Genomic DNA, 72,089 nt, shown 5'->3' with positions numbered 1-72,089 from the left:
GAGACTCATCCAAGCTGAAGCGGCATAAATCAGGGATAGCGTGTCCTAGCATGTCGTTCATCCGGCGGTGCGCACTGAAGACACAACCATGCTTCATGAACGGCAGGCCTTCCGTGTCGTGCACGGAAGGTGGCATCCGCTTCACAATGGGGTAGCTGTCCCCAATGAAAAGCGAGTACTCTCCAAGAGTATTCCTCGGCACCCACGTAGCATCATGGGGGTCGAACTCGGCGCCGTTCATCTGGTACATGTGACATCCCAGATCTGGACACATGGTGACGTACATAGTCAAGGTCCATGCATAATAATGTTGTGCTCAAATGTGGCGGTCAGTAATACTGTGCAGCAAATAGTACTACTCCAGTATATTGGAAGTAAAATAATCGGCTTATTATATATAGCCACTCTTGGCTACATGGATGAGATAGTAAGACATGGAAAAACAAAAATGGTGGCAGCTAGTGGGTTCAAGTCTTCAAGGGCCTAGCTAGCTATATGTGTCCTCCAAGGTAAAAAGTACTCCTACTAGTAGTACAAAGTATACTACTAGTACAACAATGAAAGAGAAGGCGAGAGGGTTAAAAAATGGAATACCTGGGTAGATGGTGACGGTCCGATCATGGTAGATTATGTGACCATGTTGCACATTAGTGGTACCATGGGTAACGATTGCTAAGATAGTTGATCCCAATATGCCAAAGTCAGCTACAAGGTTCCAGGTTAGACCAAATTGCGGATGCAAATGCACATCCAGGATCGGCGATCTTATTTTGATTGGGGGACGACTGGTCCCTGCAAAATAACGGAGTATCGTTAGGGATGCAAATGATGTTTTGTGCATTCCATTTGTAATCTCCCGTATCGTAGGATGTCAACCAGATGAAACAAGTCCCCTGGCTTTTCACCGTGAAGATGCGGCCTAGATGGCGCATGGCGTCTTCGAACGTGTAGGGGTACAAATCTGCCGCCGCCAACATGCGCCAGCGTCTGCCGTTACTGCCTCCTGCATTGATGGCAATCCTTATGTCAAACACCGCGATGAGATAGTAATTGTCGTAGCCGCGTTGCTTTGTCAGCGGGTCCGCAATTGCTATATTCTTCAATCTCATGTAGGCATCATCATATGTATTCTTGCCCAGCCAGTCGGGAAGGCCGATCCCAATGGTGGAGAAGGGGTCTACCAGAACGGCCGCACTGCTGTGGATGTTGTGCAAAATCATGGTGGTATCCGGCCAGAGGTATGCAAGCCAATCTTCGTTGGCACCGACCCAGACCTATATATAAGACGGTGGGCAGCGGAGAAATTACGGGATGGAAATGGAATAACTAAGTACTACATGATCAAACTCCATTACTGACCTGCTCATCGGACAAAATCCGACTACCTCTCAACGTCGTCAACTCTAGCGGAGTCAACATGCAACCATGGACAGGGAGCGGTGGACTGTTCGAAGAATTGTCCCATAGAAGAACCTTCTCCTCGAGGACGCATGGAAGACCAACAAGCATGGCCTTTTCCCAAGAATGTTTAAGCAGCGTCTTGAAAAATTTGGTGCAGGAAGCACCGAGTCTTGCGGCGGTGAGGACATCGGAGCGACGTGCGATTTCTCCCAGAGAATCGTCGTCCAAGGTCTACCAACCACCTAGCGAATCCATGGGAGCAGCGACGGACTGCCTTCTCTTCGGGGGGAGGGGAACTGGCGAGGAGGAGATAAGAGCGTAGTAACCGCAGGGCCTCGTCCCTTCCAACTGTAGATCGTTCCTCAGCAAAGGGGTGAGGCTATTATTTACTACTCTAAATAATAGCACTAGTAAATAATAGCACTAGTAAGAAATTTTTGGCACTAGGTAGTAGTTTTTGGTACCATGGAGTACTAGGACTATCACTATGGAACGTTATGGGATTGCATTATACTGTAAACAATAGAACTAGTAAGAAATTTTTGGCACCAGGTAGTAGTTTTTGGCGTGGATTAATAAATTTTGGGTATGTTTTTGCCATTTTTTGTACACGCCAACTAGTGTCAAAAAACATCGTACATTATGCGACGGAGGAGTATGTACTCATACTGTAGCAGTACTAGTACTACTTTTCTCAACTAGTAGTGCGATGTACTGTACTTCTAGTCTAGTCTTGTATAGTGCACCAGTTTTGAACTCTTGAATCTCAGGGCCAAGGAGCAACAGTTGGAGGTGGAGGGTACTACTGTTCTCTAGAACCATCGTTGTACTATCAATGCAGGGGAAGTACACCTGCGTAGTGGCCTAGTGGGTACTCTCGGTGCTCTATTCAGCCGCTCCTCTCACGTAGCTGGCCTACTCAGCCGCTCCTCTCATGCACACACTAGCAGCCTGTTTATCAGCGATGGTTACTACGGGGGCAGAACATTTGAGTTATTTGATACAGCGAGACTAGGTTTTGCGCTTCCATTTGTGGAGGTGTAATGGATCTTGTCGAACTTTGTTAGTAGTTCCTTCTTTATGAATGAGATGAAGCAAAGCGTTTGACTCCATTTCAAAAAAAGGCAAGAGGAATTTCTTTTATAGTAGAGACGACAATGGAGTGAAGTCCATGCATGCAACGCCACAAGCTACAGAGTAGTAGTAGAGCACTTTACGTACAGAGCCATATTGCACAGTTCCCGATGCCCCGCCAGGCTTTTCCGGCTCCTCAGGCTTAATTGGGAGGCGCTAGTTTAAATATGCTGCTAGATGGAAGCTACAAGCGAGGTGCGGCTAGGGCGAGCACGCGAGCCACGGGATGCTGGGAAGGAAAACCTGTTCACGTGGCTAGGTTGTCCAGTGCACCCAGATTGTGGGGCCGCACGTCCGTTTGACTTCAAAACTCAAACTACCCGTGTAAAATATTGGCTCGCAGTGAAGTGTAGTAGTACTATTTTTTTAAAGGCCGTCGTGCGTTCGGCCGGGATCGAACCCACAAAACGAGGTATACAATCCCGCGACCACTAGTAGTACTCGTTGGAGTACAACGCAAGCTAGAATCGCCTTTTATCGCTAGTAGTACGTACATTGTTCCTTACAAGAAACCCCTAAGAGCATGGTTAATAGTATAGCCAGCTGCTGGCTATAAGCCAGTGCCATGTCATCTACAGCCCATCTTATAGCCAACATGTAGTAGTAGTTTATTTCTTATAGACCGCTCACTCACCTCTATTGTACTTGCTCTAATAATGCAAGAAACCACTAAAATGCCAAGAAACTACTACCACTTGCATATGTGGCAGACTTAAGATAAGACTACCTTATCAACTATTGTACATGCTCTTACCAACAAAAATCCTTGAGTGACCTCCTACCTCCGGCCCGTCCACCTAGTCATCCTCAGCCATGGGACGCAGCTACCGCCGCCGGCAGAAGGCAAGGTCAAAACCGCCGGCGGTGTGGAGCCCATGTTGCGGCATCCCGGATGCCAGCTCCGTCCGGCACACGCGGCCGCTAGCTAGCCAAGATAGCTCCGTCCAGCTGCTTGTCTGCAAGGTTTGCTAGCTAGATTGGCAAGGAAGGGCGGCGGCTTGCTCGCGCGCACCGCGCTAAGGCCAGCCATCTGGCTCGAGCGAAGGCCAGCACGGCGGCTTGCTCGCTCGTGAGTCACGCTCGGGCCAGCCTGCCAACCCGTGCGGAGGCCAGCGTGGCGTCCGGCCCGTCCGGCGGAGAGGCGGCCAACACTACTAGAAAAAGGGCTATAGATGGGATTGACACTAATGGCGCACCAGACAAGCGGTGCGCCATTAGTATATACTAATGGTTCACCACCTTCTGATACGCCATTAGAGTTGAAACTACTAATGGCGCACCTGGCCCATGGTGCGCCATTAGTATCAAAAAAAATTTAACTAGTGCGCCTGTCCAAACATACTAATGGCACATCCAGACACGGTGCGCCATTACTAGTTGTAACTAGTAATGGCGCACCTGCAGGAAAGGGCGCCACTAATGTTGTTTTTTTTATTATATTTTTTATTCCCTTTTTTGCAAAACTACTAATGGCGCATTGTGGGACAGTGCGCCATTAGTATGTTTTTTTTGCAAAACTACTAATGGCGCACTGTCACATCCCTAGTCTGGTATGACCTAGACGAGCTAGCCATTTGTGCATCATATTTAAATTTCATTTAAATTTGAAATGAGGATTGTTGGAACCCTCAGAATCATTTTTGAAAATGACCCAAATAAAAATTTCTCCAAAAGGGTCCAAGAAAATGCTCATGTTGCCCTCTGAAAATATTGGACAGAGATAAAAATCAAAACAATATTTTTAGGAGCTCATGGACATTTATTTTGGCCATTCAGATTAATTCGATAAATATTTGCATTGGAAATATATTTCTATATATATGAAATATGGTCCAAAAATTATGCCAATTGTAAAAGAGCTCTGGAATAATATATCTAGCTCCTGCAAAAATTGGCATAAGGAAATTAAATGATTTAATATATTTATTAAATCAAAACAAATGTCAGAAAAATTAGAAAACAAAAATAAAAGAAGGAGGGGCTTACCTGGGCCTCCCCTCCCCTGCGCAGCCCAGCAGCAGCAGGCCGGCCCAGCCAGGAGGCGGCCCAGCCCGCCTGGCCCTCCCTCCTCTGTCGTCTTCCCACCCGACAGGGGAACGGCGTGTGCTCGACGCTCGCCGACACGCGCGCGCGCCACCTCCCCCCCCCCTGCTGGCCACCTCCTGCTTCCTTCTCTCGCCCTCGATGCCCCGGACGAAGCCACGCAGCTGCCCCGCACCTCTCTCACTCTCCCTCGCCCTCCTCCTCCCCCCCTGCTATCTCTCTCTCACCCGAGAACCCTCGCCGCCGGCCATGGCGCCACGGTGGCACGAGCCCAAGCCGGTCCCTTCCGCGCGCGTCCCCGTGTTCCTGGTGACGCCAGGAGCCCGTAGGAACCCTCCGTCTCCACTGCCGTGCACCACAACGCCGCGGCCGCAAGTTGCCGAACTCCGGCCGCCCTGAGCTCTGCTCCGGCGAGCTCCGCCGCCCCCGCAGCCTCCCGCGTGTTCCACTGGATGCGCGTGAGCGCGGGCTTCGCTCCCGTGGTCTCCGCCGCCCGAATGGTCGCCGGAACGGCGATCCCGAGCCCCTCCGCCGTCTCGGGCCTCGCCGGCGGCTAAACGCCGGCGGGATTGACCGGTCAACCGCGCTAACCCCCCCCCCCCTGACGCTGACCAGTGGGCCCAACCCCCCCCCTAACCTTTTAATTAAACTAATTAACCCCTGTTAACCCCCCTGTCACTGACGTGTGGGTCCCACACGTCAGATTTGACCTGGACAGCCGCGTTGACCACTGACGTCGTGCTGACGTCATGCTGACGCAATAAGTATTTTCTGGATTTAAAATAATCTAATGATAAATTTCAGAAAATAGCTAAAACTTCAATAAATCATAGAAATTCAACCGTAACTCCAAATTAAATAATTATATATGAAAAATTATCAGAAAAATTCAAGGAATCCATCTGTACCATTTCATGCATGTTAGAACAACTTATAGCTGCTGTTTAGCACAAATCACTTAATAGGCATTTAAATAATCACATATGGAGTTTGAATTTGAATCTAGGTTCAAACCAACTTCATTTAATCTGTTGCTAGATGCATTAGCCCAAAACACATTCATTTTGCCATGTCATGATCATGCATCATATTGTGCATTGCATTGATTGTGTTCCTTTCTGTGTTGCCGGTATTTGTTCCCCTCTCGATAGACGCGCTACCGATGATGTGATCGTTGACACTGATGAAGACTCAATGTTATCTTCAGAAGTGCCAGGCAAGCAAAACCCCCTTGTTCATTCCGATAAAATCCCACTCTCTCGCTCCTGCTCTCTTTTACTGCATTAGGACAACAACGACATATTTGATACTTGCTGCGGTAGCTGAACCCTTTATCCTTTGCATGACCTGTCATTGCCACAGTAAATAGATGAAACCCACTAGCATGAGTAGGAGTTGTTTGAGCCCTGTTGTGCCTACTCATTCATGCTTGTTTGTCATGCCTGCTACTGCTTAGAGTTGAGTCAGGTCTGATTCATCGGGGATGAATCAGAGGCGTGTGAACATGTCCTACTGTGTGTGAGCTAAGTGTGTGAACACGATTTGGTAAAGGTAGCGGTGAGAGGCCATGTAGGAGTACATGGTGGGTTGTCTCATTGCAGCCGTCCTCAGGAACTGAGTTCTGTGTTTGTGATCCATGATCAGTTACTACCACACATTGGGCTCCGGCGCTCCAAGCTCCTCTCGACTTATTAATCAACTTGATCTCTGTCCAGGAGTTGCAACTAGTTTCTGGTGTTTGTAGGTAGTGTTAGTAGTCTACCAAGTGGCACCCAGTACAGGTGGGCTTGGGACAGACTAGGCACAGTGGCCCGGTGTACCAAGTGGCACCCGGTTGGTGGGCTTGGGAACCCTGCTCACATCGTTTGGGGCCGTGAGCGACACCCCGGCCGGATCTCCTTGCGGATGGAACCCGAATAGGCGATAAACCTGGACGAGAGACTTGTTCGGTTAGTCAGGTCGTGGCCGACTCCCTCGCCCGGCTTCCGCTTGAAGGTTGCCGAGGTACAAGACGTGTACAGGGCGGTAAGTGGCGAGAGCGTGTGTGAAGAAGTACACCCCTGCAGGGTTATCATTATCTATTCGAATAGCCGGATTCCTCGGATATGGAAACATGGACCCCTTGTACAGTTCATAGACAAGTGAAAGTGGATACTCTAAAATACGCAAGATAAGCGTGAGTGCTATGGATGGCGTTCTCGTAGGGAGACGGGAGCGGATCCATAGTAGTGTATTGATATGGTGAATATGTGGACTCGTGTGCGCCACCTCAAAAGAGTCGCTTGCAGTCGTAGTTTAGGATAGCCACCGAGTCAAAGCTGGCTTGCTGCAGTTAAACCCCACCACCCCTTTGTTGTTAATGATGCATATGTAGTTAGTTCTGATGTAAGTCTTGCTGGGTACATTTGTACTCACGTTTGCCTATTTTATGTTTTTGCAGAGAGACTTCAGTCTCACTAGTAGTTCCGCTTGGACTTCGACGTTTAGCTTGTTACCTCAGCTACGATCTTGTGCCCTCGGCAGGATCTGGTAGATAGTCAGGCTTCTCAGCCTTTTTCATTTATAGATGTCTGTACTCAGACATGATAGCTTCCGCTTGTGCTTTGACTTGTATGCTCTGATTGTTGGGTCATGATACCCATGCTTGTAATGTCTCGCTCCTCGGAGCCTATTGAATAAATTACTTGAGTCGTAGAGACATGTTGTGATGCCATGTTGTATTGCACATATCGAGCATATTGTGTGTATGTTATTGAAATGCTTGGTATGTGTGGGATCTGACCATCTAGTTGTTTATCTTTAGTAGCCTCTCTTACCGGGAAATGTCTCCTAGTGTTTCCACTGAGCCATGGTAGCTTGCTACTGCTCCGGAACACTTAGGCTGGCCGGCATGTGTCCTTCTTCGTTCCTGTGTCTGTCCCTTCGGGGAAATGTCACGCTTTGAGTACCGGAGTCCTGTTAGCCCGCTACAGCCCGGTTTACCGGAGTCCTGCTAGCCCAGTGCTACAGCCCGGACCCACTTGCTGATGACCGACACGTTCGAAGCTGGGTCATGGATGCCTGTCCCTGTAAGTCTGTGCCACTTTGGGTTTACGACTAGTCATGTCAGCCCGGGCTCCTTATCATATGGATGCTAGCGACACTATCATATACGTGAGCCAAAAGGCGCAAACGGTCCCGGGCAAAGGTAAGGCGACACCCGTGGGGATACCGTGCGTGAGGCCGCAAAGTGATATGAGGTGTTACCGGCTAGATCGATGTGACATCGAGTCGGGGTCCTGACAGCGTTGGTATCAGAGCTTGACTGCCTGTAGGTTACCAAGTCAAACTGGTCGAAGTTGAGTCTAGAAATCTTTAGTTATATAAGGGAATTGATTGTGGGATGGAACGTAAGGCTCTTTTTACTCCTTATACCTCATGGCCTTCTGATCTGAGTCATCTTATCTTTCCTACGGGGATTAAGAACTAGGCTATCTCTTCTTTCTATCAGGATCACGTGTTACTAATCCGTAGACTTATAAGATTGTTGGATTTAAGCCTCAGTTCAGTTTCTACCTCTGTATGTTAATTATTGATCTCGAAACCTTGATATTGTGCTTCTGAGTGGTTATGCCACCATTTTTGTGAATGTCTCAAGTCTTTTCTGAGCATTTACAGCCGTTATGCTGTCCGAGTCATCCCAGGTTTCTAAATAGTCTGAAGCATTTGCAAAATCCCTTCCTTCCGTTCCGATGTTCCTTTGGGCCAGATTAACCACACTAATCGGTGAGTTGAGGTACTTTGTTACCTCGGCGTATATGTTGGAGATATTATTATGACCCTGGGTGTCTTAGGGGATCATCTAGTAATTTAGCCATGATTGTGTTCCCAGTGTGATGATTCTGGCCATCAGTCTCGAAAGCATCCCGTGATGCTACTTAGTAGTAGGTATTCTACTCCTTGAGCTTTGAACCCGAGATTCACTCTACTTACTTCATGTTGATACTGTTTGCTAGTTCCTTCAGGATATTAGTAACTTTGCGATAGTCCTCGAGGTCCGTGGTATTTCCTTCTTCCAAATACTATGAACCGCTTATGGCAGATGTTTATTGGATCAAAAGATCACAATTAGAGTACTCTTGAGGAGTTCTCCATTCATAAATCGTGACTCTGCCAGTTCTACCTTTCTGCATGGGTTATCCGGAAGAAACATGTTGAACTTGGTTCGACATACTAATCTATGCGTCCACAACTCAGAAAATTATATGATCCTTTGAGTTGATCTCTTTAGTTGCATTCTGACCCTCGTCTATCAATTGATAGTCAAGAGTATGCGTGCGTTCGTTTATCGATGCCTAATACTCTTGTGGTCCGTCAAGCCATTCTATCGCAGAATGACTAGGAGAAACAAACTCCAGTACCTCTTCCATATCCAGGATTGGGTCAAAGAAGTTGTGCTCCACAGATCAAATTGCTAATCCAGCCTTTGATCCTGTTCTACCCTGAAGTATTACCATCTTTATATCGGGATTGTTATAGGAATTGCACACCATCCTATGAACTCTTGGTACAGTGATACTTCTTGCCATCATTGTTCATTCCTCGGTTCCGTGTTGTTGCAGCCGGAGTGCCGACAAGTGAATCATGATGTGTGAACTCAATACTCCTAGCAACCCCATTGCTTGGTAGTTAATGGACAATAATCTTATTCTTAGTATGTTGGTTATTGAATCACCATTCTAAGATTGATCGTGCTACCTAGTCCATTCTCCTGGTTCACTCCTCGATCGATGAGTTAGGATTATTTCAAATTCTTGCTCTATTGATCATATCGTCTTGCCCTGAAAAGCAAGATTGTTCTCGAGCTTAGTAACATACCGGTGGCTCGTGATTTTCTGAATATCTTCTCAGAAGTATTACCAGGTTGTCACCTGACCGCTATGTTGAGCTCGTGATCAAGTTGGTTTCTTGTGAACCACCTTCTCTCCAAGAATCGGTGTTAGATATCCCTGAGCTAGTTGGTTAAGCTAAACAATAACTTGGAGGGTTGGAAGATAAAAGCTTGCCTGACTTAGTTCGTTCCAAAGGGATATTCTTGTGTAGTGTGTGTTGAAGAAAGATGATATCTTCATCGATTGGTCCCTGTGATCAGTTGCTGGACCTATTGTCTTATCAATCCTTTGATTTGAGTGTGGGCTATCGTCAAATCAAGTCAGAACCAACGATGTTCGTAATGTTGTCTTACTCGTGGTTGATCCCTCGAGCATACACCATTATATCTTTTGGGGCTGACCAATGCTATCACCGTGTTCACACGATGGTGGAAGTCCAGTGATATGGAAATTCCGATGAGTTGTTGTTGAGCCCATTGACAACATTCTTATCTCCTCCATGATGTTGTTGAACATTAAGTTAGTGTTGGAAACTTTTGAAAGCATTTTCTTCATGCCCCGTTCATGAAGTATATGTTTGGATAAAAGAAGTGACTTCCTTTCATTCACGTGCATTTGATGTAAGCTTGCCGACGTGAATTCGAGAAAGCATGTTTTTGCCTCCTCTGGAACCATCCCAAATCAGTTATGCACGTGCGAAGTATTCTGTGGTTTGATAGACTGATCATCTTCATTCCATATGTGTATCCCAGCACATCAAGCCACCGACTGATTTGTTCAAGGAGAAGGAGTATCTTCGTAAGAGCTAATCCGGACTTATGAAAGAACTTCGTTATCCACGTGATGGTTCCCAACCAGAACTCGGTAGTGTTTTATTGTAAGACTACCACGTGGTCATGCTTGTCCGGGACAACGTGTTCACATGTTTGTAGCAGAACCAGCTCATGTTTTGGAGCTTACTATCGTAGTTCATTTCCCGAGAATCTCGCAACGTCATCTCGTCGATTTGTGTTGCAAACTTTCATTTTTCTTCCTAGACTTGATGAGTCTGGAATATCCTGACATCAACCAGATCTGAGTCTCAGGCAGATATGATGGTTGGAACATTTCCCAAGAACTATAATATTGGTCCCTCGATAACCGGTAAAGTGGATGTCGTGGCCAACACACCCAGCCGGAAGACTCTTATTGTAGTATCTTGGTTTGAGGAAGTTAGCCACCTCCCCATAAGGATTTCGTAGAATTTACCTCCGTAACTGTTCCTTATGGATTCTATTGCTCCCGAAGTCCGACCTTTACTTGATGTTCTAGTTATCAAACCATATCTATGAATGGGTTACACTAGCACGTCAAGGAGAACATTAGAAGCGGAGTGCTAAATGTCTCTCGGTCGATCATCCAGATTTTATTTTCCTTGGCCTCGCCAAGGGTGAAATCTGAGAAAGTGTTATCTTCCTTTGCATCTGCATCATCCATCATCATTCATCATGGTAGCAAGTTGTGTTGCCAGGATCCTTGACACGGATGTTGGTAAAACTTTGATGAATATGGAAATGCTCATGTTCTTGAGAGCACGCACAAGCTCTAGGTGTTATCATCGGCACTAACTGGGTTTGCTCTCAGTTTCCTCGGCAATGCTATAACCATTCCAATAGTGGAATAACTCTCTATTGTTGAGCCTCTCCCCAGTTACCAGAATCATTCCCAGCATTTGCATTTTGTTCCCAGCTTGCACCGCCAATGTGCCATTCTACCACGGGTCTCTTCCATCTCCGGTGATAAGCAAATTCATCCATTACGTTGTCTTCAACAAGGTAATCCACATCATCCAAGTTCGAGTATGCCATTCTACCGACCCCGCCAATCGATTGCTGTGATTTGCCTTAGGCTGATATGGAGAGTCTCAATGATCTCTATATCAAAGGTAATTCTTTTTGCCACTTAAGATAATAATCTACGAATCACCCTTCTCCAGGATGTTTCATCGTGGTATCATGGCAATTCAACTCCTCGCTACGTTGACAATCGATCGCCACATTCTTAAGTCTGGAATTGTTGTCTACCTAGTGAACCTCATCATCTGCTCCACTCCATCTCCTCAGATGTATGTTTCGTGTCTCAGCTCGAGAGATGTGCTATGTCTCATTCCGTGAGATAATCCTGAGTTGTTCGACCTCCGAGAAGACCGATCCTTCCAGAGTTTTCCTTTCCTCTTCTTGTCATGATTAGCTGGAGTTCTCAGAGCAAGACGACAAGACAAAGATGGTGTTCAAATCAACGTTCATTTGAAGTGCAACCTGGATCATGAAGATTGTACTAGTTTGCATTTCCCCTTCATCCTACCCTACGCTTGAATCTCGAGACGAGATTCTTGTTTAGTGGGGGCGAGTTGTCACATCCCTAGTCTGGTATGACCTAGACTAGCTAGCCATTTGTGCATCATATTTAAATTTCATTTAAATTTGAAATGAGGATTGTTGGAACCCTCAGAATCATTTTTGAAAATGACCCAAATAAAAATTTCTCCAAAAGGGTCCAAGAAAATGCTCATGTTGCCCTCTGAAAATATTGGACAGAGATAAAAATCAAAACAATATTTTTAGGAGCTCATGGACATTTATTTTGGCCATTTGGATTAATTCGATAAATATTTGCATTGGAAATATATTTCTATATATATGAAATATGGTCCAAAAATTATGCCAATTGTAAAAGAGCTCTGGAATAATATATCTAGCTCCTGCAAAAATTGGCATAAGGAAATTAAATGATTTAATATATTTATTAAATCAAAACAAATGTCAGAAAAATTAGAAAACAAAAATAAAAGAAGGAGGGGCTTACCTGGGCCTCCCCTCCCCTGCGCAGCCCAGCAGCAGCAGGCCGGCCCAGCCAGGAGGCGGCCCAGCCCGCCTGGCCCTCCCTCCTCTGTCGTCTTCCCCCCCGACAGGGGAACGGCGTGTGCTCGACGCTCGCCGGCACGCGCGCGCGCGCCACCCCCCCCCCCCCCCCCGCTGCTGGCCACCTCCTGCTTCCTTCTCTCGCCCTCGATGCCCCGGACGAAGCCACACAGCTGCCCCACACCGCTCTCACTCTCCCTCGCCCTCCTCCTCTCCCCCTGCTCTCTCTCTCTCACCCGAGAACCCTCGCCGCCGGCCATGGCGCCACGGTGGCACGAGCCCAAGCCGGTCCCTTCCGCGCGCGTCCCCGTGTTCCTGGTGACGCCAGGAGCCCGTAGGAACCCTCCGTCTCCACTGCCGTGCACCACAACGCCGCGGCCGCAAGTTGCCGAACTCCGGCCGCCGCCCTGAGCTCTGCTCCGGCGAGCTCCGCCGCCCCCGCAGCCTCCCGCGTGTTCCACTGGATGCGCGTGAGCGCGGGCTTCGCTCCCGTGGTCTCCGCCGCCCGAATGGTCGCCGGAACGGCGATCCCGAGCCCCTCCGCCGTCTCGGGCCTCGCCGGCGGCTAAACGCCGGCGGGATTGACCGGTCAACCGCGCTAACCCCCCCCCCCCCTGACGCTGACCAGTGGGCCCGACCCCCCCTAACCTTTTAATTAAACTAATTAACCCCTGTTAACCCCCCTGTCACTGACGTGTGGGTCCCACACGTCAGATTTGACCTGGACAGCCGCGTTGACCACTAACGTCGTGCTGACGTCATGCTGACGCAATAAGTATTTTCTGGATTTAAAAAATAATCAGGAAATTCCAGAAAATAGCTAAAACTTCAATAAATCATAGAAATTCAACCGTAACTCCAAATTAAATAATTTATATATGAAAAATTATCAGAAAAATTCAAGGAATCCATCTGTACCATTTTCATGCATGTTAGAACAACTTATAGCTGCTGTTTAGCACAAATCACTTTAATAGCATTTAAATAATCACATGTGGAGTTTGAATTTGAACCTAGGGTTCAAACCAACTCCATTTAACTTGTTGCTAGATGCATTAGCCCAAAACACATTCATTTTGCTATGTCATGATCATGCATCATATTGTGCATTGCATTGATTGTGTTCCTTTCTGTGTTGCCGGTATCTGTTCCCTCTCGATAGACGCGCTACCGATGATGTGATCGTTGACACTGATGAAGACTCAATGTTATCTTCAGAAGTGCCAGGCAAGCAAAACCCCCTTGTTCATTCCGATAAAAATCCCACTCTCTCGCTCCTGCTCTCTTTTACTGCATTAGGACAACAACGACATATTTGATACTTGCTGCGGTAGCTGAACCCTTTATCCTTTGCATGACCTGTCATTGCCACAGTAAATAGATGAAACCCACTAGCATGAGTAGGAGTTGTTTGAGCCCTGTTGTGCCTACTCATTCATGCTTGTTTGTCATGCCTGCTACTGCTTAGAGTTGAGTCAGGTCTGATTCATCGGGGATGAATCAGAGGCGTGTGAACATGTCCTACTGTGTGTGAGCTAAGTGTGTGAACACGATTTGGTAAAGGTAGCGGTGAGAGGCCATGTAGGAGTACATGGTGGGTTGTCTCATTGCAGCCGTCCTCAGGAACTGAGTTCTGTGTTTGTGATCCATGATCAGTTACTACCACACATTGGGCTCCGGGCGCTCCAAGCTCTCTCGACTTATTAATCAACTTGATCTCTGTCCAGGAGTTGCAACTAGTTTCTGGTGTTTGTTGGTAGTGTTAGTAGTCTACCAAGTGGCACCCGGTACAGGTGGGCTTGGGACAGACTAGGCACAGTGGCCCGGTGTACCAAGTGGCACCCGGTTGGTGGGCTTGGGAACCCTGCTCACATCGTTTGGGGCCGTGAGCGACACCCCGGCCGGATCTCCTTGCGGATGGAACCCGAATAGGCGATAAACCTGGACGAGAGACTTGTTCGGTTAGTCAGGTCGTGGCCGACTCCCTCGCCCGACTTCCGCTTGAAGGTTGCCGAGGTACAAGACGTGTACAGGGCGGTAAGTGGCGAGAGCGTGTGTGAAGAAGTACACCCCTGCAGGGTTAACATTATCTATTCGAATAGCCGGATTCCTCGGATATGGAAACGTGGACCCCTTGTACAGTTCATAGACAAGTGAAAGTGGATACTCTAAAATACGCAAGATAAGCGTGAGTGCTATGGATGGCGTTCTCGTAGGGAGACGGGAGGGGATCCATAGTAGTGTATTGATATGGTGAATATGTGGACTCGTGTGCGCCACCTCAAAAGAGTTGCTTGCAGTCGTAGTTTCAGGATAGCCACCGAGTCAAAGCTGGCTTGCTGCAGTTAAACTCCACCACCCCTTTGTTGTTAATGATGCATATGTAGTTAGTTCTGATGTAAGTCTTGCTGGGTACATTTGTACTCATGTTTGCCTATTTTATGTTTTTGCAGAGAGACTTCAGTCTCACTAGTAGTTCCGCTTGGACTTCGACGTTTAGCTTGTTACCTCAGCTACGATCTTGTGCCCTCGGCAGGATCTGGTAGATAGTCAGGCTTCTCAGCCTTTTTCATTTATAGATGTCTGTACTCAGACATGATAGCTTCCGCTTGTGCTTTGACTTGTATGCTCTGATTGTTGGGTCATGAGACCCATGCTTGTAATGTCTCGCTCCTCGGAGCCTATTGAATAAATTACTTGAGTCGTAGAGACATGTTGTGATGCCATGTTGTATTTGCACATATCGAGCATATTGTGTGTATGTTATTGAAATGCTTGGTATGTGTGGGATCTGACCATCTAGTTGTTTATCTTTAGTAGCCTCTCTTACCGGGAAATGTCTCCTAGTGTTTCCACTGAGCCATGGTAGCTTGCTACTGCTCCGGAACACTTAGGCTGGCCGGCATGTGTCCTTCTTCGTTCCTGTGTCTGTCCCTTCGGGGAAATGTCACGCTTTGAGTACCGGAGTCCTGTTAGCCCGCTACAGCCCGGTTTACCGGAGTCCTGCTAGCCCAGTGCTACAGCCCGGACCCACTTGCTGATGACCGACACGTTCGAAGCTGGGTCATGGATGCCTGTCCCTGTAAGTCTGTGCCACTTTGGGTTTACGACTAGTCATGTCAGCCCGGGCTCCTTATCATATGGATGCTAGCGACACTATCATATACGTGAGCCAAAAGGCGCAAACGGTCCCGGGCAAAGGTAAGGCAACACCTGTGGGGATACCGTGCGTGAGGCCGCAAAGTGATATGAGGTGTTACCGGCTAGATCGATGTGACATCGAGTCGGGGTCCTGACACGCACCACCAGAAGGTGCGCCATTAGTAACCTGGATTACTAATGGCGCATTTAGATTTGGTGCGCCATTAGTAAGTAGGCAGCAACAAGATATTTTGGACAGCCTCTCCTACACACACTCATTTTCTCACCACGTCATTCTCTCCACCTCCTCCTTGTCTCGGGTGCCTCCTCTTTTTCACCTCATTTCCACCATAGATTCATTCAATTTAAGTGGTTAAATTACCTTGTTTTGATAGGTAAGTAAGGGGGGAAGCCATATTTATGTTGTTCTCCCTACAACAATGTGCACATGCACTTTTTATGGCCTAGCTAGATCTATGTATGTTCGTGGTGTTGCATATGTTTGTGGTGTTGCATATGTGTTTGTGTTTGGAGGTGTACCGGTATTTGAAATGCGATAGTTGCCAATATTTTGCCGGAATGTTGATTCATTTCCGTTTCGGCGAGAATTTTGACATTAAGCATTCTTTTTGGTCCTATTTTTAGGGAAAGTCATGCCAAATTTTTTCTTGGTTCTAAAATATCATTTTGCTCTACCCCGCAGGCGACCATGGTCCGCATGATGACCAAAGGCATCGTGAATAGGTTTTGGAGGTCCGCGAAGGCCGAGATGCTTCAAAAGAACGAGATGGAGATAAGATGTCCGTGTCGAAGATGCAAGCTGAAGAGCCTTATTGCGGACCCGGAATCCGGGCAGGTGCGGGACCACCTGCTCTTGCGTGGTTTCATGGATGGCTATCGGTGGCAAGGTGATGAAGATGACTACGAAGTCGTCCATGGGGGCCGGGCAAGAAATGAGGAAGGGCAGCAAGACAACCACCGCGGCTCGGGCGGGCGAGAAGATGAAGAATCCCCAGGAGATGATCACGATGGTGATGATGTACACAGTCATCATGTAGAAGATGCAGGACATGATGATGAGGAAGATGCCGGAGCAGACGACGGGCATGATCATGAAGATGATCATGCCGGTGGAGCAGACGACGCTGGACCATCGATGGGCTGGGTGCAGGACCCTCATATTCAAGAGCTGCTTCTCAAGCAGACGGATAACGCAAGAGCTTCCGCCCGAGAGAAAGCCAAGATGGATCAACTTGAGTTAGACGCGGTTACTCCATTGTATGAAGGATGCAGGCCCGAGGATACCCGCCTGAATGTAACGCTCATGGCTCTGGAGATGAAGGTAAAACACAAAATGACCGACACATGCTTCGACGAGAACATGTCATTCTGGCACGAACGTCTTCCCAAGGGGAACAAGTGCCCGACCAGTTTGGAGGAGGCGAAGAAAATCGTGTGTCCTCTAGATTTACCGCACGTGAAATACCATGTGTGCATGAACAATTGCATCATTTATCGGGACGAGCACGCGGAGTCTACCATATGTCCGGTGTGCAGCGTCACTCGATACAAGAAGAGGAAGAAAGCTCCTCGAAAAGTGGTGTGGTACTTTCCAATCACTCCTCGTCTGCAGCAGTATTTCGTGGACCCTAATGTAGCAAAGCTCCTGCGTTGGCACGCGGATAGGGAGGAGAAGAAGCAAGAAGATGACGCAAATGATCCGGAGATAGATAAAAAAGACAAGATGCTGAGTCACCCTAAGGATGCGAGCCAGTGGCAAGAGTTGAACTTCGAAGACCTAGAATTTGGGAATGATCCAAGGAACGTCGTGCTGGGCGCGAGCCCCGATGGAGTCAATCCGTTTGGCAGCCAGAGAAGCACACATAGCACCTGGCCTGTGTTTGTGTGGATGTACAACCTTCCCCCCTGGTTGTGCATGAAGAGGAAGTACATTCACATGAGTATGCTAATTGAAGGACCAAAACAACCAGGGAACGACATCAATCTGTATCTGGGGCTGCTGAAAGAGGAGCTTGACACGCTGTGGAAAACGCCAGCCAATACGTGGGACGCCGCAGAGAAAGAATATTTCCCTATGAGAGCCGCGCTGCTCACGACGGTGCACGACTATCTCGGTTACGGATATGTCGCGGGGCAGGTGGTCCACCGATTTTCTGGATGCATCAGGTGCATGGATGACACAACGTATCGCCAGCTAGATAGAGATCCTGAGTCTTCGAAAACCGTGTTCATGGGACATCGAAGGTGGCTTCGCGACGATGACCCGTGGAGAAAACGCAAGGATCTATTCGATGGTGAAACCGAACCCCGAGGATGCCCACGTACGAGGAGCGGCGAGGAAATAGACGAGCTGTTGAAAAATTGGAAAGACTGCCCACTGCCGGGAAAGAAGCAAAAGGCGCCAGAGCCGGGAAAGAAGCGAAAGGCGCCAGAGCCGGGAAAGAAGCGAAAGGCGCCAAAGCCGCTGCTGAAGGTATGTAAAATGAGGTCTGTTTTCTGGGACTTGCCGTACTGGAAGATCCACCGTGTGCCTCACAGCCTTGATGTCATGCATATCACGAAGAACGTGTGCGAGAGTCTGCTTGGTACCCTGCTCAACATGCCAGAGAGGACCAAAGATGGGCCGAAAGCAAGGGCAGACTTGAAATCAATGGGCATCAGGAAGGAGCTTCACGCTATATATGATGATGATGATGATGATGATGATGAGGCGAAGCAGGACACGGAAAGTCGTCGCAAAGGCAAAAAGGCCAAGAAGACCGGAAATGACTACCCTCCCGCGTGCTTCACTCTAAGTCAGGAGGAGATCGAGTAGTTTTTCACCTGCCTCGTAGGAGTAAAACTTCCTTACGGTTACGCGGGGAAGATAAGCAGATACCTAGACCCAGCGAAGCAGAAGTTCAGCAGGATGAAGTCTCACAACTGTCACGTGCTGATGACGCAGATACTTCCAGTTGCAATCCGTGGGATCATGAATGCGCACGTCCGTGAAACCCTATTTGGCCTATGCAACTTTTTCGACGTCATCTCTCGGAAGTCTGTTGGCGTGAGGCAACTCAGAAGGCTACAGGAAGAGATCGTGGTCATACTATGCGAGCTTGAGATGTACTTCCCGCCCGCATTCTTCGACGTTATGGTGCATCTGCTGGTCCATATCGTGGACGATATCATCCAACTCGGGCCGACATTCCTGCACAGCATGATGCCGTTCGAAAGGATGAATGGTGTCATCAAAGGATACGTTCGCAACATGTCACGTCCAGAGGGAAGCATAGCCAGGGGCTTTCTGACCGAAGAGTGCATCTCCTACTGCACGAATTATCTAGGCATCGAGAACCCCGTTGGTCTGCCCATCAACAGGCACCTCGGCAGGCTCGCTGGATGGGGTCACCGTGAGGGTCGCCGCGAAATGCATGTCGACTTCGAGGGTCGACTCGCTGACTTTGAAAGAGCAAACCTAGTCGCGCTACAACACATAGACGTGGTCGATCCTTGGGTGGTAGAGCACAAAACCATTATTAAGAAGACGTACAATGACCGAGGCCAACAAAGGACGGACGGAGATATACTCAAAGAGCACAACTCATGTTTCACGTGTTGGTTCAAGCAGAAGCTTCTATCATACCCTTTACATGAGGATTCTTCCACGGAAGAACAAGTCATATTCGCCTTGTCACAGGGCGCCGAGGACAACCTGATGACCTATGAGGCATACGATATCAACGGCTACACATTCTACACCGAGGCCAAGGACATGAAGAGCGATGGTTATCAGAACTCCGGGGTAATGATGGAATCCTACACCGGTAACGACAAGGACAGATACTACGGAAGGATCAAGGAGATCTGGGAGCTGAGCTACGCTGGAGAGAAGGTCCCGATGTTCCGTGTCAGATGGGCGAAGAGCGTCCTAAAAGAAGACCGGTATTTCACCACCATGGTTATACCCGAAGCCAAATCCAAGACCGCGGGCGTAAACGTCACCGCGAAAAATGAGCCATGGGTACTGGCTTCCCAAGTGGACCAATGCTTCTTCATTACCGACCCGTCAAAGCCTAGTCGTGTTGTCATGAGGAGAGGCAAAAGGAAGATCATCAGAATGGATGGAGTAGCCAATGAGCAAGACTTCGACAAGTATGGCGACCCGAGGATCAAACATGACGACGATGATGAAGTAGCAGCATACACCACAAGAAGAAGCAGGACCACCCTACCTAAAGGACGTCCGTTCCACAGAAGAACTCCATTTGCGAAAAAGAAGGGCAAGAAGATTGTGAACAGATAGCTAGCTAAGATCGATTGTATTTAAATCGTAGCCTTCATTTCTCGATTGTATTTCATGGGCACTTTTTGAAAAATCATGAATATTTTTAAATTTCATGGACACTCGATCTCGATCCCCCTCCATCTCGATCGCTATCCCACCTCGCCAGATCCGGTCCCCCTCGCCGCCGAGCACCCCCCGGTCCACCGGCCGCCGCCGCCGACCCCCCGCACCCTCGATTCCCCTACTCAACCGCCGCCGCCGACCCCCCACACCCCTCCCCTACTCAACCGCCGCCGCCGACCCCGTGCACCCTCCCCCGCTCCACCGGCATTACTGTTTGATGATATTTTTTAAAAAATTATTAATGTCTTATAAAAAATATATTACTGTTACTGTCTTATAAAAAATATTACTGTTATGATTTAAACAAGTTTAAAAAATTATTACTGTCTTATAAAAAAATACTAATGGCGCACCACGGTGAGGTGCGCCATTAGTATGGATGTACTTATGGCGCACCAAGGGGTGGTGCGCCATTAGTATTGTGCCCGATCCCCCCTTCCCTTTCCCCCTTCGCCCGATCCCCCCTTCCCTCTCCCCCTCGCTAGTTCCCTCTCCCTCCCTCCACCGCGCCGCCGCCGCCGCTGCCCCGACCCACTGCGCCGCAGCCGCCCACGCGCCCCCGCCGCCTCCCTCTCCCCTTCCTCCCCCTCGTCGTCGGTGGCCCAGACACCGCCCCATCCACCTCGTCGGGCTCCTCCTCCCGCTCCGCGTCCTCGGGCTCCTCCTGCTCGCGCTCCCGCTCCCTCTCGTCGTCCTCCTCATCGCCGCACCCCTCCCGCCGCCAAGCGCAAGTGAGCAACCAGCACCTCGACGCCGCCTCTCCTCCACAACAGTGAGTGGATTTAACAGTTTTCAGTGTTCCATCTTTCTAGTCTCCTATGTTGAATAGAGACATACAATTTTCAGTGTTAAATCAATTGTGTGATCTCTTTTTCTATGTTTCAAGGACTGCCCAATACAAGTAAAGCAATTTGTTCTGATCAGTCAACTGTGAGTGAATCAGGATGTTGATTAATGTGAGGGATTCACTTGCTGCTCCACTATTATAATTTGGCAGCTCAAAACTATACGTAGTATGCTTTGTGTGGAGTTTTTTCTTTAGTTTTGGCCACTATTGATGTTTAATACTTCATACAAAACACATGATAAAAAAATGACTCGATTTACTATAAAAACTACCTTTCCTGAATAATGCCATTTTTTTATTTTTACTAGCATGTTACAATTAAAATAGTGGTGAAAGTATTGCTTGTTACTTAGAGTAGTATAAATGACATTTTGGACCAAAACAAGTTTCTGGTATAGTTAGAAGACGCCTGACCCATTGCTTGTGCCTTGTATTGCAAGTTGATGAAATTCGATTTGTTAGTGACTAGCTAGCTCATTCATTTCTAAAAAGCATGCGATGAGCTAGAACCCAGACATCTATGCTATCTTACTCCATGAGCCTCTACGCAGACCAAATGTAGCCAAAAACAAGACATCTATGCTATCTCACATCTAAGGTGTGCTACTGCACTATAGATTACCTGTTCTCTGGTTCAATTGTTGGTTCTATGTAATAATGCTGAGGGTTCTACTTTGGGGCTTTTTGATTCCAAGCAAACCTAGCTGATTTTTATCAAGAGGCCAAACATTCATCTAGTTTTGCTATGAACTGCTGCTAATGTATGATGTTTTCCTATGAATTTGCTATGTGGTACTGCTTATATATGCTAGAACTAATTTTGATATGGATGTGCTGATTGTGTCAAGTAGTAGTACAAGGTTGTTGCCCTCTAGATGCTACCATTGTATTTGCATAGAGGAAATATTGATGGCATATCTGTCCTGCATATTGTGCTTTGGATGTGCTTTGGCCTGATTGTTCACAGCAATATATATATATACTGTGGTAATACTAGTGTAGGCTCGTATAGTTGTATAGTTTCAGATGTCTCCTGTTCTGGGTCATGGCTTTGTGCCATGGCCACATTGGTTTTCTGTTTGGCCTCAATTTGGCCTGACAAATGATGGTCTACTAGCTGGTCTATTAGTTGGCAAGATGCTTTGGCAGAAGTTCGGAATTGCTATGCAGTGTTGCGTTCAGTTTTGGCAGGAGTTCAGAACTGTTAGGCAAAGGTCATGTCTCCGACCATCGTGTCATGATGATCTTGCTCTGTTCTTGCTCCTATTATAATTGCGAAGGATAAGAAGAACTTGCTCTGTTCTTGCTTGTACACCAATCTCTGCTTCAACTGCTGCATTTACTTCAGTGGCAGTGCATCCTAAGCAATGGAGGCCTTTTTTCACATGCCAATGTATTTTCCATGTTGTGATGGAGGCCTTTTTTGCCTTGTCCACCCGAGAGGCCCTTGAGTTTGCTGGAATGTCGATTAACTTCCATTCCGGCAAATTCGGGTACTCCATATGTCCTATTTTCAGCAAAGGTCATGCTGAAATTTTCTGTGAATTTTAGCATGACTTTGCTAAAAATAGGACATATGGGGTACTTGTGACTAATGCATGGGCCGGGGTATCTTAGTAGTTAATTAAGTAGGATCAAGTGCCCCGGCGTACTTGTGACTAACGCATGGCTTTTAGGGTGCCTCGGTGTCGATAAAAACCGAAATGATGAAAGCTTAGGCTTTTAGGGTGCCTCGGCGTCGAAAAACCCTCAATGATAAAAGCTTAGCTTTTAGGATGCCTCGGTGTCGACAAACCATAAATGATGAGACCATGATCTTGTTCCTTGACAATAACCAACTTTTTGACCAAACTTTGTTCCTATTTATAGAGAAACATGGCCAACAATGATGAGGCCGGGGGTTCGGGCGGCAAGAAATTCTGGGAGCTGTCCCAGGAGATGGAGGAACAACCTCACTTGTATGAGGACACCGCCTTCCCCACCGATCCTGAGACAACTGATGGTACCGCCGAGGATGACCCCACTGATGGTGCCGCCGAGGATGCCACCACTGATGATGGCGGCGCACGCACAAATGGCAGCCAACCGAAGAGGCAACGGAAGGACCGGCGCCCGACCGTGCTCCGCACCCTCAAGGAGGAAGTTACTGAAGTGGACTCCGACGGGAATCCAATGGCGCCCGAATGAATAGTCAAGGGGTACTCGCTTCAGCTCGGGTGCATTCTCCGGAGCACCGTCTCGATCAACACCGAGAACCTGAGGCATCCTGACCGAGGGAATTTGCGTAACCTCCTCTTCACGAAGCTGCACGAACGATACAAGTTCCCCGCTGAATTTGAAAACACAAGCCTCAAAGGGAATAAAGTGAACAATGTTGCCCTCACGAAGATGAGCAAGGCCCTGTCTACTTGGAAAAGCAATGTGAAGAGAATGATCGAGAAAGGTGAGAGTTATGAGAAGATCAAGGAGAAAAATCCTTCGATCACCAAAGATGACTACAACGACTTCAAGATCAATTGCTCGAGCACCGCAAACTCCGAATCAAGTAAGTGGGGGAAAGAAATGCGGGAGCTGAACTTAGGGGAACACACACTCGGTCCCGGCGGTTACAGAGTGGCAGAGCCTATATGGGACAAGGAGGAGGCGGACCGTGCCGAGCAAGGCCTACCGCCCCTCTTCGATAAATACGGTGACAAGCAGACCAGGAACTTTGTCAGGGCCCGGTACAAGAAGGACCCGAAAACAAAGGAGCTTACCACGGATCCGAAGACCAGGGCGCTTGAGCTTGTTCTGGTAAGGAATACACCCCCGCATAATTAGCTCCATATGGTTGCATTCTAATTAATGAAGCCAAATTTCTAAATGGTTCACATTCCTTCTGCAGGCGACTGAAAGCAGTAGCGCGGGGTCGACTAAGAGCAACCCTTGGGACACCACTCTAAATAGGGCGTTGAATGTAATGAAGAACAAGGATAAGCTCAGTAAGCCGACGTCAGCTGGTCGTGTGGCCGGCAAAGGCTTGTCGATAAAATGGTCGTCATACTATAACACTGGTGGGCGAAAGGAGAAAAAGACTAGCTCGGAAAGCCAGGCGCGCGAGGTTCAAGAACTCAGGGCACAGGTGGCGCGGATTCTAGAGATTGTCCAAGAGCAAGTGCAACAACAACTCGGAGCGACGATCACCGCCATTGTGCCTACCTTGATCCAGGGGATTAGTGCGTGGATTGCGGGCGACCAACAGGGGCCGCCCCCGATTCCTAGCTTCACGGCCGCAACTCGCAGAACGCGATGGCGGGGCCATTGGTGTCTCCGGCGGAGGCGGCATTGGTGTCTCCGACGCCGGCACGGGAGCTTAATGCACCCGGGTGTACGTCGGCCGGCACCTCTGCAGCAAGCGGCCCCTCCGTCAACTGCACACCCGCCGTTGGCGGTGCCTCGACATTAGCCGAGCTCGACGCCATCATCACGGTAACTAATTAAGCCTCTCTCGGCCGAGGACTTCATCTCCTTGCCTTTGACTAGGCATCCCTGACGCCCTACATGTTTTCGCAGGGCGCCGCCAACGTTCCGTACACTCTCCTGCACTTCATGAACAACGAGTTGGTCGATGTCGCCAAGGGCAAAATCGTTCAACCGGGCAACCCCTTGTTCCACGGTACCCAGATGCCACCCAACTTGTTTAGGGTTCAACTGGTTCGGGTGTTGCCAGGCTGCGACGAGTTGTTACCTCCGATTCGACCCGTCGGGGCCGACGATGATGACGTGATGACCCTCACTGCCTGCTTGAGCTGGCCCCTGCTTTGGCCAAAGAGCCAGATTCGTTAGGGGGCGGGGGACACCACCCCAAAGACAACACCGCCAGGCGTGCCGGCGCCAAGTCGGCCCCATGGCAAGACCGCCGCAACGGTGCCGGATATCCCTATGCCACTGGATCCAAACATGCATATGGCACAGGATCAGAACAACGACGACGACGATGATACATTTGCCAACGTCGATCAGTACTTTGCCGATCATGGGTATGGTGGCGACTTCATGGGGCCTCCTTCTCAAGAACCCAACCCAACAAAAGACGTGCGCGATCTAGCTGGTACCGCAGAGAAGCCAAGTTGCAACAGGCGTCGTCTGCAGTTCAGCTCTCAGGAGACGCCTCTAGCTGCCGACTTCACCGAGCCTCAGATAGGCGAGGTGCGAAATATGATCAGCCCCAACACACTCAAGAAGGCGGTTTGTGAGCAGAACTCGGTCCCATTACAGGAGAAGAAGAAGGCACTCAAAAGAAAGACTAACAAGGGTGCGGGCCAGCCAGCACTGAGTACGATCCGTGCTCAGGACGGGCCACCTTCACCTGAGGATATCTCGAGGAGGGTGCATGTGGTGGGTAGGCCGATGCTACAGAGAAATATGCTCGATGCTGCAACCGATGCTATGCGGAGTCTGCATGACAGTGTTCTTTCTTTGGAGAAGTGGCGTCTCGGAGAGAAGGATGTGGCATACCCGGTTTTCGCGGCCAAGGTGCCAGAGGGCAAGGGTTTTTTGTGGATAACTCCATCGGGGGTACGATCGTCCTGCGGTTTGATGACATCCACGCTATGTTGAACCTTCATCCACTGCACTACACCTTCGTTCAGCTATTTTCGCTGAGTATGGAGATGCGGATCATTCGCGACAAGACCCCGGACATCGTGATAGTCGACCCCTTCTACATGCGTGCCAAGATCTTGGGCAGCACTGGGGACTGGGAAGTCGCGAGTTCTTACCTCGAAGGCGTCATTCTGGAAAACCAAGATAAGGATAACTTCCTCGTGTCTTACTTTCCCGAATAAGTCCTCCCCTCAACCGCCTCGTAACATATGAATTCTTAGATTTCGATCGTTTTTCTTTTAACATTCCGTGTTTTCTGCAGTGACACACATTGCACGCTCATCCTCCTAAGCCCCAAATATTCCATGGCCACGTATTTCGACCCGGACCGTCAGTCGAATGTAGACTACACAAATGTCAAGAAGGTTCTTGATGATGTTCTCCCCGGCTACGTCAAATCTGGAGGCACCTTCACCAGGCCTATTCGTAAGTACGGCAAGCACGTGTTCTCCCACAATATGACGTTCTGCTGCGTCAAGCAGCCGCCTGGCGGTCAGAAGGGTGCCTACTATGCCATCCATCACATGCGGGCGATCGTACAGGACCATCATCAACTTCTGCTACCGAGTAGACTCAAAGATTGGGCCACGAGCGTGTCGGCAATCCAGGACGCGGACATCAGACAAGAATTCTTTCGCATCCAGTCGGAGTTTGCGGAAATCATCCATCAAGATGTCCTTCGTACCTCGGGGCAGTTCTACCTCAGAAATCAACCGTCCAACAGTGACATCGACACAATCCTACAAATGCAGGCTGACAACGCCCGTTGTTTCATGACTTCCACGATAGACGGCGGCTTCATCCACGCTCCGGTCCCTTGAGTCGAGTCGAAAGCAGTGATGCTATGTCTAGTTCTGAAACATCGATTGGCTCATGTTGTAATTAAACTTTAATGAACTTGTAGTATGTCTCTTTGGTTTTGAGAGTCGTTCAACTTAGATGTAATCGATGCTATTAATGTCTTGCTTTTCTCTTCCGATCGTTCTGTTGCATACTTATATAATGCTTATGTATTGTCTGTGAATTGGTACTAACGTTTCGTTTGGCTACTGCATAGCGATGCCGTGGTATGTCGTGTACAAGGGTAAGGTTCCCGGAGTCTACGACGACTGGGAGGAGTGTCGGAGACAGGTTCACCGATTCAGCGATAACAGTTACAAAGGGTACGCCACTAGGGCCGAGGCCGAATCTAGATACGCCCGCTATCTAGCGGGAGAGGGGAGGGAGCGTTGGAGGAACCGGATGAAGACGAGTTTCATCGTGATGATGCTCATCGTGATGACCGCAGCTCTCTTCTATGTGATGGTAGTTTAGATGATCGATATCGACTTGTAATGTGAAGACAAACTCGCGGTCTCGAGACTTGTAATATAATGTTCTATCTTTGTTCGGTCTTTTCAATTCGGAGACTAATATGATGAATTGTATTCAGAGACTAAAATGATGAATTGTATTCAGAGACTAATCTTCTATTGTATTCGGTGAATCTGTTGTTGATGTGTGCTGTCTATATTTTGTCCAATTATACATTTTGTAACCTGTGCAAAAAACAGAAAATTAAAAAAAACCTAATATTCATACTAATGGCGCATCACATCATAGTGCGCCATTAGTATGCCAAAGGATACTAATGGCGCATCATTAAACAGTGCGCCATTAGTATGCCGAAGTTACTAATGGCGCATCTTGTTGTCATGCGCCATTAGTATGCCAAAGCACCTGGGTATACATGGCCCCCTTGGAGGCATACTAATGGCGCACTATTGTATATACTAATGGCGCATTTGAGGTGCGCCATTAGTATACCAGATACTAATGGCGCACCAGTGGTGCACCATTAGTAAAATATACTAATGGCATGCTACTAATGGCGCACCACTAATGCGCCATTAATGGCCAAATTAGGTGCGCCATTAGTAGGCCTTTTCCTAGTAGTGCAACTCGCTCATCACCGGCGCCACCGACGAACATGCATCAGTACTGTTTGAAGTAATGTTCAGGAAAAATAATGATTTGAGGGGGAATAACAGGATAGAAGGTCAGATGTGGGTCCCTCGTGTCAACGGTCAAACAAAATGTGTTGGTTTAAGCTGCCTCGTCAGCACGGAAATGTGGGCCAACCCTGTCATAAATGGGTTTAAACGAACCTAATCGGTAGGAGTACTAGGTAGTTTTTGGCGTGGATTAAGAAATTTTGGGTATGTTTTTGCTATTTTTTGTACAATAGATTCCTCCTAGGGCTAGTTGAAAGTGGTAGTTTTTTGTTAAGTACTCTACATATTGTAAGTAGGAGTGAAAGTTAAGCTTTGGAAGCCAATAAGCAAGGCTAGTTACATAGTGCATATGTGTACATGATTCAAAGTAAATATCAACCATGAGTGACTAATATCTTGATGGAAAACTCGAAACTATGGAATACTAGGAAAATAAATGCATGGTTGGAAATACTAGCAATGTTCATGTCTGTTGCAATGAATCATAATTAGAATAATACTTATTCACAAGCTTGGTACAAAACACTCTAATTTTGATATACATATGTCACTAGAGATATATTATGTTTCAATTAGAATATATTCCTTGGGCTGTTTTGGTGAGGTTAGGGAGGGATATGGTTGGTTTTAAGATACTAATTATGGGTTTTTCTGCAAATTGGTAGACAAGTGGGATGTTGGTGATAAAAGGCACCAACTTACCTCACAATCATTAGATGTAGATCTAATGGTCAGAAACGACGGATGGCAGACACACCAGCATCACCAGCTTAGTCTTGTGTAGGAGTACTAGCAAGATCCGTGCATTGCACGGAACATCAAGATGCATTTTTTTATAAAACACTTGTTGTGATTGACCCTTGCGGGAGTAATCCCATGTGTAAAAACTAATGATATCTCGAGAAATATGAGATATGGTGAAGAGGAGTGGGGTGGGGTGGTGGTTGGTGGTCGAACTGAGCGGAGGCATGGGGATTGACGACGCCAGCAGCGGCCACTAGGCCAGTTTGTTCCAGAGGCTTCCTTTCTTAATTGCTCAACAATGAGGTTTGTTGGAGATAAGGATGAACGAGGGAACGCCTTGTCTGCAAATGTGGAGAGGGGTGCGGGTATCTTTTAGTTTAATTTCCATCCGTCAGATATAGATCGGACGGTCTATATTGCAAGATGGCACACGTACCATCATCACCAACTCGGTTTTTTATAAGAGAAGAAATATAAGTATGGATATACAAACGTATTATCGATACTTGCTTCCATAAACTAGCATCTAGATTCTATTCAATGCCTCAGCATGTGGAGCCTTAGCACAATGACTTCTCGACTGTGTAAAACGAAGATTTTCCCGTCGCCGACAAGGAGGGGGTGACAGCGGCGCGCTTTTTGGCTTGCTCTAGTCCTAGTAGTCATACTAGGTGGTCTAAGAATGTGTAGATTTATTCTTCTTCATGTCTCGTCTTCGCCGTACTGCCATGACTGTTCATGAATAGACGGTAAGTTATTCACGGGGAAACCCTTGTTGAGCGTGTTTGCGAGAGAGAGAGAGAGAGAGAGTGTGTGTGTGATATGTTAGAGACTGAGGCAATGATAATAGATTCTTTGTGTCTATGTGTGTGGAGGATAGAGAGAGACATGTACATGGGGATTTGTGTTGTGTAACGTGGAGACACATATACATAATTAGAGAGTGAGTGTGTGAGATACACATGCGGACATGAGGAGAGATGAGGATCCAGGTAAATGGATGTTTGTGCGTGTCTGTGTGTGTTTGTGCACGTGTTTGTGTGTAAGAGGGAGAGAGTGTATGTGGAGTAGAGAGACCACTGATGATGTAAACCTAGTATAAGGGAAGGGGGAATGGTGTGACATGTGTAGTAGCGAGATAGCACGGGTGCGGGCGGGGGGAGCAGACTATTTGGAAGAGACATCGAGTGTGTGTGTGGGAGAGGGGTGTGAGAGCGAGAGAAAGAGAGGGAGGAATAGAGGGGGCGAGAGGGGTCGTTTGTGTCCATAAATGGCATATAGATAGGGAGACAATGTTGATGTTGTCTGAAATTGGCCTATGAACGGAGACGCAAGGGAAGCGAGTCATCGTGTGTGTGATAGGGACTTCATGAGAGATCTAGAATAGATGGTGTAGAGAACAATGTGCGAAATTGAGAACAATTATACATTAGGGAGCTATGCAAAGAGTCACGACATATATGTATACAGGGAAGGAGCTGGGGCGGGTACGCATGTGGGAGAGATAGAAAGAGGAGAGTGGTGCACAAGGAGACAAAGTGTGCTTGTTTGCAGTGGGGGTGGTGTGTGAGGTGAGTGCGCGAGAACCACATAACTAGGGAGATAGACGTTTGGGGGCGACGTTTTGTGTGTATGGGAAATATACACTCTACATAGTGCGTGTGCTTGGGTAAGAGAGATAGTGGGAGACCTAGAGAGTGAGGGAAGAGATGTGTGCATGCCCGAGAGACAAAGTGATAGAGACCTATGTTGGGGTCCGGACTTTACAAGAGAGAGGGGTGTTAATGTCCTCGTGTGTTGGTGTTTGGGGAGAGAGCGACTTCTCTGTGTGTGTGTGTGGGGGGGGGGGTTGACTTCAGATAAAGAGTGAGGTATCTATATTTGAGGGACTTTAGCGTAATTGAGATATTGTGCACTCATGGTTGATCAATTTGTTTCACAGTTTGTACTATGAGATAACAATACTTTTCAACATGTGTGATATACCTTGATGTACCAGAATTACAAACCTAAGATTGGAATTTTGGAATTTGACTCCATCATTAGCTTTTTTAATTCATTTAAATGGAGGTGCATTTTTAAGCCGGGATTTCGTGATTTCAAATTCATATATCAAACCTAGAGATATACACATACGGGCATGTTCAAACTTTATAATCATCCACTTTATTCATACACATACACATTTTTGCTTTTGTCATCATATTTAGGATAAACACATTTGGAATTTCATTTGAATTGGACTGTATGATGGAATTTTCTTGTAGTAGCTCAATGGTCCATATTTGAATTGAATGGACAATCTAAGTTTCGAGTTGGAGACATTGATTTTCAAAACTTGCACATTTTTTTGCGTGCAGAACAAACAAATTGTCGGCCATGATATCATAGTCGGCCGTACGAGAGCATAATACTTATAATTTTAGGCGCCAAAAGCTTTCAAACTTCCCGCTCACATCGAAATATCACGCACCCGAAAGTTTAGCCCTGCGATATTCCTGTTTTACCCCTGCCACATGAACGGAAAAGGGCTGCTTTGGTAACTCCATTGTTTTCCCCTCTTTGCCCCCAACATTCTTCCCCAGAGCCCCTCCCCTTCCCCTCCCCGACCCCCCCCAACCACGGCAAGCCACCGAATCTAGTCCTCCGCCGCAGTGGTGGACCTCACACCCCGCCGGATCTACCTTCCGCACCTTGGAACCTCCAACTGCCAACTCACCACTTCACCGGAGCCGCTTCAGCGACCGGCTTGTCCACCGCTCCAAATCTCCTTGACCGCCATCATGGTCCACCGCACTGGATCTGCTTAACCGGCGCCCTCGTCCACCACAGCGTAGGCCCTTCACTGACTCCCTCGTCTTCCCCTTCGCTGGCCCTTCATACAAGCACTCGTCCGCCGCAACAGATCCGCCTCACCGAAAGCACTGTGCAACGCGCCTACCGAAGCCTTCGTCCACTGTACCGGACCCGCTCCACGGACGCCATATTCAACTCCACCGGCCCTGCTTTACCGACACTGCAGCCTCATCAGGTTATTTCGATTTGTACTCCTTCGGTTTTTCTCTTTATCGTGCAACTGTTCACTTAACACAGATGAGCTTTCTTGTATGTCGACAGGCGCCGCAACCATAGCACCAGAGCCGCTTCAGCGACGGCGATAGCCGACCCAAACTCAACCGCAACACGAGCACCATCGACGATCCTTAGCTATCTGTCAGGACCCCGACTCGATGTCACATCGATCTAGCTGGTAACACCTCATATCACTTTGCGGCCTCACGCACGGTATCCCCACGGGTGTCGTCTTACCTTTTCCCGGGACCGTTTGCGCCTTTTGGCTCACGTATATGATAGTGTCGCTAGCATCCATATGATAAGGAGCCCGGGCTGACATGACTAGTCGTAAACCCAAAGTGGCACAGACTTACAGGGACAGGCATCCATGACCCAGCTTCGAACGTGTCGGTCATCAGCAAGTGGGTCCGGGCTGTAGCACTGGGCTAGCAGGACTCCGGTAAACCGGGCTGTAGCGGGCTAACAGGACTCCGGTACTCAAAGCGTGACATTTCCTCGAAGGGACAGACACAGGAACGAAGAAGGACACATGCCGGCCAGCCTAAGTGTTCCAGAGCAGTAGCAAGCTACCATGGCTCAGCGGTAACACTAGGAGACATTTCCCGGTAAGAGAGGCTACTAAAGATAAACAACTAGATAGTCAGATCCCACACATACCAAGCATTTCAATCATACACACAATATGCTCGATATGTGCAAATACAACGAAGCATCACAACATGACTCTATGACACAAGTACTTTATTTAAGGCTCAGGGAGCCATTCATAACATTCACAAAGGTACGGGTCTCACGACCCAACATACAAGTCATACAGTCATACAAGCCAGCAGCGGAAGTACATTGTCTGGGTACAGACAACTAGTAAAATAAAGGAGGCTTGGAAAGCCTAGCTATACTACGTGGTCCATCACAAGCTCAGGGTCACCACCTGGGTCTTTAGCCTACTCGTTGATGTCAACGTCTACATAGAACCCATCAGAAGGGATTGCAGCGTCTTCTGTAAAAATGTAGATTATAGCAACATGAGTACAAAGGTACTCAGCAAGACTTACATCAGATCCTACATACATGCATAGTATCAAGAAGGGTTGGTGGAGTTATTGCAGCAAGCTAGCTTTGACTCTTGGCTAGACTATCCTACGATACTCCAACTTGAAATGTTTGGCGCACACGAGTCCACTACTCACCACTTCAATACACTACCGAGGATCCACCTCCGTCTTCCTACGGAAGAGCCATCCTCGGCACTCACACTTATCTTGAGGCTTTTAGTAGTTTCCATTTACTTGTCTATGAACTGTATAGGTAACCAAGTAGTCCTTTACCGCGGACGCGGCTATTCGAATAGATCATGTTAACCCTGCAGGGGGTACTTCTTCATACACGCTCTCACCACTTACCGTCGTTTACACGACATGTACTCGGCAACCTTCAAGCGGAAGCCCAACGTGGGTGTCGGCCACGACCTACCTAATCACCTAAGCCTCCAGTCCAGGTTTATCGCCTATTCAGGTTCCATCCGCAGGGAGTCCGGCCGAGGTTTCCCATACGGCCCCGAACGATGTGAACAGGGTTCCCGAGATACCTAACGGGTATTCGGTACACCCGGCCACGTACCTACCGCATCACAGCCCACCCCTATGGTCAGCGCTGTCCACGGCCTCCAGTAGGCTACAAACACCAGAAACTACTTGCAACTCCTGGACGGAGAACTAGGGTGAATAAGAAGCCGAGAGGGTCCATTGGTTTCGGGCCCAATGCATGGTAGTAGCTGATTCTTAAATCACACATACAGATCTCAGTGCTTAAGGTCGGCTTCAATGAAACAACCCACCATGTACTCCTACATGGCCTCTCATCGATACCTTTACCAAATCGTGTTCACCACACCACTCTCATTACCAACATAATCATTTCACTCCAGCCCATCACCCCGATGAACCAGACCTGACACGACTCTAAGCATAGCAGGCATAGCAAGGTAGGAACAACACATACATATGGCTCAATCAACTCCTACACATGCTAGTGGGTTTCATCTAGTTACTGTGGCAATGACAGGTCATGCAGAGGAAATGGGTTCAACTACCGTAGCACACAGCAGTTTGAATCGCGTTGTCTTAATGCAGTAAAAGAGAGCAGGAGCGAGAACATGGGATTGTATCGATATGATCAAATGGTTGGTTGCTTGCCTGATGGTTCGATGCACTGATATGGTTCTTCGTTAGGGTAATCACGGTACTCCTCGGGGGCAGAACCTGTCGCAAAGGACATCGATACACAAGCATCACCAAACAATGTGCAACAATATGATGCATGCATGAAACATGGCAATATGAGTGTGTTGGGCTAATGCAACTAGAACCAGAGGGGTTTGAACAAATTTGAATCAAGGATTCAAATTTCAAACTCAAACATAGCCTCTTTTAAGTGCTTTTCCTTATTCTGCTTAAAACATCAATTTAACTTGTTTGATCATGCATGAAAATAGTACAGATGGATAGATTGGATTTTTCTGATCATTTTTCATATATAATTTGTCCAATTTGGAGTTACAGAATAAAAGTTATGAATTTTTGAAGTTTAATTAATATTCTGGAATTTCCTGATTTAATTTAAATCCAGAAAATCAATTACTGCGTCAGCCTGACGTCAGTGTGACGTCAGCAAGTCAACGGAACAGGTCTGGGTCAAACCTGACAGTGGGTCCCGCATGTCAGGGTGATTAATTTAATTAAAAGTTAATTAAAACTAATCCTGTTTAATTAACAGGGCTGGGCCCCACCTGTCATTGACTCAGGGGAGTCAACCAGGGCCCACCCGTGGTCAAAGTCAAAGTCGGCTGCCGGCGTTTAGTCGCCGGCGAGCCCGACGCGGCGGCGGAAGTGGTTTTGGTCATTTCGGCCACCAAACGGACCGCGGAGACCACCGGAGTGGAGCTGAGGACAACCCGCAGCTCTTGGCGGAGTCCGTTGGGGTCGGGGTGGCCGGAGTCGACGGCGGCGAGCTCGGCTGCGGCCGCCGGGGTTCGGTCGTGCACGGGAACGGGGTTGGAGCTCGAAGTCGAGCGAAGCGAGGCGCTAGGTATGCTCTACGGGGTCTTGCGAACTCGTTGGACTCGCCGGGGTGACCAAATGGTCACCGGAGCTGCGTCGACGGCGAGCTCGGCGACGGCGGAGGTTCGGCCGTGGTGGGGAGGAGGCTATGGTGAGGGAACGAGGGGGAGAAGAGGGGGAAACGGTGGCGTAGCTCACCGCGGTTGTAGTGGGCGTCGAAGCGGGCTCGGGGACGTGCCGGAGACGACGAATTCGACGGCGACGATGATCGGAGCCGAAGAGGGGAACGGCGACGTGGCGGCGATGCAGGGCTTCCGGGGAGCTGTGGAGCAGTGGGAAGGAAGAGGGAGTTGTGGCGGAGCTTCTGAGCTAGTCGGGGGAGCGAGGGGTGGCCGGAGATGGCTGCTGTGGCGAACGGCGGCGACGGTGGTGTTCGGCCGTGAGAGAGAGAGAGCGAGGGAGAGGAAGGAAAGAGCCGGGGAGAGTGGGAGAGAGCAGGGGGGATCGGGACGGGCTGCGGGCGTCGTCCACGCGGCCAGGAGGTCGTCGGCAAGCAGGAGGTGGCCGCGCGGCCGTGCGCGCGCGAGCACGCAGCAGCTTCGGGGCGAGGGGAGGAAGACGACGGAGGGCTACAGTGCTGGGCTGGGTCGGTTGCTGGCTGGGCCGGCCAGCTGGCTGGGCCGCACAGGGAGGAGCCCAGGTAAGTTTTTCCCTTTTTCTTCTGTTTTCTGTTTTATTTAATATATCTGCAACTTTGTTGAATTAAATAAAATACCTAGGCAACTTCAAAAATCACCAAACTATTTCTGGCCCATAGTTGGATTATTTCCAACATGAAACATTTTAGTTTGGAGATATTTGAGCATTTAAATATTTTATATTATTTTAAATGCCCAAATTCAAATATTTATGATTTAATTCAAAAACCCTAGGATGGCCTAGGAAAATGTGCACCATTTTTGGCAGAGGTTCTGAACCAAGACAAAAATGATGGGCATTTTAGAAGGGCATTTCAGGTTCATTGAAAAATTATTTTAGTAACCCTAGTTAGTTTCAGAGGGGACTGGGGGTTCTGTCATCCCCATTTCAAGTTTCTGATGAAAGAGTAAACATGATGCACACTCTAATGCATGACTAACTAGGTTGTGACAACTCACCCCCACTCAAAAGAATCTCGTCCCGAGATTTGGGTTCCTCCGGGAAGAAGGCGGGATACTCGAGTCGAAGACGATCCTCCCTTTCCCAAGTTGCTTCATCCTCAGAATGATGCGACCATTGAACCTTGAGAAACTTGATATTATGACGTCGCGTGGTACGTTCGGCTTGATCGAGGATACGGATGGGGTACTCTCGATATGTAAGATCATCTTGGAGATCAAGCGTTTCGTGGTCCACTTCACGGATAGGATCCGAGAAGCAACGCCTGAGTTGAGAAACGTGGAAGACATCGTGTACTCTGGAGAGGTGCGGAGGTAGTTCCAACTGGTAGGCAACTTCTCCTCGTTTGGCAAGAATGCGAAAAGGTCCAATGTAACGAGGAGCCAATTTGCCTTTGATACCGAAACGATGGGTTCCCTTCAGAGGGGTGACCCGAAGATAAGCCTTCTCGTCAACCTCGAAAGTCATAGCCTTATGTTTTCGGTCATATTGACTCTTTTGACGAGATTGGGCTGTTTTCAACTTTTCACGAACGATACGAACTTGTTCTTCTGCTTCCTGAATCATATCCGGGCCAAAGAATTGTCTTTCCCCGGTCTCTGACCAGTTAAGGGGTGTTCGACATCGTCGTCCATAGAGAACTTCAAAAGGGGCTTTACCCAAGCTAGATTGATAGCTGTTGTTGTAGGCGAATTCGGCAAATGGAAGGCACTTCTCCCAGTCCATTCCGAAAGAGATAACGGAGGCTCGAAGCATGTCTTCTAGAATCTGATTGACGCGTTCCACTTGACCACTCGACTGAGGGTGGAAAGCGGTGCTAAAGGAGAGACGGGTTCCCATAGCATTTTGGAAACTTTCCCAAAATCGAGAGGTGAAAAGACTTCCTCGATCCGAGTTAATTTCCAAAGGAACACCATGGAGAGACACTATTCGGGAGATGTACAAATCTGCCAGCTGACTAGCGGTTATACTCTCACGAACAGGTAAGAAATGAGCTACTTTGGAAAGACGATCGACCACGACGAAAATAGCATTATTCCCTCTCTTGGTCCTGGGGAAACCGGTAATAAAATCCATACTAATTTTATCCCATTTCCATTCAGGAATAGCTAAGGGTTGAAGGGTGCCAGCAGGCCGTTGATGCTCTGCTTTTACACGACGACAGACGTCGCAATTAGCAATATACTGAGCAATTTCTCTTTTCATCCTAGTCCACCAGAACCTCTGGCGTAGGTCCTGATACATCTTAGTGCTACCGGGATGAATGGTGAGAGGAGATTCATGAGCTTCCTTAAGGATCAATCGCCTCAGGTTGCGTACTTTGGGAACCACTAGTCGATTCCCGAAGTATACGACTCCTTGATCATTAATGGAGAAACAATTCGCAATTCCTTTCTGAATGTTCCTCTTGATGCGGGAGATTCCCGGATCTACCTTCTGTGCTTTGATAATTTGATCCGTAAGGGTAGGTTTTGCCACCAAGGTGGAGAGAAAACCTTGAGGAACAATGTGAAGGTTAAGCTTCCGAAATTCCTCATGGAGCAGCGGTTGACTTTGTTGTAACATCAGGTTGTTACAATAAGATTTACGACTTAGCGCATCAGCCATGACGTTGGCTTTCCCTGGGGTGTAGGTTATTCCTAAGTCGAAGTCTGTGATCAATTCAACCCAACGTCTCTGCCTGAGATTCAAATCCGGTTGGGTGAAGATGTACTTCAGACTTTGGTGATCAGTGAATATTTCGCAACGATTACCGAGGAGGTAATGTCGCCAGGTCTTAAGTGCATAGACTACGGCTGCAAGCTCTAGATCATGAGTAGGATAATTTTCCTCATGTGGGTGCAATTGCCGTGAAGCGTAAGCAATTACGTGTCGATCTTGCATGAGAATGCAACCTAGTCCTTGTCGCGAGGCGTCGCAGTAGATAACAAAGTCCTTGGAGAAGTCTGGCGGTACCAGCACGGGAGCAGAAGTCAGGCGTCTTTTCAGTTCCTGAAAGCTGTGCTCACATTGTGGAGTCCATTCGAACTTCTTATCTTTCTTGAGGAGTTCGGTTAGAGGTTTAGCAACTTTGGAGAAGTTCTCGACAAAGCGACGGCAATAGCTCGCTAAGCCTAGAAAACTCCGAACTTGCTTGACCGATTCGGGTGGAGTCCAATTAAGGACGGCTTGAACTCGCTCAGGGTTAACAGCAATACCTTTACCAGATATTACATGACCCAGATAGGTCACTTCTGACAACCAGAATTCACATTTTGAAAATTTGGCATAAAGGCAATGCTCTCGAAGTTTCTTCAACACTAGCCTTAAATGTTTGGCATGTTCTTCCTCGTTCTTGGAGTAGATGAGTATATCATCGAGATAAACTACGACGAATTTATCCAAATACTCCATGAAGATTGAGTTCATTAACCGAGAAAAGGTGGCTGGAGCGTTGGTTAATCCGAAGGACATGACGGTGTACTCGTATTGGCCATAACGAGTAACAAAGGCCGTTTTAGGAATGTCCCCGTTTCTGATTTTGATTTGATGGTAGCCCAACCTCAAATCCATCTTGGAGAAGACTGAGGATCCAGCGAGCTGATCATACAGGTCGTTGATCCTGGGAAGTGGATATTTGTTCTTGATTGTGACCAAATTGACAGGTCGGTAATCTACAACCATCCGGTCCGTACCATCCTTCTTCTTGACGAACAGGACGGGGCAAGCCCACGGAGATGAACTAGGGCGGATGAAACCCTTTTTCAAGGACTCATCGAGTTGTTTCTTAAGCTCGGCTAGTTCTAGTGGTGCCATCTTATAGGGTCTTCTAGCAATCGGAACGGTTCCTGGAATGAGGTCTATTACGAACTCAACATCCCTGTCAGGTGGAACACCTGGCAATTCCTCTGGAAAGACATCCGGGAAGTCACAGACTACCGGAACGTCCTCAAGGTCTGGCAAAGGGCTGGCGTTAAGAGAATATATTTGTCGCTTGGCTATTCGGGTCAAGACATTGACTATCTTCCCCGAAGGATGGGTGAGTTGAACAGTCCTAGAGAAGCAATCAATTTTGGCTTGATGAGATGACAACCAGTCCATACCCAAAATGATATTAATATCTGAAGATTTAAGGGCTATCAACGATGCAAGGAAAACAAGTCTGTCGACTTGGACTTCATTTCCATAACTTACCCTAGAGGTCTGCCATCTAGACCCAGGGGTAGAGATTTCCATAGTGGATGGCATGTCACAGAATGCAACGTTATGCAAACGAGCATAATTTTCAGATATAAAGGAATGAGAGGCTCCTGTATCGAAAAGGATAGATGCCGGGTGGCAATTAACAAGAAGCGTACCGAGAACGACGTTGGGGTCCTCTTGAGCTTCTTCGGCAGAAATACAGTTGACATGGCCACGTGAAACAGTGACCGGCTTGGCGTGGAATACTTTTCCTGTCGGCTTGCCACGGCCAACAGCTTTAGCAGATTGATTGGGGTTGGTCTGGGGACACTCACGCATATAGTGACCAGATTCCCCACACTTGAAACAAGTCACGGAACTGGTACGTGGAGGAGCATTATTGGTTGGACCCCCATAGGGCTTGGCCGGTGCAGACTGTTGGACAGGGCGAGGCGCCTGGAAGGATGGCCTCGGTGTGAACCTGGGTGGCAGGGCGGTGTTGGGTACCCACACGCGGCGCTTCTGAGGACCAGCACCGGATGAGGAACCCATGTCACGTCCATGCTTGCGTGTTGCGTCATAGTCAGTCTGACCAGTTTCAGCACTGATGGCTTTGTTGACAAGTTTCGAGAAAGATGTGCACTCATGCAGACGGAGGTCGCGGCGAAGCTCAGGACTAAGGCCCTTACGGAACCTTGCTTACTTCTTGGCGTCAGTAGACACTTCCTCAGTTGCATATCGGGCGAGATTACCAAACTCTCTGCTATAAGCATCCACAGAAAGTCGGCCTTGGGTGAAACTGCAAAATTCTTCACGTTTACGGTCCATGAGACCCTCCGGAATGTGATGTTCACGGAAAGCCTCGCTGAACTCAGCCCAAGTGGTGACATGGCCCGCTGGGCGCATAGCTCCATAATTCTCCCACCATAGACTGGCAGGGCCTTCAAGATGATATGCAGCAAAGGTGACCTTGTCCGCCTCCGCTACCAGCGCGGAACGCAGCTTGTGAGAGATACTGCGAAGCCAGTCATCAGCGTCGAGAGGCTCGACGGAGTGGTGGAACGTGGGTGGATGCAATTTGATAAAATCACTGAGTGACACCACGTTAGCCCTCTGATGGTGTGTTGTATTCTGTTCAATACGCTCCAACAAACGGTTGGTCTCCCGCTTGTTTCTCTCAGCTTCCATCATCACCTCGGCTAGTGAAGGAGGATGAGGCAGATTTTCATTCCTGGCTTCACTGCCTTCGGCCTGCTCTTGGGAAGCAGGGTTAGCGCGCGTGTTGACCATCCTAGGTGAACAAGACAATGATTTAGTCAGGATGGTAAAATTCCGACATAGGATATAGAATGTAAGGAATAACTCGAAATGCAAGATGATCATCCGTATGACATGGTAGATACAGAAACTGCTTCTTTTATTCCATCGTCATACACACCATACAGGGTTTAGTACAAGACCAAACAAGTACTATTACGGTGAAAAGAGGATTACATCTCATCGGAGGCATTCCAAGCTCCTATACATTGTTTTTCTACATCTCCGGAAAGAGTACAAACTAGGTCATATCCCACGAGTCACGAGGGACGATAGATGACACAGCTAGTGCGAACTAGTGATACTACCCCTAACTCAGACCGATCCGTAGTAGTCCTCATAGAAGTCACCTCCATAGCCTGGAAGTTCAACATGATCATCCGGAAACAGACGGTCTCGCGGAGCTTGTGGACCATAGGGGCTAGGATGAGGCCTTGGACCAACAAACGGTGGCCTGCGGGGACCGCGAGGTGGGGTGATGCCTCCTACATCACGCCAAACCATCACGTCTGGCAGAGCAGATCTCACAGGATAGAGATCGCGCATATCTGAGAATCCAGCTTGTACCGCCGGTGCGAACCGAGTCAAAGTGGCCCAGTGGTCAGCACGGGTATTGAAGAGCTCTAACCTTAAGGCCCGATTTTCACGGTCCTTATCCTCGAGCATCTCAGCAGTGGTGCGAGTCCGTGAATCCTCCTGAGTGGAGTCAGCATAAATAGCCTGGAGATACCCTTGTGCTCCCGGAAGTGATCCTGGCATATACCGGAAATCAGAGTCCCGAAATAGACCAGATCTGACTCGCATAATGGTCATCATAGAGTAGGCGGCGTCCTGCACAGCCATCTCAATAGTAACCCCGAGTCCATAGGAGCAGTGAAGAGGCTCGGTGGATCCAGGATAAGATGGAAATATCCTGACAGTGCAGAGATACTGGCTTTGATTGAAGTCCCGGAATTGCTCTTCGACCGTGTACTCGGGATACCAGCGATATCCAGCCTCAGTCATTACCCTGACCAACTTAGCAGTATGGCCGGGTACATCTAGGCATCGAGTCAGGCGAACCACTTGATTAAGGTCGCGAGTGGCCATCTGAAAGCACAATCATAATGCAAAGGCATTAGAATTTCTAGCAAAATTTCGGCAGCATAACAGCTGTAAATGCTCAAGAAGGATTTGAGACATTTGACAAAGGATTTCGTACACACTCAACATCATCATATCAAAGTTCTGAAACCATTCTGGCAACATAATGTGGTAGTAGAACTGAACTAGGCTTGTATCCATCAAACTTATAAGGTACTACTGATTAGTAACTCGTGATCCTGATAGAGAGAATAGATCCTAATTCCTTAACCCCCGGTGGAAGAATGGACTGACTCAGATCAGAATGTCATAAGATATAAGGAGTAAAAAGAGCCTTACGTTCCATCCCACAAACAATTCCCCTACATATAACTAAAGAATTTCTAGACTCAACATCGACCAGTTTGGCTTGGAGAACCTACAGGCAGTCCGGCTCTGATGCCAACGCTGTCAGGACCCCGACTCGATGTCACATCGATCTAGCTGGTAACACCTCATATCACTTTGCGGCCTCACGCACGGTATCCCCACGGGTGTCGTCTTACCTTTTCCCGGGACCGTTTGCGCCTTTTGGCTCACGTATATGATAGTGTCGCTAGCATCCATATGATAAGGAGCCCGGGCTGACATGACTAGTCGTAAACCCAAAGTGGCACAGACTTACAGGGACAGGCATCCATGACCCAGCTTCGAACGTGTCGGTCATCAGCAAGTGGGTCCGGGCTGTAGCACTGGGCTAGCAGGACTCCGGTAAACCGGGCTGTAGCGGGCTAACAGGACTCCGGTACTCAAAGCGTGACATTTCCCCGAAGGGACAGACACAGGAACGAAGAAGGACACATGCCGGCCAGCCTAAGTGTTCCAGAGCAGTAGCAAGCTACCATGGCTCAGCGGTAACACTAGGAGACATTTCCCGGTAAGAGAGGCTACTAAAGATAAACAACTAGATAGTCAGATCCCACACATACCAAGCATTTCAATCATACACACAATATGCTCGATATGTGCAAATACAACGAAGCATCACAACATGACTCTATGACACAAGTACTTTATTTAAGGCTCAGGGAGCCATTCATAACATTCACAAAGGTACGGGTCTCACGACCCAACATACAAGTCATACAGTCATACAAGCCAGCAGCGGAAGTACATTGTCTGGGTACAGACAACTAGTAAAATAAAGGAGGCTTGGAAAGCCTAGCTATACTACGTGGTCCATCACAAGCTCAGGGTCACCACCTGGGTCTTTAGCCTACTCGTTGATGTCAACGTCTACATAGAACCCATCAGAAGGGATTGCAGCGTCTTCTGTAAAAATGTAGATTATAGCAACATGAGTACAAAGGTACTCAGCAAGACTTACATCAGATCCTACATACATGCATAGTATCAAGAAGGGTTGGTGGAGTTATTGCAGCAAGCTAGCTTTGACTCTTGGCTAGACTATCCTACGATACTCCAACTTGAAATGTTTGGCGCACACGAGTCCACTACTCACCACTTCAATACACTACCGAGGATCCACCTCCGTCTTCCTACGGAAGAGCCATCCTCGGCACTCACACTTATCTTGAGGCTTTTAGTAGTTTCCATTTACTTGTCTATGAACTGTATAGGTAACCAAGTAGTCCTTTACCGCGGACGCGGCTATTCGAATAGATCATGTTAACCCTGCAGGGGGTACTTCTTCATACACGCTCTCACCACTTACCGTCGTTTACACGACATGTACTCGGCAACCTTCAAGCGGAAGCCCAACGTGGGTGTCGGCCACGACCTACCTAATCACCTAAGCCTCCAGTCCAGGTTTATCGCCTATTCAGGTTCCATCCGCAGGGAGTCCGGCCGAGGTTTCCCATACGGCCCCGAACGATGTGAACAGGGTTCCCGAGATACCTAACGGGTATTCGGTACACCCGGCCACGTACCTACCGCATCACAGCCCACCCCTACGGTCAGCGCTGTCCACGGCCTCCAGTAGGCTACAAACACCAGAAACTACTTGCAACTCCTGGACGGAGAACTAGGGTGAATAAGAAGCCGAGAGGGTCCATTGGTTTCGGGCCCAATGCATGGTAGTAGCTGATTCTTAAATCACACATACAGATCTCAGTGCTTAAGGTCGGCTTCAATGAAACAACCCACCATGTACTCCTACATGGCCTCTCATCGATACCTTTACCAAATCGTGTTCACCACACCACTCTCATTACCAACATAATCATTTCACTCCAGCCCATCACCCCGATGAACCAGACCTGACACGACTCTAAGCATAGCAGGCATAGCAAGGTAGGAACAACACATACATATGGCTCAATCAACTCCTACACATGCTAGTGGGTTTCATCTAGTTACTGTGGCAATGACAGGTCATGCAGAGGAAATGGGTTCAACTACCGTAGCACACAGCAGTTTGAATCGCGTTGTCTTAATGCAGTAAAAGAGAGCAGGAGCGAGAACATGGGATTGTATCGATATGATCAAATGGTTGGTTGCTTGCCTGATGGTTCGATGCACTGATATGGTTCTTCGTTAGGGTAATCACGGTACTCCTCGGGGCAGAACCTGTCGCAAAGGACATCGATACACAAGCATCACCAAACAATGTGCAACAATATGATGCATGCATGAAACATGGCAATATGAGTGTGTTGGGCTAATGCAACTAGAACCAGAGGGGTTTGAACAAATTTGAATCAAGGATTCAAATTTCAAACTCAAACATAGCCTCTTTTAAGTGCTTTTCCTTATTCTGCTTAAAACATCAATTTAACTTGTTTGATCATGCATGAAAATAGTACAGATGGATAGATTGGATTTTTCTGATCATTTTTCATATATAATTTGTCCAATTTGGAGTTACAGAATAAAAGTTATGAATTTTTGAAGTTTAATTAATATTCTGGAATTTCCTGATTTAATTTAAATCCAGAAAATCAATTACTGCGTCAGCCTGACGTCAGTGTGACGTCAGCAGGTCAACGGAACAGGTCTGGGTCAAACCTGACAGTGGGTCCCGCATGTCAGGGTGATTAATTTAATTAAAAGTTAATTAAAACTAATCCTGTTTAATTAACAGGGCTGGGCCCCACCTGTCATTGACTCAGGGGAGTCAACCAGGGCCCACCCGTGGTCAAAGTCAAAGTCGGCTGCCGGCGTTTAGTCGCCGGCGAGCCCGACGCGGCGGCGGAAGTGGTTTTGGTCATTTCGGCCACCAAACGGACCGCGGAGACCACCGGAGTGGAGCTGAGGACAACCCGCAGCTCTTGGCGGAGTCCGTTGGGGTCGGGGTGGCCGGAGTCGACGGCGGCGAGCTCGGCTGCGGCCGCCGGGGTTCGGTCGTGCACGGGAACGGGGTTGGAGCTCGAAGTCGAGCGAAGCGAGGCGCTAGGGATGCTCTACGGGGTCTTGCGAACTCGTTGGACTCGCCGGGGTGACCAAATGGTCACCGGAGCTGCGTCGACGGCGAGCTCGGCGACGGCGGAGGTTCGGCCGTGGTGGGGAGGAGGCTATGGTGAGGGAACGAGGGGGAGAAGAGGGGGAAACGGTGGCGTAGCTCACCGCGGTTGCAGTGGGCGTCGAAGCGGGCTCGGGGACGTGCCGGAGACGACGAATTCGACGGCGACGATGATCGGAGCCGAAGAGGGGAACGGCGACGTGGCGGCGATGCAGGGCTTCCGGGGAGCTGTGGAGCAGTGGGAAGGAAGAGGGAGTTGTGGCGGAGCTTCTGAGCTAGTCGGGGGAGCGAGGGGTGGCCGGAGATGGCTGCTGTGGCGAACGGCGGCGACGGTGGTGTTCGGCCGTGAGAGAGAGAGAGCGAGGGAGAGGAAGGAAAGAGCCGGGGAGAGTGGGAGAGAGCAGGGGGGATCGGGACGGGCTGCGGGCGTCGTCCACGCGGCCAGGAGGTCGTCGGCAAGCAGGAGGTGGCCGCGCGGCCGTGCGCGCGCGAGCACGCAGCAGCTTCGGGGCGAGGGGAGGAAGACGACGGAGGGCTACAGTGCTGGGCTGGGTCGGTTGCTGGCTGGGCCGGCCAGCTGGCTGGGCCGCACAGGGAGGAGCCCAGGTAAGTTTTTCCCTTTTTCTTCTGTTTTCTGTTTTATTTAATATATCTGCAACTTTGTTGAATTAAATAAAATACCTAGGCAACTTCAAAAATCACCAAACTATTTCTGGCCCATAGTTGGATTATTTCCAACATGAAACATTTTAGTTTGGAGATATTTGAGCATTTAAATATTTTATATTATTTTAAATGCCCAAATTCAAATATTTATGATTTAATTCAAAAACCCTAGGATGGCCTAGGAAAATGTGCACCATTTTTGGCAGAGGTTCTGAACCAAGACAAAAATGATGGGCATTTTAGAAGGGCATTTCAGGTTCATTGAAAAATTATTTTAGTAACCCTAGTTAGTTTTAGAGGGGACTGGGGGTTCTGTCATCCCCATTTCAAGTTTCTGATGAAAGAGTAAACATGATGCACACTCTAATGCATGACTAACTAGGTTGTGACACTATCAAGTATGACAATGATACCCATACGCCGTTGAGAATCAGGTACTATTATCCAACGGCCGGCGCCTACATTCACTTTCCTAGCATAAGCACCGCACCTTTGAATTTCTTCAGGGCCTCATTCAGTTTTTCATGAGACGCGTTATTCTGCTTGCACCTGTAGGGCCATACTTCTGGCAGTGAACATGTTACATGTGCTAAATTACATACCAGTGCACATATAGTTAATATGCTTTAGTTTTATTCTGATGCCACCTGTTGGTTCCATCAGACTGCTTAATGTTCTCTATGCTTAATTACACATCAGCAAACTAGCATGTGGTTCCGCTGCTTTTTGTTCGTTTTACCCTACATTTTCTGATGCTAGCTATTACATCACTTCTCCGAGCCTCTGTTCATTACTTGTTTCTGTGTTCTTGATCTTCCCAAGTTGCATGACTAATTTGATGCTTCTATTAATTATGGAGCTGCCAACCCCATCAAGCAAAGTATTTGTTCTTTTGGGGTTGGCACCTCGAACAAGCATAAAAATAGAGGGAAGCAGATATACTCCCTCCGATTCTATTTACTCTTCGCATAACTCTTGACCCGCATACCAAGGAGGGCACTGGTTTAATTTTTCTGGACTAACTTGCCAATTAATTAGGGCAGAGGAGGATGGGACGGGGCACAAAAGGAAACCAGTGCTAGGAATCGGCAACGCGTAGACTAATACGAGAAAACTGAGAAAAAGTTATACGCAAAGTAAAAAGAATCGAAGGGAGTATTGTCATGTATGCACACACCCTTCTTTCATTAGTTTAGATGAACCATTGATGATCAATTCGGACCAGTGCATGCGATTAAAATTAATTTTACCTAAATAGATGGTGCAGAATAAACTACAACAACTAGATTTGCAACCACGGGATGCTGACGATATCTTCAAAGAACATTGCAACAGCAGCTAGGCTTCACAGCAACATATGGTAAGCCAGTGTGTTTTAGTACATGTGAAATGTAATGCGAGTGGGCTGCTTTCTTGGCTTGTGCCCTCAACATGTAATCCTACCGAATTACAAATAGTTCAGTTGTCTGCTTTGCTGTATTGCTTGATTTGTATGCTTATTTGTTGTTACGCGATACCTGAGTTGGCCAATATGTCAGCAGTGCCTGATGTACTATCATAAAGAAATGCATGCCTATTTCATTTAGTCCTTAACTTTTCCTCTCAACTTCATCACAAGACTGTCTTCGTAGTTTATATGAGGCCACACTGTTAAGTGCTTTCTCAAATTATTTCAACTGCTTAGATGCCTTCGCAACTTAAATATAGCGGTTGTACACTCCCTTTCAACTAGGGATGTCAACTGGGTCCGGTTTAATCCCAATTAAAGTCCACTAGTGGTATGATAGTTCAAAAGAGTTTTTGTTTTTTTGAGGAAAATGAACTAGGGAGGTAGCAAAAACTAACTAGATGGGACTGGCGGATTTCGTTTATTTGCCACTTACATCCCTAGTTTCATCTTACCATTTTAATTTCTTTTCGGCTGATGCTGCTTCGGACCATTTAAATATAGTTTGCCATGCTCGGCAATAATTCGTCCATCGTTTACCATGTAAGCTTACTGCCTGGATCATACAATAACTATCTCTTACTGATGTCCAGCGGAAACCTTTCAGGATACCGTTCACACTAGGACACAATGTACAACCCCAGAATCTATTTGTGGAAGCAGTGCACCATCCATGTTACCAGATGGTAGCAGTTCAAAGGAAACACCGTCGGAGAGCAGTCTGAGCACAGATATTATAGTGCTTGAGGCTCTACTAGAGGCAGAAAGAGATGGTGTGGCTGCCATGAATGAGGTAATATTTATCTTGAGGCTGGAAATTATGGAATTAGCGGCACGCATTATGCAAGCAACCCAAGAATTGGAGGAAGTAAGAATGTTGCATTTGAATACGGAGCATGTCCTGCTATTTCTGCTATCTGAAGCCCAAGATAATCCCGGTTCTTATTTAGATACCAGTTGAAATTTTCATTAGATTATTGTACTTGCATGTTGTGTCATGTCTCCGAATGGATTATGTTGCAAGACCCCCTATGTTTTCCATGTGTTGTAATGATCCAAATTTTTTAGGCGAGGTAATCCTCAGTTCTTGTATGATTGACATAAGGTAAACTGTTTGTCGTGTGAGCATATTGTATTGGATGAAATAACTGTTTGACTCGGAGTGTATCCAACCTACTGAATTCGAAGATCACGACATTTCTAAATCATAATCATATATATATAGGTGGAATAAATCTTTGTTGTGGTTTTGAAGAAATAAATAACAAAACGTATAATTATCTGTGGATATTCATAATCGAATACAAATTGGATTTGAATTTAGTTTGCCAGGTCCCAGGGCAAACGTGAATGCTAATTCTCCCAAGTTTTGAACGAAGCGGCTAAACACCCACTATAATTTGTGGGATGCTCGAAGCAAGTGTTTGTGAGATGGAAATTACTGTCTACCCCTAACACTTGACATCCTTATCGACATGATTTACACTACTGTCGATAGGGGTAGACTAGTAACTTCAATCATACGTGATACGACGGCCTCTGAGCCCATTCAGACACGGTGGGCACCAAACATGGGCGGCAAAACACATTTGATTCAAGCTCATCCAAAAGACATGTGTCTCTTCCTCCATTTCCCCATTCATACATGGAGGGCGGCAAAACAAACTCTCCTCATCCGAAATCGATGTAGGCTTATATTTTAAATAGGGGTAGATGTGTAACTTCCATCAGACAGGACACAACCGCCCTACCTGTCAGCCCCGTTCATACACCGTGGGCGCCAACCGTGGGCGGCAAAACACCCTCTCCTCGCCCGAAATCGATGTACGCTAATATTTTAAATAGGGGCAGATGTGTAACTTCCATCAGACGTGACACAACCGCCCTACCTGTCAGCCCCGTTCAAACACCGTGGGTGCCAACCGTGGGCGGCAAAACACCCTCTCCTCGCCCGAAATAGTTACCGGCAAATATTTGGGAGATGCGAGATTACCGTCCTATCCCTAACCGACGCGATGTGCGAAATTTTAAATGGGGGATAAGTTCGTAACTTTCCCCCATTTCAAAGAAGCGCGTACCAAAGTTTGAGATCCCCCCTCCCCTCCATTTCCCGATTCATACACCATCGGCGGCACGACAACCTCCGCACTGTGGCCAGCCTCCTCCGTCCACCACCATCCTCCACCTTGCCGGAGCCGCTACCCCTACCCCGCCGTCCACTGCAAGAGATGGACGTCTCTCATCCATGGCGCTGGACCAGGATCCTTTCATCGCCTCCTCTCGCTTCATCGGCACCGTCGTCCACCTTGCCATTGCCGCTCCTATGACCGCCTCGTCCACGGCAACAGGATATATCCCCTGACCCGGCCGTCTACCGTCTAAAGTCTTCTTCCCCGCCGCCGAAAGCCATCACACCCGCAGCACCCTCAACGTATCAGCATAGGCCTACACGGCGTCGCAAGAGAGGTGGTACTCTTCCATATGTGCTTAAGTTTTGATCTCACCCGAAAAATAGATCGTAATTTGTTTACTGTACTTTTCTTGTCCGTACCAAATCGTAGTGGCTAGTTGAAAGCAAACATTGGTTGCGAAGTAGCTTTGTCCGGTTTGCACCTTCAGATCCGCCATGGCACGGGTACTATACTTGTAAAGCTTATGGTTTCCCCCTTTATATTAACTACCATCATCGTAGGTGCGTCGTGTCGTGCTAGCACTGCTCCTCAAGACCTCAACCCAAAGCTTACGTGTTGAAATACGAATCTGATATGATGCTCATATCACTAAAACAGAGAATGTTTAATTGGTCACCTAATTTTCCTATATTTGTCTCGAAAAGGATGTGCGTCACCCACTGGTCCAGCTAGTTCAACTTTCCTGATTTTTCTCTTGATGCTTAGGGTTTTCCCCTTTTATCTACTCTACTATGATCTGCGTAGGTGCTTTCTGTCGTACTAGCATTACGCCACCCTTCAAGCTAAACAACACAACAATCAGAATTCGAAAGCTTAGTTGTTCAAATATGATTGTGATATGATACTGATATTAGTTAACCGACACATTTAATTGGTTAGCTAAAGGTCCCACTTGAGTTCCAAATGCATGTCGCGATATATAGAGAGACATCATAATTGCATTTCTTTGTCACTTGTTGACCGTACTTTCTTATCCATACCAAATCTTAGTTGTTATTTCAAAGAAAACATTGGTTGCTAACTACCCTTTGTGCGGTTTGCATGCCATCCCACTGCCACGGTCAACACTGTACTCATCGTGCTTATGTTTTCCCCATTTTATGATGACCACAATCAGCCTACGTGGTTCGTGTCGTAATAGCACTGCTCCACCCATCGAGCTAAACAAGCTTAGTTGTACAAATTCATATCTGATATTATTGCTGATATTAGTAAAACTGAGAGATGTTTAATTGGTTAGCTAAATGTTCCTACTTTAGTTTCGAAATGCTTGTGAGCCACATATGGAGAGACTGGAAAGAACAGTATTTCTTTGTGCGCTCTGGTTCATCATGGGTGGCCAACCGACATTGTATTAAAAGACTTGTAATATCTTTAATCTGCTTGCTCTTCTGCTCTTCTTTGAGATGATACTCTTCTCTTGCGGTCGACTGGTCAGGTCGAGTTGTTCTCCCTTAGTATATTTTGAATCTGTCAGGTCAGGTCGACTTGTTCTTCTTTACTATATGTTGAAGCTATCATCTGCGAAGTGTCATCACTTCTGGAGCTCTCATATTTTGAGTAGTAGGCCACATTATATTAATGCACACAACAAATTACAGCATGCATGGCATCTTTTAAAAGAATTGCAGAGATAGCACAGAGGGGTTTACAGGGAGGCAGTATTGGATTAGAATCACTTCTGCATTACAAAGAAAATCTCACTTGTTTTTATGTTTTCATGCATGTCAGATATTGAACATTATCAAAATGAATATGAGAATGGGCGCACGAGAGGAATATTGCGGAATGATCCACTGCCTAACAAACTTGGCATGGTGGAGGATGGCCTATCTTTTTCACCCATCAAGATGCTTGCTCTAACTTTGCAAAGTTGTATTGGTCGCACATATTTTGCTTCTGACCTCTTGCATTACTTCTACTTTGTTACACCATCTGCTTAGTTTAAGCATCATATATGAGTATATGCCATACCTATCCATTTTCTGTACCTATTCCATGTGTTGTCACACTGTTTTTGTCGGATTTCGGGTTCCGGCAGACCCTTGAGGTTTGAACACTGGGGTGCGCGCGGAGCTTTCGTCTCCTACCTGCCTGCACCCCTCCGCCTTGCTAGGATCTAATCTAAGGAAAGAACAACACAAGAGACACAGGGTTTATACTGGTTCGGGCCATTGTTGTGGTGTAATACCCTACTCCAGTGTGTGGTGTGGTGGATTGCCTCTTGGGCTGATGATGATGAACAATACAAGGAAGAACAGCCTCGCGAGGGTCTGTTCTTGGCTGGGGCAATGAACTGCTTGGAGGAGCTCAGTCGCCCTTCTCTCTCTCTCTCTCTCTCTCTCTCTCTCTCTCTCTCTCTCTTTCTTTCTTTTTGCCCTCGGTCCTCTCTCCCTCTCTAGCGGGTGGCTGGTCCTATTTATAGGGGCCCTGGTCCTCTTCCCAAATATCGAGCGGGAAGGGAGCCAACAATGGCGGGCTAATTTGAAGGGGGACAGCGAGTACTAGCTATCCTGACAAAAGTAGTCTTCGCCAGCGCAAAGCTCTGGTGATGACGCCGTCTTGGGCTCCACGGTGAGCTCTGTCTCATAGTCCTCCTGGTCTTGGTCTCGTTGCACAAAAATGGCAACCTTTGCCTGATGCCTTGGTACTCCGCGGCTGCGCTTGCCCCCCTTGCACCAAAGAGGAAAGGAGGACACTGCGCGGGCTGGCACCTGCCTGGCGCCCTCGGTCGTCATGGCTTGCGTCACGGGCACCTCGTGAGGTACCCCGCCTTGATCTCTCCACCTCCTCGTGAGGTACCCCGCCTTGATCTCTCCACCTCCTTGTGAGCCAGCCTGACGAGGCCATGCCTGAGGAAGCTTCGCGTCGTCCGCCCCACGAGGCTTGGCCCCTCGCGAGGGTCTTGGGTTTGTGTTGGTGAAGATGGGCCGCGCTGGGCCCCCTTTTGAGCCACGCCGCAGGCCGCAGGCAAGCAAGTCTGGGGACCCCCATTCCCAGAACGCCGACAGTATCCCCCGGGCCCAAGGCGCGCCTGGACTTGGCCGTGCAGGGAGGCAAAAGGGCAAGAGCAAAGCGCCACGGGCCCTAACAGTCTGCGGCCTTGGGCGCCGCGTGGCGGTTGATTGGACGTGGGCGCCTTAGCAACCGCGCGAGTTGATTAAGGAGCGGCACCCACCTAGGCTTTGCTCCTTGCTTTCCCCGGTTGCTGCTCAGATCCCCTTTCTTGCGCCTCTCCTTCCTTCCTCCAAAATTTCCAGATCCGCTCCGACTGTGTGACCTAGGAAGCCACGGCGCCTCGCCAGCCCCCGGCCGTAGCTTGGTACTCGTCCGCCCAGGACCCGCCGAACGTGTCGGAGGCGAGCCTTGCCCGGTTGCGCCGGATGGCAACGGCGCGGGGCGTCAACGGGGCGAAGATGTTTAAAGCCGGCTCCGCCACCCCTGAGGGTCAAGGGAGCACCTTCTATCCACTCTTCGTAAGTGCCATTGCTGCTGGCCTGGTGCCTTCCTTCTCCGAGTTCTTCTTCTCTATCCTCCGCCACTATAAGCTGCAAGCCTTGCATCTCCACCCCAACTCCGTCCTTGTCTTGGCAATCTTCTCCTATTACTGCGAGGCTCACATAGGGGTGCAGCCCTCAGTGGCCTTGCTGCGCCACTACTTCTACCTCCGGACCTCTCGCGGTACTGCTTCCGCGTGCGTGAGCTTCGTCGCGTACGGTGGCGCCATTGCCATTTCGAACCCCGGGAAAAGGATTGAGGGCTTCAGGAGCAAGTGGGTCTTGGTGGATGCTGGGCGCATCCACCCTCGGCTGATCTTGCCAATGGAGCAGCCCACGAGCTCCAGCAATTGGGGTTGAGCAGAGCTCACGGACCCCCGCGCGAAGCTGGTGTTGAAGAAGATGGACGTGGATCTGAGGCCGGCCAATATGGCGGCGGCAAAGCTGACCGGCGCGTTGCTGCTGAGGGAATTCCTGGAGCACCAGCTGGCTCCGCTTCGGCAGTACTCACTTCCGATGTGGAGGCCCCATCCGAGCCCCGCGGCCTTAGCCGACGGTGATCTGGCTGCGGTCCTCCAATCTCTGGTCGGGGGCGATGTGGCGAGGTTGGAGGGTGCTCCTACGCCCTTGTTCCTCCGCGACGACTGGGAGCAGGTAGTGGAGTCCATGCCTGCCTTCAACGGGGATGGGCTCGTGCCCATGGAAACTCCCGAGGAACCGGTGGACGTGCCCTCCGACGACTCCAGCGAAGAGGAGGAAGGAGGGGAGCGGGAAAGAGGGCATGACTCCGAGGCGACTAACAGAGAGTCGAGAGCTCCCCTCCCCCGGCGCAGGTCCCACGTTCTCCGCCTCTCTCCGAGCGAGGACGATGAGGATGACGACGAGGATGATGATGAGCAGGACGGCAGGAGCTTGCCCCCGATCCCGAAGAAGGACGGGACCGGGCTGATCTCCCGCGGGCCTGCCCCAGCCCTGGGGCGGACCGCACCTTCCGCTTCCAAGCTTTCCGAGGTTGACCCTTCCAGCTGGCTTTCAGGCTTCAAATTTGGCCGGAGGCCGCTTGAGCTCGCTGGCGACGACCCATAAGCATTCGATTCCTATCTTTATCTCTTGCTCTGCTGCTGAGGCTTGACGTCCGCATCTCTTGGATAGGCTGGCGCCCGCAGCAAAGAAGCCGAAGGGGGCTCCTGAGGTTCCATCCGTGGCAGTGCCTCTGCCCGCGAAGGAGGGTGACCGCGACGCACAGGCTTCTCCTTCCCGGTCGTCCTCGCGAGGCCTGGCTGAGCCGGCTGGGGCGAGCTCAGCCCCCACGGCCCAAGTGGCTCCCGAGGTGCTCTCGCCTGCCGCCGCCACCACAGCTATGGGGGCGCGGCAGACTCCGCCTCAGGATGCTGCGGCCGTGCTGCCGCCTTCTCCTCCTACTCCACCGGCTGCTGTCTCTCCGACTCCTTCTGCCGTTCTGGATTGTGCTGTTGCTGAGCTGGACCGACTGCGGCAGGATCTTCTTGGCGCCGACCCCCGCTTGGTGGCCGGGCGCTTGGAGCTGGCTTCAGGATGGGTTCGCTCCGACGCTTCGATTCAGGCGGCGCTGGTCTAGGCCTCGATGGCATGCGACGAGGATAAGCAGGCCATCCTTGAGGCGAAGGTTGCTCGTGACGCATCCCTGGGGGAGGTGGTCGTCGTCCGCGGTCGCTGCAAGGCACTGGAGGACGAGTTGCAGGGCCTGTGGGACCAGCTCGCGAAAGAGGTCCGCCTTCGCCTAGAGCAGGAAGAAGGTGTGAAGGCTCACAAGGCGGCCGTCACGGAGAGGGAGGTCAAGCTCAGGAAGCGCCGCGACTGCCTAGACGCGCTGGAGCAGGAGTTGAGGGCGAGGAAGGCCGAGCTGGACGACAAGGCCCTGGTTCTTGCCGAGGACCGCGTGGCCTTCACGGAGATGGAGGCGAAGGCTCGCTCCTCACTGAGGACGCTTTACGACAGCGGCCTGGAGAGCCCGCTGGCTGGCGCCGAGGACGGCCCCGCCAAGCTGCTTCCCTTCCTGGTTCGCGCTCTTGAAGATGTCGCCCTTGGCCTTGGCCCCACGGCGGAGGCCGAGGCGCGTGTCCTGTCTTCTGCAGCACTGACGCGGGTGCTCACCCACATCTACCTTCGCGATCCCGACGTCGACCTCGACGGCCTGCTGGAGCCAGTAAGCGGCGAGCGTGCCGCTGCCGCTGCCGAGGCCGTGAAGGGTCGCGCGGAGGTTCTGCTGGGGAAGTTCCGGGCCTTCAGCACCAAGCCGAGGCAAGGCGCTGCCGACCCCGCTGCTCCATGAGGCGAAGCCACTCCGCGCTGCTCCACCGCCGACAAGTGGCTCCGCTGTGGCTCCTGTCCTGCTTTTAATTCCTGCACATGTATCGTGCCTCGAGGAGGCGTTTAAACTTGCGTTTGGTATCGAGATAACAGTGTGGACTGTAATATTTGCTTTTGAATTCCTTGAATTTACGCTTTTCCTTCCTACTTGCTTATGTTCTACGCCGGCAGAGCCCGGCCCCGCGCATACCTCACCCAGCATTAGCCCCGACCGGAAACCAGGACGGGACCAAAGGAGTGAGGGGCTACGTGACAAGTTAGGCTCCTGAGTCGCGATGCTCAGGAGTCCCCCTTGGCGCACGAACAGCAAGTAGGGAGGTGTGATGCGGGTGGATCTACCGTTCTACGTCTGCAGAGCCCGGCCGCGCGCGTGCCTCACCCAGCGCTGGTCCCGACCGGAAACCAGGACGGGGCCACGGAGTGAGGGGCTACGTGACCAGTTAGGCTCCTGAGTCGCGATGCTCAGGAGTCCCCCTTGACGCTCAAACGGCCTTCGTACCTTGGCTCCGCTCGGGGAGAGACGCGCGACGAACCAGGCCCGGGGGGACCTGGCTGGGCGGCGTGCGTCTGGGTGTGACCCAGGCGCAGCCCCCGTGCCCAGCCCCCTCGCGCGGCACTCCCGAGGGGAGGCGTTACGATGAGGCTAGACACTGAGCTCTGGGCTCCCTGAGGTTGATGCGGCCCGGGGGCCACCCTCAGTTGTTTATCACCAGCGTGGAGCATAGTGCTACCGTATGTGTACGGGCATAGCCGCTCCTCAGCAGTGTCGTCAGCCAGCGCGGAGCATGGTGCTTCCACTGGTGCGTGGGAGGGGGCCCCCCTCCGGGAGGAGCCCCCGGGGCGTGTACAGCCCCGCCCTGACACGTGGCTGGCACGGTAGGGCCTGGCGAGGTGTATCTGGGCACCCGTGAGCCAGCGCGGGACTCACGGGGCCCTACCTCTAGGCGGGTTGCGCCTGGCACTGGGCCTTATCTTGTGATGCGTTCCTGCAAATTTGGTTAGATGTCGGCACTCTACGTCCTCGGGTCCCGGCCCTCGAGCTGGTCTCAGCCGTCGCTGGTATGCCAGGTCGCGATGCCATGGACAAGGCCAGAGGGTGAGGGCTGGAGAGCCAGTAAGAGCCCTGAGTCGCGATGCTCAGGTACCCCCCCTTTAACGTGCAAGTGGTCGGCATGGAGAAGAAGAGGTGCCGTGGACCGGCATCAAATAATCAAGCATGGTGGGTCTAACGCATAATCGGAAATAAACGCAAATGGGATACATGCCACTGGGCCTGGCCCGAGCGGCTTGGGGATCATGCAGCCTGAGGGGCGCCCCCAACAAGGTAAGCTAACAACATGGAATAAAAAAAGGGATACACGCCGCAGGGACGGACCCACGCGGCCTGGGAATAATGCAGCCCTGGGGGGGCGCTCCCAGCTGGAAGTAAAACTAGAAAGGTGTTACCCGATGATGTTGAGGACGAAGGACTGTTGATGTAGCAGGCTCGGTGGGCTGCGGGAGCCGATCCTCACGAGCCCCCAGGCCCAGGGGCCTCGGGAGGCTCCGGAGGCGCTGGCGGCTCCTCGCGGGCCATCTCCATCCCTGCCAGGGCAGCGGAACGCCTGGCCTCTCGTGCCTCCGTGATGCCCCTCATGAGGCGCTGGTACGCGTCAGCCGCGCTCGGCAGGCCGTAAGGCATGCGAACGTAGCTGTGGGGTGGGCCTCCGCAGCGCCCCACTCGCGAGGGCCAGAGGCGCTCCAGAGAGGCGACTCGGTTGAGCCCTGGTATGTCGATGCAGACGCGCAGCCCACCATCCTCGCCTGGATGGGGAGCCACTGCTGGTAGGCGGCGGCCGCCTTTCATGACTCTTGACTCCTGTAGCTCCTGAATGACCTTGCTGATGAACTCCTGAGGGTCTGGATCTCCTTGCCTTGCTCCTTCTTGAGGGAAACGTGCTTCGAAACACGCCTCCATGTGGTGCCCAAGCGCCTCCCTCGTGACCCTAGCTAGGTCGGTGGCCCTCCAGGGGAGAGCCCCCGAGCCCTGCCTGAGGAGGGCGCTGGGCGCGCTTTCCTATGCGATGGAAGGAGGTTCCCCCTGGGCAGGCGCGGGCCCAGAGGGGCCTGCCTCCTGAGTGGTCGGGCCGGACGATGTCTTCTTCTTCTTAGGGGCGGTCTCGGGAGGCCTCCTGCTTCCACGATCCGGGTCTTCCAGTGACGCGGCCTGAAAGGCTCGTTCCAGGGAACACACTGCGTCCTTCTCTTCACAGGGCACCGTGATGACTCCGCCACTTCCTGGCATCTTGAGGACGTTGTAGCCGTGGTGAGTTACGGCCATGAACTTGGCCAGCGCTGGGTACCCAAGGATGGCGTTGTACGGCAGGCGAATGTGAGCGACGTCGAAGTCGATGAGCTCGGTGCGGTAGTTGTCGCGTGCCCCGAAGGTGACAGGGAGGCGGACCTGCCCAATCGGGACCGTGGAGCCGTCGGTGATACCGGAGAAAGGCTTGGTTGGCTGAAGCTGGCTGTAGGGCACTTGGAGGTTGTTGAATGTTTCCACGGACAGGATGTTGAGCCCTGCCCCGCCATCGATGAGGGTCTTGGTGACCACCACGTTGCTGATGATTGGGGAACAAAGCATCGGGAGGACTCCGGCTGTATCCGCACACTTGAGCTGATCTGCTGAGCTGAACGTGATGGCGCACGCCAACCACATGAGAGGGCGCATGGCTTCGATCCTAGGGAGGACTGCATTCACTTCGCAGGTGAACTGCTTGAAGATGCGCTGAGAGGCTGGGGCTTGTGCCCCGCCCAAGATGCAGGCGATCGCGCGCGGCTCCTGGAAGCCCCCAGCCCCCTCATCCTGGTGGTGGTCTTTGTTTCTTCTTGGCTGCGGCGGCAGCGGTGGGAGGCCTGCGCTGCCTTGTGGGTGATCCTCGCGAGGCTGATCCCTCCAGTCCCCCTCGCGAGGCTGATTCCTCCAGCTTCCCTCGTGAGGCGGGTCTTGCCAGCGATCCTCGCGAGGTTAATCACGCCACCCTTGGCGTGGGCCACGGTCTTCCCAGCGTTCTGTGTTCCTTCCTCCTCCTCGGCCGTAGCCCCGGTCACTGCGGTCAGGGCGACAGATGATCCTTCCTTCTTGCACGGCTCGAAGCTCTTGACATTCGTTGGTGTTGTGGGTGTGGAGGTCGTGGTACACACAGTACCGGCTGCTCTTGGAAGGTTCGGGCTGATCTCTGCCTCGCTTGGTGTCTGGTTCTGCCGCAAGCATGGTAGCCCCCTTGCGCTTCACATCCTTGGTCTTGGGCTTCTTCTCTTCTGGGTCTGCGGCAGGCAGCTCGAGGAGGGAGAGACGCCCTTCCTCGGCCCTGGCGCACTTGGTTGCCAGGTTGAACAGTTCCAAGGAGGTGCACAGGTCTTCACATCGCCAGCTCCTCCTTCATCTTGATGTCGCGCACGCCATCAGAGAAGGCCGAGATGATGGCCTCCTCGGTCACCTTGGGAATCTTGAGGCGTGCGTTGTTGAAGCGCTGGATGTACTTCTGCAGGGTCTCCCCGGGCTGTTGCTTCATGCGGCGCATGTCGCTTACGGCAGGTGGCCGGTCGCGAGTGCCTTGGAAGTTGGCGATGAAGCGGGTGCGCATCTCGTCCCAGGAGGAGATTGTGCCTGGAGCCAGGTTCAGGAGCCAGGTGCGGGCCCCGTCCTTGAGTGCCATGGGGAACCAGTTCGCCATGACCTTCTCGTCTCCATTGGCAGCTTCGATGCCCAGCTCGTAGAGCTGGAGGAACTCCGCAGGGTCAGCCGTGCCGTCGTAGTGAGGAGGCAAGTCTGGCTTGAACTTGCCGGGCCACGCGACGCTGCGTAGCTCGGCGGTGAAGGCGCGGCAGCCTGCTGTGGCCACGGGAGGCCTTGGATGACGGGGAGCTTGGTCTTGCATGTCCCCACGCGCTGCAGCTGGGTGCAGCGCGGGGTCTTGACGCGCGGGAGCAGGAGCATGGTCACGACGTGCTGGAGCAGGGAGCGCCCGGGCAGCTTCTTGCAGGCGAGGGACTTCTTGACAACTCAGCTCTTGGTGCGCTGGCGCCTGCCGGAGCGGGTTCTGCCCAGGGGCCACGCGCCTTGGATCCATGGCGCCTTCCTGAGGAGGAGGCGGTCGGGGCGCCGCCGGAGCTTCATTGCCCGCGCGGGGCAGGGTGCGGTGCAGCGGATCGGACGACGCGGGAGAGCCCCCTGCGGCGCGGACGAGCTCGGCGACGCGGTCGGGCCATTCTTCGTAGACGTCGTCGACGGGGCGGTAGCGCAGGAGCTCGTTCGCCGCGATGAGTGCAGCTCGAGCCTCCATGGGCGCGTGGAGTGTGCAGGACGAAGAACCAGCTGGGGTGAGCGAGGGAGTTGCGGTGCGGCCGTCTTGCCGCACGGACGGATGCTGGGACGATGCCTGCCGCTCGTCCCCTGCCGGGCCGGTGGCGGCGTTGACGGCAGGTGACGGGGAACGGCGAGGGCACCTACCGACAGGGGCCGACTGGGCGACGCGGGAAGCGAGCGCGGCCAGGCGCTCGGCGCGGGCCCGACGAGTGTCAGACATGGGCGTGATGGTCGGAGGAGAACGGGGTGGTGGAAGACAAATCCCGGCGTACCCCTACCTGGCGCGCCAAATGTCGGATTTCGGGTTCCGGCAGACCCTTGAGGTTCGAACACTGGGGTGCGCGCGGAGCTTTCGTCTCCTACCTACCTGCACCCCTCCGCCTTGCTAGGATCTAAACTAAGGAAAGAACAACACAAGAGACACAGGGTTTATACTGGTTCGGGCCACCGTTGTGGTGTAATACCCTACTCCAGTGTGTGGTGTGGTGGATTGCCTCTTGGGCTGATGATGATGAACAATACAAGGAAGAACAGCCTCACGAGGGTCTGTTCTTGGCTGGGGCGATGAACTGCTAGGAGGAGCTCAGTCGCCCTTCTCTCTCTCTCTATATCTCTATCTCTCTCTCTCTCTCTCTCTCTCTCTCTCTCTCTTTCTTTTTGCCCTCGGTCCTCTCTCCCTGTCTAACGGGTGGCTGGTCCTATTTATAGGGGCCCTAGTCCTCTTCCCAAATATCGAGCGGGAAGGGAGCCAACAATGGCAGGCTAATTTGAAGGGGGACAACTAGTACTAGCTATCCTGACAAAAGTAGTCTTCGCCTGCGCAAAGCTCTGGTGATGACGCCATCTTGGGCTCCACGTGAGCTCTATCTCGTAGTCCTCCTGGTCTTGGTCTCGTTGCACCGAAATGGCAACCTTTTCCTGATGCCTCGGTACTCTGCGGCTGCGCTTGCCCCCCTTGCACCATAGAGGAAAGGAGGACACTGCGCGGGCTGGCACCCGCCTGGCGCCCTCGGTCGTCATGGCTTGCATCACGGGCACCTCGTGAGGTACCCCGCCTTGATCTCTCTCCCTCCTCATGAGCCAGCCTGATGAGGCCATGCCTGAGGAAGCTCCGCGTCGTCCGCCCCGCGAGGCTTGGCCCCTCGCGAGGGTCTTGGGTTTGTGTTGGTGAAGATGGGCCGCGCTGGGCCCCCTTTAGAGCCACGCCGCAGGCCGCAGGCAGGCAAGTCTAGGGACCCCCGTTCCCAGAATGCCGACAGTTTTTCCAGTCAAATGTTGTTCTTTCGTAATAGGTGTCCAAAAGGAAGAGGGTGAGTGCAGGTCGTCAAGGAGTACAAACTAGGTATTTGGAAAAGGTAGTGATACATGTTAAATCAGATAGATCAACAGCCACAGAAAACACAGGCCCAACTGTACCACACTTTACCCCTACTCTAGTGGCCAAACCCCTATTAGAACTGCTGGGAGCCCAGCGTCAGGTACTGTCTATGATATCAATTCAAAATTTGAACTCCTAAATTTCTGCTTGTGCCTTACCTTCTCTCTTGTATGAAAACTAATTTCAGATGAATCTCCTTGCTCAAAGGATCATACAATCTCAAAACAATTATGGGCTCTGCATTGCTCTTGTCAGTACATCTCTCCCTTTTGCCTTGTAACGCTATACTTAATTAATTTCTATTTGATTATGTATCATCAGTCTGCACCTGAGCTTCATTATCCTCTGTTTCTTCCAATATTATTTGATCTATATTTACTCTTTGCAAAATGTAGAATAATGGCAACGCTTATAAAGAATTTTCTTTGGGGAATTTATTGAATTATCCTTCCATCAACATGGAGAAGGGCTTTGTCCAGCATGTGTTAACATGTAATGTATGTTCATCCTTCTCAAGCCTTCAAACTTTGTTCTAGTATAGATTTGGATGGGCATCGTTTCCTCCACTGTTGTTTGCTTTGCTGTTTACATCTGATTGGATGTTTGCAACAACTACTAGTTTCAAATTGTAGTTGTAAAAACATGTTCCTTATGCAGAACAGATCCATTTATTTGCTTATATAATTGTGAAACCTGTTACGTGTCTCCTTATTTCTCTTTCAGACTCGTATCTCTTACGCCAGGCAGAACTTTAGGGAAGATAGTGAGACAAACCATCTTGAGGATAGCGAGATGACCCCAAGGTCCTGTCTTGATGAAGACAGTGAGTTGAAGCTACTCACCAGCAGGTGTGAGACAACCTCTGTGCAGTCGCTGCCTCAATCAGTTCGACTTCTTCAGTCTCGACTTAAAGGAGAAAGGCTTGCTTCAGCTCAGCTCCGACTTGAAGTTAAAGATGCAATGAAGATGTCAGAGGACTGCCGTGCGCACCATCATGCCTTAAATCTAGTGTTGATGCATCTATCATTGACACAACTGAGGTCTACTCAGCTTCTTCAGCTGTTTGGGGTGGCGACCTGGCCAGGCCTAGTGCCTTCTGAAGTGCTCTCAGTTTTGTATATTCTTTTGTCAGCATGTTTATTTGCACTGGTGGCAAACTTTGATGCCCAGTGGACGTAATATGTGTGATAGCCGTGATAGCCTACCATAAGTTGCTTTCTTATTTATTTCCGTGTTGTCTTGTTTATTTGTTTGCTTCTAGTCATTGTAGTTCTTTTTCCACGGTTTGCTAGTGGCTGCAATAACCTATTTTTTAAAACTAGGCCACAATAACCATCGGCTAATATTTACTGTAGTGACACTGGGCCTCCTATGGGCCGTAGAAACAGTGGGCCTTCTACGGGCCGTAGAAACAATGGGCCTTCTACGGGCTGTAGAAACAATGGGCCTTCTATGGGCCATATCATCAATGGGCCTTATACGGGTAGTATGATCGATGGCCAAACATGGGCCAATAACAGGCCGCATTATGGCCGTAAATGGGCTAGAGTTGGAATCGTCGGTTCATGGGCCGACCATAACGGGCCATCGTTAATAGGCTGTATTTGATGACGCTATGAAAATGGCCCAACGTATTAACAGACCACAAACGGGCCGAATGTAACCACGGGCTGAATTTGGCCCACAAGCAGAAAATGACAGTAACGGGCCATAAGTAAACGAATGCTGGAAATGAGCCCAAGAATAAATGGGCTCTGAGAAGGCCGAAAGATAACATGGGATGGAAACGGCCCAATGGAATAACGGGCCGTTAATGGGTATAAAGTGATACACTGTTCATTACGGGCATGTTTCACCGCGGGCCGTTAATGGGTGTAAAGTGATACACTGTTCATTACGGGCCAGTTTCACCATGGGCCGTTAATAGGCCAAGAGTTACATAGGGCCTCATATGGGCCAAAAGACGTCATGGGCCAGAAGTGAAAATGGGCTGGAATTATATTGGGTGGCCCAGATGATGCTACTGGGCCTAATTGGGATAGGGCATAACGGGCCTTGGGTTAGCGAGCTGTAAATGGGCTATATGCGAACAGGCCGTTAACAGGCTTTACATGGGCCGACCCGCCACCTCTTGACCAAGTCAAACGGGCCGGCCTTTTCACAGGGATGGGCCTCTGTTGGGTCATCCCACGTGTCGACGTATCATAGGCGCCTATCTGACCCATTGACGGGCTGACACATGTTTCGTCCGGCCAATAAGAATTTTACACATGGAAATTTCCCATTGGTCGGGGCTGTTAACGGGTTATCGGATCCAAAACCCGACCCGATAGCTTAACGGTGTTCCGATACGGTGGATGCCACGTGTTGGTCACCCTTGATGAAAGAACTTCTGTAACACGTGATTTATTGTCATGGAAGTGGACACTTCCGTGATGATAATTTTGGTAATGTCATGGAACACTTCTACGACAGCACAGGTATGACTATCTTGATTCTGTCATGGATGTACATGCATGACAAAAAACGTGACCTACTGTGACAAACACGTATCATCACGGAAGTGTATTTTTTTGTAGTGTGGTGATCCGGTCCGACCAATGGCGCCTGAGGTATGCGCGGGGTCGGGCCCTGCCGACGTAGAACACTAGACCTACCATTGCATGTCCTTTCCACAAGTTGTTTGCGCTTCAAGGGGTACTCCTGAGCATCGCGACTCAGTAGCCTAACTAACCATGTAGCCCCTCACTCCTTGGTCCGTCCTAGTGATTCGGTCAGCCCAACGGCAGCTGAGGTATGCGCGGGGTCAGGCTCTACCGACGTAGAACATAAAGCAAATGGGAAGGAAATCACAAAATCTCAAAGCAAATATTACAAGACATATTGTTCTCCGAATATCAAACACAAGTTTAAACGCCTCCACGAGGCACGCTACATGCTGCAGGAGTTTCAATAGGAAAGGAGTCGCAAGCCAGTCATCCCTGGATACCGCCGGCACCCGCAAGAGGCGCCCCCTCCTAGGTGGCGTCGCCTTCACCTGCACCACCGGGCGAAGGCGCGGGGGCGAAGGCGTCGAACTTCTTCAGCAGGGCTTCCACCTGAGCTTTCATGACTGCGGTGGCGGCTGCGGAGTGTTCATCAGCCACGGGCTCCAGTAGCTCATTAAGGCGGGCGGCAGGATCAAAAGATGGAGGTGGCTGAAGACGCGCGTCAGCGCGGCTGAAGAAAGGATGCGAGCCTCTTCCTCTGCCATGGGGCCGATGCCGCTCACGACTTCCTCAAGCGCCTCAACCAAGTAGGGAAGCAACTGGGCGGGGCTGTCCTCATCGATGGCCAGCGGCTTCTCCAAGCCCTTCTCATAGAGTGACTTTAGAGCCTCGCGTGACCTTTTCTCGAGAAGCATGAAGGCCACGCGGTCCTCGTCCAGAACCTTTGTCTTGGTGTCAAGTCCGGCTTTCTCTGCATGCACCTTTTGCTCCAGCTCCTCTAGTCGGCCGCGCTCAGCGGCCTGCACCTACGCCAGCTGCTCCAGCTCGGCGTCGCGACCCTTGACGGCGTCCTCCCGGGCCTTCATCCTCTCTTCCTCCGCCTTACAGCCATGGGCATCTTTGGCATGCTCTTCATGCAAGATCTTCAGCTCGGCCTCCAGCACCCGGCAGCGACCTTGGGGGGCCTCGGCGTCCTTCGGCACCACCTCGCGAGCAACTGCTACCTGAGTTGTGGCTCGCTTCTCCCCCTCAGAGGTCGCCGCGACCTGGCTCAATGCCACCCGAACGGACATGTCAGAATGAAGCCAACCAGAGACCAGCTCCAGGCGCCCAGCCGCCTGGAGGGGTTCCGTGCTCTGGAGATCTTCTCACAGCCGGGCCATCTCAGAAAGGGCCCGCTCCAGGACGTCAGGAGAAGCAGAGGAACCTGGAGGCGGCAAAACGGCAGAAGGAGGAGGAAGAGGCGTCGTCGTCACCATGGCTTGGGAGGACGAGTGTTCGCAAATTTTCATAATAAGGACGATATGAACAAAGGACATTATAGACGCTTTACATGCCCCCGCGGGGGCCATTTCGGTTCCTCACAGGGAACAAAAGGAAAGGAACCCCTAGGAGCTCTATCTACATGCGCCAGACGTTGCCGACGCCATCATCAACAGTGGGCCATGAGAAGCTGGCGCCAACCCCATCCAGATCATCGACGGCAGCGGTCATAGACTGCAGCCCTGGTCCGGGATCGGCGAGAGCTTGGGGGCATGTAGCTGTCGTTGCTCGTCTCTAGAGTCTCATAAAGCTCGGGAGAATCGCTGGACTCCCAGGCATCGCTACTACTTCCAGAGGAGCCACTGGCGACGTGGATAGTAGGCCCAGCCCCTGCTGTCGTGCCGTCCTGACGGCCCCCTTCAGGGCAGCACTCCAAGCGACGGCCTTCCTTGTCGAAGACCTTGAAGAACAGAGTGGAGGCACCGTCGTACTCGAAGTGGATGGCCAGGGTGCCCTCCGCGCAGCACACTCGAGAGACATCACCCCAGCCTCGGGTCATGAAGATCTTGCCCGAGGGGATGGCCTCAACTTCTGCCCCAGTCGCTGGCGCGTTGCAGCGGCGTGCTGCAACCAAAGCTCGAGGGTAGGGATGGCAATTTTATCCATGGATTTGGATACCCATGGATACCCGACCCGGTTGGGCAAGGGTATGGAGCACATTTCTGCGCATGGGTCGGTGGATATGGATACCCACGAACAGACGGGTTGGGCATGGTTATAGTTTGTGCTCCATGGATATCCAATGGATACCCGTATGACATGTGGGGACAAATTCCAGTGACAGTAGAAAGAGCGACTCAATGGGAGATTGCAGGAAATATGCAACTTGTGCCATGATCTATATGCTACAGAATCAACCTTTGGTATGTCACACTTAAGGACTCATTGTATTACTTGTTACCTACTTATGCATGTAGCTTATGTTGTCATTTGTGAGTGAATGATGATGAGTTGATTTGGTCTTTGGGAAGGCTTCATGCTGACTTTTCTATGCCCATGGAGCTCCATGGGTATGTGGGTATCCAGCGGGTTTGGGCATGGGCACAAGTTGTGCCCATGGATAATTTGGTGGATGTGCAGAGGGTAGGAAGATGGGTCATGGGTTGGATTTGGACCAGCTCCACCCGCCCCAAACCCAACCCATTTCCATCCCTACTTGAGGGGCCCCCTCGGCGGCATCTCGGCGGAGAAGAAGGAAGGGAAGCGGATCCAAGTGCTCAGAGGCATCGCCGCCCACAACATGAAATTGTGCGAGGAGTCCGCGGCACGGACCCCTGGGGCAGCGGCATGCGCCTCCGCGGCAGGGCGGCCACGGCCCTGGCGCGGGTGGCGGCGCTCATCGCTCCTCCCTCCGGAATCATCGGCGTGTGCATACAAGGGCAACGGGTACCCAGGAGGCAGCCTTTTGTACCACGGCCGCGACACCACCGGCCTCACAACCATCTCACGATGATGGGGTCTCCTCTTCTTCGGCGGGAGTAGCTTGGGCTCATTGAGGGGAGCCTTGCCCTTCTCCGCGGCTGAGAACCTCTGAATCGGCGCCATGATTGCACCAGCAAGGAGTGGAGCAAGAAGCAGGAGAGGCAGAGGAGAGACGGGTGATGGGGGATCCACCCCCACCTCCCATTTATAGCCAAGGGGAGGCCAACCGCCGGCCTCCATGATCTAAGGTAATAATTATCATTTTCCTGCATACAGCAAGGACCCGTCAAGTCGGGCAGTTGCCGAGGCTGCATGGGGAAGTGGAGACGCCCACGACCAATCAACCGCCATGCATCGACCATGGTCGTGGGCTATTGGGGCCCGCGGCGCTCCGCACTTGCCCCTTGGCTTCGCCTCAAAGCCAAGCCTGAGCGCACCTTGGGCCCGGGGGCTACTGTCGGCGTCCTGGGAACGAGGGTCCCCAGACTTGCTTGCCTGCGGCCCATGGCGTGGCTCTGCAAGCGGGCCTGCCTCGCGAGGCGGACGACACAAGACCTCCTCAGGAGCGGCCTCACCAGGCTGTCTCGCAAGGGGTAGAGAGATCAAGGCCAGGCAAACCTCGCGAGGTTCCAATGACGTGAGCCATGACGATTGAGACCAGGCGGGCGCCAGCGCGCACAGTGTCCTTGTTTCCTCTTCGGTGCTAAGGAGGCAAGCGCAGACGAAGAGTACCGAGGCGTCAAGAAAAGGTTTCCATATCGGTGCACTGATACCAAGACCAGCAGGACGGCAAGGCGGAGGTCACCATGGAGCCCAAGGCGGCGTCACCACCAGAGCCTTTGGCAGGGCGAAGACTGCTTTTGTCAGGATAACTTGTACTAGATGTCCCCTTTAAAATTGGCCGTTGTTGGATCCCTTCCCGCTCAATATTTAGGGAGAGGACCAGGGCCTCTATAAATAGGATTAGCCACCACTGTAGACAACGACACGAAAACTAGAACCGGGGCAAACAAACAGAGCCTCAGCCATCTAATCTTGGACTAGATCCAACCCATCCACACACCCACCAAGCACAAGAACACCTCACCAAAGGAGGCTGTTCTTCCCCTTGTACTGTTCATCCTCAGCCCAAGAGGAAATCCACCACACCACACTGGAGTAGGGTATTACACCACAACGGTGGCCCGAACCAGTATAAATCATGTGTCTCTTGTGTTGCGAGTTCGTCGAGCTAGCCTTAGATATCGTGGCAAGGTTGAGGACGTAATTCGGTAGGGGGAGATCTTCGCGCACACCCCAGTGTTCGAATGTTAAGAGTTTTGCCAGTACCCGAGATCCGATAGCATGGTTCGCAAGCATCAAGTGATTCATAATCAAGTGATTCCAAAAGCCCATCAGCATGGAGTTTCTTCATGCGCTTTACACCAATATGACCTAAAGGGCAGTGCCACAAATAAGTTGCACTATCATTATTAAACTTATATCTTTTGGCTTCAATACTATGAACATGTGTATCACTACTATCAAGATTTAGTAAAAATAGGCCACTCATCAAGGGTGCATGACCATAAAAGATATTACTCATATAAATAGAACAACAATTATTCTCTGATTTAAATGAATAACCATCTCGCATCAAACAAGATCCAGATATAATGTTCATGCTCAACGCTGGCACCAAATAACAATTATTTAGGTCTAAAACAAATCCCGAAGGTAGATGTAGAGGTAGCGTGCCGATGGCGATCACATCGACTTTGGAACCATTTCCCACGTGCATCGTCACCTTGTCCTTAGCCAGTCTTCGCTTAATCCGTAGCCCCTGATTTGAGTTGCAAATATTAGCAACAAACAAGTATCAAATACCCAGGCGCTACTGCGAGCATTAGTAAGGTAGACATCAATAACATGTATATCAAATATACCTTTCACTTGCCATCCTTCTTCTCCGCCAAATACTTGGGGCAGTTCTGCTTCCAGTGACTAGTCCCTTTGAAGTAGAAGCACACAGTCTCAGGCTTAGGTCCAGACTTGGGCTTCTTCACTTGATCAACAACTTGCTTGCCATTTTCTTGAAGTTCCCCTTCTTCCCTTTACCCTTTTCTTGAAACTGGTGGTCTTGTTGACCATCAACACTTGATGCTCCTTCTTGATTTCTACCTCCACAGCCTTTAGCATTGCAAAGAGCTCTGGAATTGTCTTATCCATCCATTGCATATTATAGTTCATCACGAAGCTCTTGTAGCTTGGTGGCAGTTGTTGAAGAACTCTGTCAATGACACTATCATCAGGAAGATTAACTCCCAGCTGAGTCCAGTGGTTGTGGTACCCAGACATTCTGAGTATATGTTCACTAACAGAACTATTATCCTCCATTTTGCAGTTGTAGAACTTATTGGAAACTTCATATCTCTCAATCCGGGCATTTGCTTGAAATATTAACTTCAACTCCTGGAACATCTCATATGCTCCATGACATTCAAAACGTCGTTGAAGTCCCGGTTCTAAGCCGTAAAGCATGGCACACTGAACTATCAAGTAGTCATCAGCTTTGCTCTGCCAGACATTCATAACATCTGGTGTTGCTCCTGCAGCGGGTTTGTCACCTATCGGTGCTTCTAGGACGTAATTATTCTGTGCGGCAATGAGGATAATCCTCAAGTTACGGACCCAGTCCGTGTAATTGCTACCATCATCTTTCAAATTAGCTTTCTCTAGGAACGCGTTAAAATTCAATGGAACAACAGCACGGGCCATCTATCTACAATAACACAGACATGCAAAATACTATCAGGTACTAAGTTCATGATAAATTAAAGTTCAATTAATCATATTACTTAAGAACTCCCACTTAGATAGACATCCCTCTAATCATCTAAGTGATAACGTGATCCATATCAACTAAACCATGTCCGATCATCACGTGAGATGGAGTAGTTTTCAATGGTGAACATCACTATGTTGATCATATCTACTATATGATTCGCGCTCGACCTTTCGGTCTTAGTGTTCCGAGGCCATATCTACATATGCTAGGCTCGTCAAGTTTAACCCAAGTATTCTGCTTGTGCAAAACTAGCTTGCACCCGTTGTATGTGAACGTAGAGCTTATCACACCCGATCATCACATGGTGTCTCGGCACGACGAACTGTAGCAACGGTGCATACTCAGGGAGAACACTTATACCTTGAAATTTAGTGAGAGATCATCTTAAATGCTATCGCCGAACTAAGAAAAATAAGATGCATAAAGGATAAACATCACATGCAATCAAATACAAGTGATATGATATGGCCATCATCATCTCGTGACTTTGATCTCCGTCTCCAAAGCACCATCATGATCACCATCATCACCGACTTGACACCTTGATCTCCATCGAAGCATCGTTGTCGTCTCGCCAACTATTGCTTCTACGACTATCGCTACCGCTTAGTGATAAAGTAAAGCAATTACATGGCGATTGCATTTCATACAATAAAGCGACAACCATATGGCTCCTGCCAGTTGCCGATAACTCTGTTACAAAATATGATCATCTCATACAATAAAATTTAGCATCATGTCTTGACCATATAACATCAAAACATGCCCTGCAAAAACAAGTTAGACGTCCTCTACTTTGTTGTTCCAAGTTTTGCGCGGCTGCTATGGGCTGAGCAAGAACTGTTCTTACCTACGCATCAAAAACCACAATGTGGTATAGTGATTGCTTTTTGATCTTCAGAAAGAACCCTGTTCATTGAATCCGATTCAACTAAAGTTGGAGAAACTGAGAGCCACTAGCCACCTGTGTGCGAAGCATGTTGGTAGAACCACTCTTGCATAAGCATATGCGTAATGTCGGTCTGAGCCGCTTTATCCAACAATACCGCTGAATCAAGAATCATCTAGTGACGGCAAGCAATATGTATATACCCACGCCCACAACTCCTTTGTGTTCTACTCGTGCATATAACATCTACGCATAGACCTGGCTCGGATGCCACTATTGGGGAACGCAGTAATTTCAAAAAAATTCCTATGCACACGCAAGATCCATCTAGGTGGTGCATAGAAATGAGAGGGGAGACTGTTGTCCACGTACCATCGTAGACCGTAAGTAGAAGTGTTATGAAAACGCGGTTGATGTTATCGTACGTCTTCACGATCCGACTGATCCTAGCACCAAAGGTACGGCACCTCCGTGATCTGCACAGGTTCAGCTCGGTGACATCCCATGAACTCTATATCCAGTTGAGGTCGAGGGAGAGTTTCGTCAGCACGACAGCATGATGACGGTGATGATGAATTTACCGACGCAGGGCTTCACCTAAGCTCTACACCGATATGACCGAGGTGGAAATCTGTGGAGGAGGGAACCGCGCATGGCTAAACAATCAACTTGTGTGTCTATGGGGTGCCCCCCTCCCCATATACAAAGGAAGGGAGGAGGAGGCCGGTCGGCCCTAGAGGGCGCGCCAAGGGGGGGGGGAATCCTCCTCCTGGTAGGAGTAGGATTCCTCCTTTCCTAGTCCTACTAGGAGGGGGAGGAAGGAGAGGGGGAGGGAGAGGGAAAGAGGAGTCGCGCCCCCCTCCCCTAGTCCAATTCGGACTCCCTTGGGGGCGCCACCTCCTGGCTGCCGCCCTCTCTCTCTCCCCTAAAGCCCAATAAGGGCCCAATAACTTCCCGAGGGGGTTCCCAGTAACCCTCCGGCACTCCGGTTTTATCTGAAACCTCCCGGAACACTTCTGGTGTCCGAACATAGCCGTCCAATATATCAATCTTTATGTCTCGGCCATTTCGAGACTCCTTGGCATGTCCGTGATCACATTCGGGACTCCGAACTACCTTCGGTACATAAAAACACATAAACTCATAATACCGATTGTCACCAAACGTTAAGCATGCGGACCCTACGGGTTCGAGAACTATGTAGACATGACCGAGACTCATCTCTGGTCAATAACCAATAGCGGAACCTGGATGCTCATATTTTTTCCTACATATTCTACGAAGATCTTTATCGGTCAAACCGCATAACAACATATGTTGTTCCCTTTGTCATCGGTATGTTACTTGCCTGAGATTTGATCGTTGGTATCTCAATACCTAGTTCAATATCGTTACCGGCAAGAATCTTTACTCGTTCCGTAATGCAACATCCCGTAACTAACTCATTAGTCACATTGCTTGCAAGGCTTATAGTGATGTGCATTACCGAGAGGGCCCAGAGATACCTCTCCGACAATCAGAGTGACAAATCCTAATCTCGATCTATGCCAACTCAACAAACACCATTGGAGACACATGTAAAGCATCTTTATAGTCACCCAGTTACGTTGTGACATTTGATAGCACACTAAGTGTTCCTCCGGTATTCGGGAGTTGCATAATCTCATAGTCATAAGAACATGTATAAGTTATGAAGAAAGCAATAGCAACAAACTAAACGATTATCGTGCTAAGCTAACGGATGGGTCAAGTCAATCACATCATTCCCTAATGATGTGATCCTGTTAATCAAATGACAACTCATGTCTATGGCTAGGAAACTTAACAATCTTTGATTAACGAGCTAGTCAAGTAGAGGCATACTAGTGACACTCTGGTTGTCTATGTATTCACACATGTACTAAGGTTCCGGTTAATACAATTCTAGCATGAATAATAAACATTTATCATGAAATAAGGAAATATAAATACCAACTTTATTATTGCATCTAAGGCATATTTCCTTCAGTGACGCCGTCATGGGCTCCGTTGTGACCTTCGTCCTGTCGTCCTACTGTTCTTGGTCTCGTTGCACCAATATGGAAACCTTTGCCTACTGCCTCGGGACTGCTCGCCTGCGCTTGCCCCTTTAGCACCAACGAGGCAACCAGTACTCTGCACGCACTGGCGTCTACCTGGCCTTTGTCATCATGGCTCACGTCACGCGCTCCTCGCGAGGTGCCCCTTGCATAGATCTCTCCGCCCCTCGGGAGCCAGCCTAGGGAGGCCGCCCCGGAGGAGGTCTTGGTGTCGCCCGCCTCGCGAGGCTTGGCCCCTCGTGAGGGTCTTGAGTGGTTGTTGGTGAAGATGGGCCGTACTAGGCCGCTGGTGGAGCCACGCCCTGGGCCGCAAGCAGGCAAGTTTGGGTACCCCTATTCCCAGGACACCGATAGTAGCCCCCGGGCCCAAGGCGCGCTCGTACTTGGCTTCGCGCCAAAGCCAAGGGTCAAGTGCGAAGCGCCGCGGGCCCCAATATCCTACGGCCTTGATTGACGTGTGCTGACTGACCGATCATGGGTGTCTCCGCTTCCCCACACTGCCTCGGCAACTTCCCGTC

This window comes from Triticum aestivum, chromosome 2A (assembly GCF_018294505.1).
Source record: "Triticum aestivum cultivar Chinese Spring chromosome 2A, IWGSC CS RefSeq v2.1, whole genome shotgun sequence".
Classification (NCBI taxonomy): domain Eukaryota; kingdom Viridiplantae; phylum Streptophyta; class Magnoliopsida; order Poales; family Poaceae; genus Triticum; species Triticum aestivum.
Note: the sequence above shows the minus strand (reverse complement) of the source record.